Below are 57,546 nucleotides of genomic sequence, written 5' to 3'. Positions count from 1 at the left end.
AGAAATCTACAGTTGTCTAATCTGAGTTTCCGTCTCAAGAAACCAACCATCAGACCTCCCAGAAAGTATCAAGGAAGTGAAACTTACCAGGTCATTGTGTCTGGACTATGAGAGCCAGACACTTCACCCATCATTGTTGCTTAACCAACCACCTGCTTCCTGTTGACTAACTCCTCTTTCTTACCCCTCCGTAATTCCTATTTTTTCACAGATGGTTCCTTTTTTCTTCTACTACAAAATCTCGAATTTTGGTCAGTTGAGGAGATGAATTTGAGACTGACTTCCCATCTCCTCAGCTGCAGCACCCAAATAGACCCTTACTCTCTGGCAACACTTGTCTCAATGATTTGCTTTCTGTGCAGTGAGCAATGGCACCTAGACCAAAGCCCTGGCTGTTTCAGTAACTTTGTCTGCTTCTTTGCCAGCACTTCCGTTGTCAATCTTTTTTTAAGTTTCACATATTTCTGGGCTATATTATATATTGGTATATAATTGCAGCTTAAATTTGAATTCTCTTATGATTAATAGAACCTATAACTTTTTGTCCATTTGGATGTCTTCTTCTATGTAATGTCTGTTAAGTCTTTGGCTACCATTTATTAATATTATATATGTATATAATATACATCTATTTCTAAGTTGTGTATGTGTAAATTATCTTGTATTTTTCATACATACACACAGAGTGGATTTTATATTGAAATTGTATGGAATCTATATTTCTGGATTTTATGTGTATTAGAAGAGAACACCTTAACAGTGCTGAATCTTGCAATCCATGAACAAAAATTATCTGTCCATTTATTTATGTTACCTTTAATCTCTCACAGAAAAACTTCATCAATTTTAACAATAATGTCTGATAAAACTCGTGTTAGATTTTTTCTTAGGTATTTAATAGTTTTTGGTGTTATATACTATGATCTTATTTATCTGCTTTCTTTTTTTTTTTTTTTTTTGAGGCAGAGTTTAGCTCTTGTTGCCCAGGCTGGAGTGCAATGACATAATCTCGGCTCACCGCAACTTCCACCTTCTGGGTTCAAGTGATTCCCCTGCCTCAGCCACCTAAGTTGCTGGGATTACAGGCATGTGCCACCATAACGAGCTAATTTTGTATTTTTAGTAGAAACAGGATTTCTCCATGTTGGTCAGGCTAGTCTCAAACTCCTGACCTCAGGTGATCCATCCACCTTGACCTCCCAAAGTGCTGGGATTACGGGCTCATTTTCTAATTTTTTGTGGCTGGCGAATTGAAAAGCATTTGATTTTTTTCAAATTTTTGAAAAAAAATTATTTTATTTGAGATATAATTGATGTCTACTCTAAAGGACACATCTTTAAAGGTACAGTTACATGTGTTTCAACATATGTATGTATTCATGAAATGGCCATTAACATAGTTAACTTGTCCACCATGCCCCAAATTTCTTTGTGACCTTTCCCTTCTTTGGATTATGGTTCCATATAGGTTCAGTTTCAAAACCTTTGGTATACTGCTTGGGGTCCACCCTGTTCAGGAGTCACTCAGTCATTAATGTGGGACTTAGATAGTGGTACAAATCATAGCTCAGTTCTCAAATCCTTTGCTATGCTATCTTGGCTTTGCACTATACTTGTGTAACTAACAGGTGAACCCTAGACTTGTGTTAGTTCATATACAAAATTCAGCTATCCTCTTCTCCAGCTTGGTCCTTTCTGAAATTTCTCATGTTCTTCCAGGTCCAGAAATGCTTTTTCCTGATTTGTCTGAGCAGGAAAATATGTTTCCCTCAGAGTTTTAGCTACCCATGCAATGATACCTTTTTTTCTTTCCTTCTGGATGTTCAGTGTGCAAAAGTTTGGCTTCTTGATGGTCTTCGAAGTCTATTCACAGGGTAGGGTCACATGGTAATCGTATTTTCAGCTTTTCGAGGAATCTCCATACTGTTTTTCATAATGACTGTACGAATGTACATTTCCACTAACAATGTAGCAGTTTCCTTTTCTTCACTTCTTTTCCAACACTTCTTATCTACTGACTTTTTGATAGTAACTATTCTACCGGTGTGAGGTAACCTCTCATTGTGTTTTGAATTTGCATTTCTCTGATAATTAGAAGTTGAGCACTTTTTTCTTACATACTTTTGATCCTTCATATATCTTCTTTTCAGAAATTTTTTTTTAGGTTCTTTGCTTATTTTTGAATTTAGTTATTTGTTTCCTTGATAATTAATTGTGCAAGTCCTTTTCATATAAAACAAAATTGGAATTTTAATAGGGATTGCATTAAATCTGTAGATCACTTTGGGTTGCCTGGAAATTTCATAATAGCTTTCTCTTACTCCATGAGCATACAATATCTTTCCATACTTGTGTCAGCTTAAACTTTTTTCGTTGGTGTTTTATAGTTTTCCATATATAACTCTTTCACCTTCTAGGATAAACTTACTCAAGATATATATATATTTTAAATTTTACTTTAAATTCTGGGATATGTGTGCTGAACGTGCAAGACAGTTACATAGGTATTCATGTGTCATGGTGGTTTGCTGCACCTATTGACCCTTCCAGTAAGTTCCCACCCCTTGTCCCCCACCCCCCAACAGGCCCTGGTGAGTGATGTTCTCCTCCCTGTGTCCATGCGTTCTCATTGTTCAACTCCCACTTATGAGAAGAACATGTGGTGTTTGGTTTTCTGTTCCTGTGTTAGTTTTCTGAGGATGATGTCTTCCAGCTTCATCCAGGTCCTTGTAAAGGACATGATTTCCTCCCTTTTTATGGCTGCATAGCATTCCATGGTATATATGTACCACATTTTCTTTATCCAGTCTATCATTGATGGGCATTTGGGTTGGTTTCATGACTCTGTTATTGTGAATAGTGCCACAAATAAACATACGCATGTGTCTTTATAGTAGAATGATTTATATTCCTTTGTGTATATACCCAGTAATGGCATTGCTGGGTCAAATGGTATTTCTGGTTCTAGATCCTGAAAGAATCACCATACTGTCTTCCCCCATGGTCGAACTACTTTGCATTCCCAACAACAGTGTAAAAGCATTCCTATCTCTCCACAGCCTCACCAGCATCCATAGTTTCTTGACTTTTTATAATTGCCATCCTGACTGGCATGAGATGGTATCTTATTGTGGTTTTGATTTGCATTTCTCTAATGATCAGTGATGTTGGACTTTTTTTTTTTTTTTTACATGTTTCTTGGCTGCTTAAATGTCTTATTTTGAAAAGTGTTTGTTCATATCTTTTGCCCACTTTTTGATTGGGTTGTTTATTTTTTCTTATAAATTTGTTTAAGTTCTTTGTTGATTCTGGATATTAGACCTTTGTCAGATGAGTAGATTGTAAAATTCTTCTCCCACTCTATAGGTTGCCTGTTCACTTTGGTGATAGTTTTATTTGTTTGTTTTTGTTTTTCTAATTATACCTTAAGTTCTGGGGTACATGTGCAGGTCTTGCAGGATTGTTACATAAGTACACACATGCCATGGTGGTTTGCTGCCTCCATCCTCCCATCACCTACATCAGGCATTTCTCCCAATGTTATCCCTCCCCAACCTCCCTCTTCCCTGCTACCCCTCCCCTAGCCTCCCACTCCACAACAGACCCCAGTGTGTGATGTTCTCCTCCATGTGTCCATGTGTTCTCACTGCCCAACACCCACCTGTGAGTGAGAACATGTGGTGTTTGGATTTCTGTTCTTGTGTCAGTTTGCTGAGTATGTTTTCCAGATTCATCTATGTCCCTGCAAAGGACGTGAACTCATCCTTTTTTATGGCTGCATAGTATTCCATGGTGTATATGTGCCACAGTTTCTTTATCTAGTCTATCATTGATGGGCACTTGGGTAGGTACCAAGTCTTTGCTATTGTAAACAGTGCCACAATGAATATATGTGTGCATATGTCTTTATAATAGAACAAGTTTTAATCCTTTGGGTATGTACCCAATAATGAGATTGCTGGGTCAACTGGTATTTCTAGTTCTAGATCCTTGAAAAATCACTACACTGTCTTCCACAATGGTTGAACTCATTTACACTCCCACCAACAGTGTAAAAGTGTTTCTATTTCTCCACGTCCTCTCCAACATCTGTTGTCTCCAGATTTTTTAATGATCACCATTCTAACTGGTGTGAGATGGTATCTCAACACAGTTTTGATTTGCGTTTCTCTAATGACCAGTGCTGACGAGCATTTTTTCTCATGTTTGTTGGCTGCATAAATGTCTTCTTTTGAAAAGTGTCTGCTCATATCCTTTGCCCACTTTTTGATGGGGTTGTCTGTTTTTTCTTGTAAATCTGCTTTAGTTCTTTGTAGATTCTGAATATTAGCCCTTTGTCAGATAGGTAGCTTGCAAACATTTTTTCCCATTCTGTTGGTTGCTGGTTCACTCTAATGATTGTTTTTTTTTGCTGTGCAGAAGCTCTTAAGGTTAATTAGATCCCATTTGTCTGTTTTGGCTTTTGTTGCCATTGCCTTTGGTGTTTTAGTCATGACGGCCTTGCCTATGCCTATGTCCTGAATGGTATTGCTTAGGTTTTCTTCTAGGGTTTTTATGTTTGTTTTTTTTTTTTCTTCTTCTTCTGTGCAGAAGCTCTTCAGTTTAATTAGATCTCATTTGTCAATTTTGGCTTTTGTTGCCATTGCTTTTGGCATTTTTGTCATGAAGTCTTTGCTCATATTGTTGACCTGAATAGTATTGCCTAGGTTTTCTTCTAGAGTTTTTATGGGTTTGGGTTTTACATTTAAGTCTTTAATCTGTTGCTAGTTAATTTTTGTATAAGGTGTAAGGAAGGGGTCCAGTTCAGTTTTTTGCATATGGCTAGGGAGTTTTTCCAACACCACTTGTTAAATAGAAAATCCTTTCCCCATTGCTTGTTTTTGTCAGGTTTGTCGTAGATGTATGGTGTTATATCTGAGGTCTCTGTTCTGTTCCGTTGGTTGATATCTCTGTTTTGGTGCTGGTACCATGCTGTTTTGGTTACTGTAGCCTTGTAGTAGAGTTTGAAGTTAGATAGTGTGATGCTCCAGCTTTGTTCTTTTTGCTTAGGATTGTCTTGGCTATATGGGTTCTTCTTTGATTCCATATAAAATTTAAAGTAGTTTTTTCTAATTCTGTAAAGAATGTCAATAGTAGTTTTATGGGGATAGCATTGACTCTATAAATTACTTTGGGCAGTATGGCCATTTTCATGATATTGATTCTTCCTATCCATGAGGATGAAATGTTTTTCCATTTGTTTTTGTCCTCTATTATTTCCTTGAGTAGTGGTTTGTAGTTTTCCTTGACGAGGTTCTTCACATCCTTTATTAGCTGTATTCCTAGGTATTTTATTCTCCTTGCAGCAATTGTAAATGGGAGTTCATTCATGATTCGGCTCTCTGCTTGCCTATTATTGGTGTAAAGGAATGCTTGTGTTTTTTTGCACATCGATTTTGTATCCTGAGACTTTGTCAAAGTTGTTTATCAGCTTAAGGAGTTTTTGACCTGAAATGATAGGGTATTCTAAATATGCAATCATGTCATCTGCAAACAGAGACAATTTGACTTTGAGCACCTCCTCCAGGAACCAGAGAGGTTTCAAATGTAAAGTTATTTGTCTGGCTTTCCCCATGGGGGCCAGGCAGGGAAAGCCAGGTGGGGCTCTTTTGTCCCAAAATCCCGCTGAAAGCTCTGGGAGGAGGGGGCTCTGTAAATCAGGATTGTGGAGCAAGTAGCCAATCTGGTATCAGAATCAAAGATCAATCACTCCAGAGGAAATTTGAAAGAAGTCCTCTCATTAGACAACAACATGAATGGGGAGGGAATAACTCAATGGTTAAAACTCCAGCTGCTCCTACCTGTAGGGATTTCCCGCTCTGGTCTCCCCTCCCACAACAGCGTGGGAGCTCTCTCTCTCTCCCTCTCTGTCTAATAAATCGCTTTTCCGCAAAACTCTTTGAGTCCACGATATTTATTTGAACAGTAAGCTCACCGGGGACCCTTTCCCCATTCTTCCGGGTTAGCTAGGCCAAGAATCTCCAATTTCTGGGAGCTGGACATGCTCTCTCAGTTACAGTCTTAGCTAAATATCATCAAACAAGATACGCATGAGACTCAAGATTCTATTTATTCAGAAGCAAAATTCCTCCCTAACTGTGAACCTGTGAAACCAAACCAGTTCTGTGCTTCCAAAATACAATAGTAGGATAAGCATAGGGTAGACATGACTATTCCAAAAAGAAGAAACAGAGAAAGAGAAACAGTAACAGAACTGAAGCAAGTCCAAATCCTAGCAAAGGAAACTTCATAAGATCTTAAGACTGGAGAATAAAACCTTAACATAATCATGGACCACTGGGGCAGCAGTCTCACCTTCCTGACCCAGGGTTAGGAAGGGACCCATTAAAAGTGGCAGCATGACCCCCACAGGCAAGCAAGGCATTGCACATGCTGTGTCTCGGTGCTGTGGCCCTACCCATAAGGCAATTTCGTGTGGAGGTGGAGCTGCTCTCTCAGGGATCTGCTGGATTTCTCTTCCTTCACGAATCCCCTGGGTGTTGGTCCTACCTTTAGAAATTAAAATAGCACCCCTCCCCCAGCCCATCCACTCTGGGTTTATGGTGGGAGAGGCAGCCTTGAGGCTTTGCCTTCAGGATCTTTACTCTTTTGTCTTGGAGAATCGTGCACGTTTGCATTGGAATTGGTCTATGGTCTGGTCCTGTGGAGTCTAAGAAGTCTGGCAGTCTTTTGTCATTTTGTCCTGTTTTCTTTGTTTCCTTTAGTCTCAGTTGGCAGTGTTTCCACTGGTATAATCCCTTCATTGTTCCTGGCTTTTACTGAGATGACTGATCATCCCTACGCAGTCTTCTGCATACAGATGTATGTATTTGGACTTGAACAGTTTTCTGTGTAGCCTTTAAAGCTTGAGGCGTAGACTGCGCAGTCTCCCTTCTGCATTTCAATTATTGTTAGTCTAGAGAAGAGAAAATCATAAGTTACATTAGCAGGAAAATGAAAATGAATTATACCTACTGAACTTCATATATGGGAATTTAATACCATTTTAGGAGATTTTAGGACCACACCTGGTCTTAATTCATGAACAAAATATAGCTAACTCAGATAATAAAAGTAAAAATCCCTTTCTATTGTAAATAATGTGCCACCATTTCTATGCCACTAGTTTATACATTGGAAACTAATCACTTCTGAAGTCTAAAATCTCTTCATATGTATACCCAAGTTAAATGAAAGCTTCAAAATGTTTATTTTAAAACAAATTTTATGTTAGAAATAAATTCATAATTCAACTTAGAATTTGATACTGTGTTTTGTGGAAAAATAAAACATTTTCTTCAGATATATGCAATTTTACTTGCTGAGGAAACGAAAGCAAAATTTAAAATCTTCTAATACATATATACACACATTCACAAGTATGTATAAGTATGTGTGTGTGTGCATGTGTTAGGCATTCCATGTAGAGATTTCTGCATCTACATATGTGTTTTACTCTAGCATCTTTAACCTTTTGGAGTTATATGATTAATATAACTTGTTTAATTAATATAATTTGTTTTCTTTCATAGCAGATGGAAAATAGCTCATGAAAGAGTGAGGATGTCACTTCAATGTAAAATTGACAAAAAATGAAAAGATTATGGTCTGATGGTATCCTTATTTAAAAGAACAATGTAATAACCTCTGTTCTATAATTGAACAATTGGCCACTATTGGGAGAAAACTTTTTTTTTTTTTTTTTTTTGAGACAGAATCTTGCTCTGTTGCCCAGGCTGGAGTGCAGTGGCTCAATCTTGGCTCACTGCAGCCTCTGACTCCCAGGTTCAAGTGATTCTTCTGTCTCAGTTTCCCGAGTAGCTGGGATTACAGGCGTGTGCCACCATATCTGACTCATTTTTGTATTTTTAGTAGAGACAGCGTTTCACCATGTTGACCAGGCTGGTCATGAACTCCTGACCTAAAGCGATCCACCCACCTCGCTCTCCCAAAGTGCTGGGATTATAGGGTGTGAGCCACCATGACCAGCCCCAGCCTAAATATAAATATTTACTAAGCTGTGATGATAATAAACATTAGCATAAAACAAAATATTTTTAAAAGACTGAAGAAAAAGCAAACAAAAAAAAAATGGAACAAATAACAAACAGTAGGATAACGTAAAGCATACCTAATCACATTTAATAGAAATATCCTGAATATACCAATTTTAAAAGCAGAAATTGTTAGATTAGATTTAAAACGTAAGATTCAACTATATTCTGTCTACAAGAAACTCACGGTTAATATAAGCTGAAAATATATACCACTCTAGTACTAAACAAAAGAAAACTAGAGTGGCTGTATTTATATTAGACAAAGTAGCATTACAAAATGTTTGGTAGAAAAACCCACAGTCCTCCATTTTGTCCCTCACTTCCTGGAGTCCGCCTGCAGACCCTATTCTGCCTGGTAGCGCAGGGCGACCAATCACTGCTCAGCCTTAACCCGCCAAACCTAAAGCCAACCCCCATCCCCCACCCCTTGGCAGTTGCAGTAGTCCGCCTAGAAACAAGACAGCCAATAAAATTCAAACCTAAGCCCGCCAAGAGGTGACCAATCCCCTTCTGGCACGCAGAAACCCTCCTCTGCTCTCCCTTCCACCAATCACTCCGCAACACCTCGCCTAAACAGGCCACCGCCCCTATAAAGACCCTCTCCGGCAGCTGCTGGGTGCAGCTCAGCTCCCCTCCCGCCTGGGTTTCCCGCAGATCCCAATAAACCTGGACTCGGCTTAACAACTCCTCGCTCTCATTTGCTTTGGGAAGGGTCTCTGCGGGTCGCACACAAAACACAAAATATCATTAAAGTGCTCATTACATAATGTTAAACTCATAAATTCATTAGGAATGTGCAACAATACTAAGCATTTATGCAACTGAAAACAGAGCTTCAAAATATATAAGGCAAAAATTTGTTTGACCTGCAAGGAGGAATACATATGTCCATTATTACAGATCAAGACTTTGGTACTTTTTTTTTTGACAGAGTCTCGCTCTGTCACCCAGGCTGGAGTACAATGGCATGATCTTGGCTCACTGCAACCTTCGCCCCCTGGGCTCAAGTCATTCTCCTGCCTCAGCCTCCTGAGTAGCTGGGATTACAGGTACCCACCACCACACCAGGCTAATTTTTGTATTTTTAGTAAAGATGGAGTTTTGTCATGTTGGCCAGGCTGGTTTCAAACTCCTGACCTCAGGTGATCTGCCTGCCTCAGCTTCCCAAAATCTTGGGATTACAGGTGTGAGCTACTGTGCCCAGCCTTTTTTAAAAATACACTGTTGGTGGGAGTGTAAATTAGTTCAACCATTGTGGAAGACAGTGTGGTGATTTTTCAAGGATCTAGAACTAGAAATACCATTTTAGCCTGACTGATGGTGTCATGGATGCCGTGTTAACCTCTGTGACCTGCATGGACACTCCAGATGAGTTCCTGGAAAATCTAAACTAACTAGAAGACCATGAAAAGAGGAAGAAGTGATCAACCCTACTTAACTTTTAGAGTTCTCTATTGTTTCTTATTCCCGCCCCAACTGATAAGGCATTGGACTTTGTAACTGACCTTGGTCAACCTCGTGACTCCATACCCTACAACCCCCTCCCAACTTGCAGAAAACCTCCTTAAACTAACTTTCCACAGCCCATCTACAAAACCAACTCCTATCCCTCTGCCCTTCACTGATGCCGTTTTTGGCCTCAGCCCGCCTGGACCCAGGTGAATAAACAGCCATGTTGCTCACACAAAGCCTGTTTGGGGGGTCTCTTCATTCAGCATGTGCGTTTTAACAGATACCTCTATGAAAAAACAGCCAACCAACCAAGTATACAGAAAATCAGAAAAAACTGCAGTTGACTTGAGCAACTCTCAACCAACTTGACTTAATTGACTCTTATAAAATACTCTACTCTGGCTGGATGTGGTGGCTCACACCTGTAATCTCAGCACTTTGGTAGGCCGAGGCGGGCAGATCACCTAGGGTCAGGAGTTTGAAAACATTTGTATTTTTAGTAGAGACGGGATTTCACCATGTTGGCCAGGCTGGTCTCGAACTCCTCACCTCAGGTCATCCATCCACCTCAGCCTCCCAAAGTGCTGGGATTATAGGCGTGAGCCGCTGTGCCCAGCCAGTATAAAATTTAAGAGGCTGATCAAACAAGTGTTGACTAGGATGTAAAGCAACTTTTCTCTCAGATTTTCTCTTATGTACTGCTAGAGAGAAAGTAAATTTGAAAAATATCACCACCACTTTGGATAACAGTGTGGCACTTTCTAAAAACTTAAATATATACTTACGATATGATTCAGCCATTTAGTTTCTAGGCATTTATATTAAGGAAAAGAAAGACTTCATTAATATGATACAAAGACTTGTACACAAATATTAGCAAGTAGCATGATTTATAATGATCAATAACAGGGAATTACCTAAATATACATCAATAAATGAAGAGATAAAAAGAAATTAATTCTTTACTCGTGCAATGAGATAGATGAAACTCAAGATAACTTTGCTAAGTGAAAATAAGACATTAAAATTATATATATTGAAGGACTTCATTTATATTAAATTCTATGAATTGCGAACTAATCTAAAGTGACAGAAAATTGATTGACTGGAAAGAAAAAGAGGTAAGTAGGCAGGGACACAGGAGAAATCACAAAGGTGCATGCTTAGAGAATGTTTTCCAGGTAATTTATATGTTAATTATATTGATGTTCTTGATGGTTTTGTGCATATATATTTTCTTGAGATTTATCAAATTATATACTTTATATATGTGCAATGTTTATTATATCTCAACATATCTGGTAATAAATTAAGAAAGAAATATGTGTGATACTTAACGTCTCTCCTCCTGTCGTTTTATCTGGAAAATGAACACAATATTAGACCTGCCTTCCATAGTACTTAGCATATAGTAAACAATTTATATTACTCACTAGTATTTGTGTTTGCTGCTCTACAACTAACATAACTTTCTCCCAAATTTAGGACCTAAGCACTTTTTACTAGGTCTATTAAAATGTGCAAATATCCTGAGATTATGTGAAATGAGTGATTAGAATGATTACAGGGAAATGTTAGGGAAAAAATCCAAAACTATAGACCTCTTGGGTCAGAGACTTACAGGTTGGGTGAGAGAATGGTGCCATCTTCCCACTGCCAAGATCCATTTGTTGGAATATATACTAGTCCCATCCAGTGATATGACTTCACCAGTTTAAGGAAATCCTGTTTGAAACCACAACCACAAATAAACTACAAGTAAATCAGTGTTCATAATTTTAGTAAATTCAAGAGCATAACTATTTCTTTTTCTTTTTCTTTTTCTTTTTCTTTTTTGAGACTGAGTTTCGCTCTTGTTACCCAGGCTGGAGTGCAATGGCGCGATCTCGGCTCACCGCAACCTCTGCCTCCTGGGTTCAGGCAATTCTCCTGCCTCAGCCTCCTGAGTAGCTGGGATTACAGGCACGCGCCACCATGCCCAGCTAATTTTTTGTATTTTTAGTAGAGACGGGGTTTCACCATGTTGACCACGTTGGTCTCGATCTCTTGACCTCGTGATCCACCCGCCTCGGCCTCCCAAAGTGCTGGGATTACAGGCTTGAGCCACCGCGCCCGGCCAACTATTTCATCTGTTCTCACACTTGTAAAAAAATACATTTTGTCCCCTAAATAGCATAATTTCCATCTGGGCAACACATACATGCTGCCTGCAATTTCTGTGCTTTGTTATTTTTAATGAAGAAAGATTTAGGGTTGTTATTAGAATAACCAAGTCACAGTGTCTCTTTTACGTTCCAGGTTCATATTCCAGTGAGTTGCCTCAGATGTTAGGATTAAATATAGGATGGGAAATTAAATTAAATACTCAACCTGTTCCGCTTTGCTGTATACTTTCAGAAGGCTGGCATTTTGAGATATACAAGAAGCCTGGCTCTCATACCAGTTTTTATTCTCATTAAAAAATTGGTAGCAGTTATTTCTATAACATATCCAGTTTTTAGGACATGGGCCACAGTAACTTTCTAGAAAGAGAGAATATATTATTAATACCATACACCTGAACATTATAGCAGATTTTATCTAGACAAGTTAAATGTCTTTCTCACTCCAACGCTAAAATTTCAGATTATTAAATTATTACAGTCATAACCAAAGACATATCTCTACATATGCATAGAGAGATGCCAGGGAGTGCGTGGTGTCTCCTGCCTGTAATCTTAACACTTTGCGACCCTAAGCGGGTGACACATTTGAGGTTAGAAGTCTGAGACCAGCCTGGTCAACACAGTGAAACCCCGCATCTACAAAAATACAAAAATTAGCCAGGTGTGGTGGCACATGCCTGCAGTCCCAGTTACTTGGGAAGCTGAGGTACGAGAATCACTTGAACCCAGGAGGTAGAGGTTACAGTCCCAGGTACTTGAGAGGCTGGGGCATGAGAATCTCTTGAACCTGGGAAGCGGAGTTCTGAGATCACCCCATTCCACTCCAGCCTAGGAGACAGAGAGAGACTCCATCTCAAAAAAAAAAAAAAAAAAAAAAAAAAAAAAAAAAAAAAAAAAAGAGAGAGAGAGAGAGAGAGAGAGAGACAAGGATGTCAAACCTAAGTAGCCTCTGCTTTTACAAGTATTCCCTCATTGTTAAAAGGAAAACAGAAGCCATAGTGCATTATGGACTAGAATTAATTATTTACTTTTTCCTTTTTTACATCATCCAATACATGCCTACACAATAGTGTAGGTAAATACATATAATATATGCTCTAAAATGTCTTAAAAATTCACTTACCGGTCAAGGGAACTTGAACTTCTTGGTTGAATAATGCTATTAAAATAACCGTAAATATTAAAAAGTTTGTATTGTTAGTAACTTCTAATATAAGCAAATATAGTTTACAAATTTCTGGGCTAATGCCAAAAATGTGACAAAGGTAAATATTTAATATTTCTGGTTTATGTTTCTGTGTTTCTGAATACTAACAAAGGCAGTACATTATAATTGTTAAATTAACAATGTTGCAATCTACCTCTCTATTATCACTTACAATTTAGGAATACGGCAGTCCATATTGTTACCATAACAATGAAACGGATTCCCATAGCTACAGCAATGAAACAGCAGAAAAAAAATGGAGATGCTGTCAAAGAAAAAAGAGACAGATCAGAGAAGGAAGCAGAAAGGGTTTGGGTGTCTTTGTATTTAATATAAATATTAGAGTTACTTTTTTAATGAGAAGGTAGTATAGGTCCTTTTCCTGCCTCAATTTTTTTTCCCAGAACAGAATGTGAATACCTTGCAAATGATCAAAAATTAAGAGTACAACAATGTACTATTTCCTCCAATACTTCTGTAAAAGTTCCCCAGTCACCCCAAGAGTAAATTATGCTTATGATTTATTATTTTCTATGCAGATACAATAATAAACATAAACAAAGAAAGAGGAAGCATCATTGAGATGGCAAACTACAGGCACCCAGCACTCACTTCCACAAAGAGGGACCAAAACAATGAGTAGATAACCACACATTGAATGGAGTGTTGAAGGGAGAATGCTGGAATTCAGCAAGAAAGCGACCAAGTCTCTCTGAGGCACAGACACTCAGGGTGATAGCATAGAAATGGAAGAGAAGCAGGTGACAAGGATCAGCTTGGAGCCAAGAGGGACTCTCCATTGAGGAGAAAAGGTAAACAGGAGCTCCCGGGAAGTCCACATTCCCATTACAAATGCCTGCTATCCTAGCTATAGGAGAGCTCCGCATTCCTCCCTGGCCCCAAGTCCAGTATAAGGAGTTTACTGGAATCCACATAACTGCATTATTCCAGAGTGGGAATTCACACTGGGCTCCTCTGCCTTCTCACATACACAGGGTGCTGCAGCACTGCACCAGTTTGAGACTGTAGCCACCACCAAGTAGTTCCTTCATCTTCACATCCTGGGGGCCCAATAGCTTCTGCATCTTCACAAGCCTGGGGCCCTGCTGACATCACACCAAACCCAGCGAGAGGACTGCAGCCTAGTAACCACGTGATCCCAGTCAATGGTGTAGGTGTGACCCTTGCATCAAGCCCATACAGAGCCCTATGTCCAGGGAACAAGTGATGCAGCCAAGTAGGGAGTGTGTCCTCAGCATAAAGAGAGTCATGCCTGTGCCCCTCGGATTCCCAGAGCCACTTGCTTGGGGCCCACTGCCACCACTGCCAACAATCCTACTTTCCCCAGCAGCAGGCCAGAAGAACATGGAATGATACATTCAAAATCCCCCCCAAAAACCTTTTGCCAAACAAGAATACTGTATCGAGCAAAGCTATCCTTTAGAAATAAAGGAGAAATACTCTTTTCCAGGCAAGCAAAAACTGAAGGAATTCACCACCACTAGACTAGCCGCACAAGAGCTGCTTAAGGGAGTCCTATATCTGGAAGCAAAAGGATAATATCTATCATCATGAAAACATACAAAAGCATAAAACTGGTAGGGCAGATACACAAATAAGAAAGAGAAAGGAATCAAACATTATCACCACAGAGAACCAGCAAACCACAAAGATAAAAAAAGCAATAATAGAGGAGAAAAAAGCAGTAAGTATGCAGAACAATATGTATACCAGAAAACAATTAAGAACATGACAGAAGAGCAAGTGGCTGTGAAGAACCCTTCAGTGATGATCGTCTCACAGAAACATCGAATTAAATAACTATCCTTGCAAAAAAGTAGCTTCAGAAGAATTCAAGAAATTAGGCGAGTTATCACAGTATTCTGATTTTAGCATTATAACAAAACAAAACAAAACAAAACACACACACATCAAAGAGGTAAGAAAGGATGGCCTGGCCTTGCCTAACCACTCCTCTTTCAAACCCAGGTAGTGCGGTGCTTAGAGAGAAACTGCCTGCTTGGGAAAGGGAAATAAAAGTGTGAGACTTTGTGTGGAACCTAGTACTGGCCCCACCACATTGGAACATAGCAAAAGACAGAGACCCCATGGCCCTTGATTTCAAACCAGTGCTCATACGGGGAGCATTTTGACCCATCATGGGCAAAGAGGGGAGTCCACTGCCTAGGCAGGAGGAAACTTAGTCTCAGCCCACTTTACCACCAGCTGACTAAAGTGGCCTTGAGTCCCAAGAAAATTTCAGTGGCTGCTGGCCACAGTAACCATGGACCTTGGGCAAGTACTGTCACAGCACTGGTCTGGGAGGCTGTGGACAAACAGAAAGCTTTCCAAACCCAGAGAAAGATATGAATAACAAAATACAGGAAGGTCGAAGATTATCAAGCAGATTCAACCCAAATAAGATGACCACAAGGCATATAAAATTTAAATGTTCAAAGGTTGAAACAAAGTGAGAATTTTAAAGGAAACAAAATGTAAAAAGCAAAATAAAATAAAAAGAAGCTTCAACACATCTGTTAGCAGACTTCTTTGCAGCCACTTTACAAGCCAAGAGGAAGTGGGGTGACAGATTCAAAGAGCTGAGGGAAAAAACATGCCAACTGAGATACTGCACCCAACAAAACTATCAACACGATGGAGAGAAAAAGTATTTCTCAGGCAAACAGAAGTTTAGTGAAATTGTTACCAGCAGATCTGTCTTACATGATATGCTAAAGAGAGTTTTTCACTCAGAAAAGAAAGAACACAAATGTGCACTAAGAACACATTTGAAGGTATAAAACTCATTGATAAAAGTAAATACACAGACAAATTCAGAATATTTTAATACGGTGGTTGTAGTGCATCAACCACTCAAATCTTTAGTATGAAGACCAAAAAACAGCTCTGTCAAAATAATAATGACTACAGTTTGTTAAGAGATAGTCAGTGTAAAAATGATGTAAATCTACACAAACATAACTAAACATGTGAGAGGAGATGGAATTAAAGTGCAGAGTTGTTTAGTTTTTTCTTTTCTTTTCTTTGTGATCAAAGTTAAGTTGTCATTGGTATAAAATAATTGCTGTAGCTATAAGATGTCCATGTAAGTCTCACGGCAACCACAAAACGAAAACCTATAATAGATACACTAAAATGAAAATCAAGGAATTAAAATACACTGCCAGAGAAAGGAACTTAATCATAAAGAAAGACAGGAAGAAAGGAAGAATTAGAAAACAAGGAACAAAATGACAATAGTTAAGTTCTTATCTACCAATAATAACATTAAATACAATGGGGCTAAATTCTCCAAGTAGAAGATATAGAGTAAGTGAATGGATTAAACAAAACGAAACTATATATTGCCTATAAGAAACTCACTTTACTTGTAAAAACACACATAGACTGACACTATAGAGATGAAAACAGATATTCCATGAAAATAAAAACCAGTAAAGAGCAGGCATTGCTATACTTAAATAAAACAAACTTTAAGTCAAAACACTAAGAAAGAGACAAAGAAGACCATTATATAGTGATAAACAGGTCAATTCAGCAGTATAATATGTATAAGTATACGTATGCACCCAATACTACAGCATTCAGATATATTAAGCAAATATTAATAGACCTGAAAGGAGAAATCGACTAATACAATAAGGGTCGGGGAGTTCAACCACTCATTTTCATCAATGGACAGATCATTCAGGCAGAAAATCAGAAAAGAAACATCAGAGTAAAACTATAATCTAGACCTAATGAACCTAATTAAATGTACAGAACATTTCACCCAACTGCTGCAAAATACACATTCTTCTTATCAGCACATGGAACATTCCTCAGGATAGACCACATGTTAGGTGACAAGTCTCAACAAGTTTTCAAAATTCAATATTATATCAAGTAAATTTTCTAACAACGATGGAATAAAACCAGAAATTTATGACAAGAGGAACTTTGGAAACTGCACAGATGTATGAAAATTTAAAAACATGCTTTTGAACAAGTAAATTCTGTGACGTTTCAGGATATAAAAATCTACATAGAAAAATCAGAAGTGTTTCTATGCACCAATAACAAACTGGTTGAAAAAGAAAGCAAGAAATTAATCCTATTTATAATACCTACAAAAAATAAAATACCCTGGAATAAACTTAATCACACAGCAAAAGATCTCTACAATGAAAAATACTGATGAATAAAACTGAAGAGAATGCAAAAAAAAAAAAAAATGGAAAGATATCTCATGTTCATAGATTGAAAGAATATTGTTAAAGTAATCATACCATTCAAAGCAATCTACAGATTCAATGCAGTTCATATCACAATACCAATAACATTCTCTATGGAAATAGAAAAAAAAATCCCAAAATTTATATAGTATCACAAAAGACTGAAGAGCCAAAGCAATCTTGAACAAAAATGAAGAAAACTGGTGGCATCACATTACCTGACTTCAATATACACTATAAAACTATAATAACCAAAACAGTATGGCATTGGTATAAAAATAGACATTTACACCAATAAAACAGAATAGACAACCCAGAAATAAATCCATGTATTTACAGCCAACTGATTTTTCCAGAAAAGCACCATTAACATACACTGGAAAGAACAGCTTCTTCAATAAATGGTGCTGAAAAAACTGGATATCCACATAGAGGAATGAAATTAGTCCCTCATCGCACACTATATGCAAAAATCAGCTCAAAATGGATTAATGACTTAAGTGTAAGAACTGAATCTATAAAATTACTAGAATAGATAGGAGAAATGCCATAGGACATTAGGCAAAGATTTTATCGATAAGACTTCAAAAGTACAGGCAACAAAAGCAAAATGAAACAAATGAGGCTGTATCAAACTAAAACACTTCTTTACTGCATAGGAAACAATTCAGAGTGAAGAGACAACTTGTAGAATGAGAGAAAATACTTGCAAATTATTCCTCTGACAAGAGACCAATATCCAGAATATACAAGGAATTGAAGCAATAGCAGCAGCAGCCGCAAAAACAACAACAACAACAACAACCAATTTGAAAATGGGCAAAGGATTTGAATAGATATTTCTCAGAAGAAACACAAATAGCCACAAATATGTTTTTTAAAAGTTCAATGTCATTCATCATTAAGAAGACCAAAATCAAAATCACAAATGGATATCATCTCACCCTAGTTAGAATAGCTATTATTAAAAAAAACAAAAATAACAAATGAAAGTGAGGATTCATGGAAAGTCTAATGTTTATATAATATTGGTGGGAATGTAAATTAGTATAGTCATTATGGAAACTGTATGGAGGTCCCTTAAAAAACTGAAAGTAAAACTACTGTATGATTCAGCAATCTCACTCTTTCTCCAATGGAAAGGAAATCAGTATATTGAAGCAATGTCTGCATCCCCATGCTTACTGCAGTGTTATTCACAATAGCCAAGATATGGAATTAACCTGTGTCCATTAAAGAAGAATGGCTAAACCAAATGTGTGCATATGTGTATATATACATGTATATGTATATATGGATGTGTATTCACACACACACACAAACATACATACACACACACACACACACACACACAATGGAATACCATTCAGTCATAAAAAAAAGTGTGAAAAGAATGAAATTCTATTATTTGCACCAACATGGATGAGTCAGAAGCACATTATGTTAAGTAAACCAGGCATGGAAAGTTAAATACCACATGCTCCCACTCATATGTGGGAGATAAAGACTTTTAGGTCATAGAAGTAGAGAGTAGAAAAAGAAATGATAAACGTTGGAGGTGATGGATATGCCAATTACCTTGATTTGGTCATTACACATTGTATAGTTGTATGGAAATGTCACTGTATCCCATACATATATATATATAATTATTCCATGTCAACTAAAAAGAAATAAAAAATACCATTCCCCTTAACTACATATTAAAAAAACATTTTAAAGAAACTATAATATACAAAATATCCCATGTATTATTTTTTTTACCTAAGACAATATCCTGGTGATTAGTCCATATCATGGCATATAAGGATACAAGATTTATAAATAGCTGCATTGTATTTCACTGACAACTCTGGACAGAATCTAATTTTTGACAGAATTTCAATTTTTTTCCAGTGGATATTTAAATTGTTTCTTGGATCTTGCTATTAGAAATAATGATACATTTCATACCCATGTGCATATTTTTTAGTCCCGATCTGGGATAAATTCTCACAATGATAATTGCTGAGTGGAAGGGCATGTGTGTTTTAAATTTTGGTTAACAGTTGAAAATTTCAGTCCAAAGAGGGATTATTGCAGACAGCACTTTGCATTTCTAAATTAATTCTGGAAAAGTGATGCTATTTGTTAATAATTTATTTCTTAGTTTTTAATCAAAATTAATAGGTGAGGGTCATCTGTTTTCCTCTTTTTCATACAAACTATATAAAGATCTATTATCAATAGTATTCTGCCTTGAAAAAAGACATTGGAGAGTATATCGTCTTCACTGCACTCAGAAACAATTCTGTAAATAATAATCAAGTTATCACTTCTATAATGTTTAAGAACATATCTCTGGAAGATTTTTAAAATTTCTTTTCTCCTCTGTTTCTGATTTCTATTTAGTGTTTTGTTTTTTTTTTTCCCAGTGTTCTCTTAGAAACTCCTGATAAATAAGCTCATCATTTTTAGGGCATGAAAAGATTCCAAACTCAGTAGCTTTTAATACCATAATTTTATTATATATTTTAATATTATATTAGAGTTCATGTTATTCCTACTTTCCTCATGAAGGTAAACTGAATGATTGTCATTGATTTAATCACATAGTTTCCAAGATTCGTTTTAATATACTGAGAGAAGACAAATGGAACACAGGACTTACAGTTTTCTCTACATTTGCTTTTGATTACTGGACATCTTTGCTTGTGCCATCGTGTTGAAAAATCACTTTTCGCTAGCTCCAAGTTATAATTATGAAATTCACTCATCGCTAGAGAAAAAGAATTCAGGTTTATATATATGAGTCAAGGCCTTTCTGCCATTTGGGGCACAAATTTTAAAAATTCAACTTGCTGTTTCCATCGATGTACTTCCCACGAGTATCCTTTTAAAAGTACAACATGAACTTACTTTTGTTTTATATTACTACATTATTATGTTTACACTTTACTATATAAATAAAATTATATTTATTCCATGGGAAAGTATCCGTAGCAAAATCCTATATACTATTAAAATTAATTCGTAATGCATCGTGAAACTTAACATTACAAGAAAGAGACTTGATATAGTAAAAAGACAGATATAGGGAGAAAGACATGTATTTAAATCACAGATCCATATATACAAACTTGATAACTTCACAAATAACTTAGCTTTTGCATCCCGGTTTCCTAACTTGCAAAAGAATAAAGAAATCAAAAAGAAGAGGATATTATTACAATCAAGTATGGGTATTTTAAAAATAAAATATGATTAACTTAGCATCAATGACATCAATCATTTAGTAAACTTTTAGTAAATACTAGAGTGTCTAATTTTCTTTATAGTGAAGGATATACACAGGCTAAAGTAGTAGGATCTAAAGCTTTAGAACAAGGACAGATAATATTGAGTCTGAACAAAATACCTAAAGAATCATTTTGCTTTCTTGAAATACTAATTACTTACTGATGATTAATATTTACTTAGAAGCCTTTTTTAAAACTTTTAGGTTCAGGCATTCATGTGAAGGTTTGTTACATAGGTAAACTGTATCACAGGGGTTTGTTGTACAAAAGCCTTTTATAAAGTGAATGATAATATGAAGTATCTTTTATAGCTAAAATTAGACATTGTTTGGAAATGTAATATCTAACTCAGTTATTAAACATATGGAGTAAAGAGCATAGGTATCACTTTATGGAAGGAGAAATTGAATGTTAGAGATGGCCAAAATCATATAGCTTATTTAATATGTTACCAACTGTGAATAAGTTATAAATTAATAAACACCTTTAAGATAAGAAGCACTTCAAAATACATGTCACTTGATTTGAATATTGCACAAATCTACTAAGATAAATATGGAATGTTTCATGCCTGTATGTGACAGAAAAAGGAACAAAGCTACATAGAGGTTGTAATTGACTCCACTTCAAATCCAGAGGGTGGTCAAAGTTTGAGTAAAATTGAAGTCTGACTCCACATCTCTTCCTCTATTTCAAGTTGTCCCAAATTGTGAGTGACTTTACCATAGTAGAGTTAATAAAATAAAGGGAAAAATTTTTTAAGTTTTTGAAGACTCGATTTAAAATACAATATGAACATAACATGAAATCAACATAAACAGAACATGAAAAGAATCAGAGTAAATTGCTTGCCTATACCTTATGCGCTTGTATAAAATTCTCAGTATCTTAAAATTGTATAAAAGCAAAACTACACACTTATGTGGAAAAAACATACCCAATCTGTGACGAGGCCTCCGACCACGAATCCACCCCATCATATAATTCCACCTCAGAGAAGAATCTAAAGTCTTCAATCCACAAAGGATTCCTGAACAAAATAAAATCGAGCATGGGTGTTTTGTTCTCTTTCTTTGTGGTGAGATACAATATTTTGAATAGAAAAGTAAAATGCAGAAACATTTCCCCTGTGCATGTCTCTAAGAAAAGAATGGAATGGCAATTCACATAAAGCCAGGCAAAATTAATTTTATACATTTCTCTTGGTTGTAAAAATAATTGCCAATTATTTCGAAATGTCATAACAAGATAATGACTATTTTAATTCACCTACATTGAGATATTTCATACAAATATTTCATATTACTGATATTAGATAACAACACACATAGTTTTCTCTTTATAGTTGTTTATTGCTTCTTGGCCTTTGAACTAAGATAAAATGTTTTTACTTGTCTATTTTATTTAGTGATGATTTAGTTTTCTGCAAGCTAAACTCAGGTGATTGCCTTTTTGCGGAGTGTCTCTTTCTAGTGCACTTTAATCCAACATGCCCATATTATCATCATCAACAACAAATGAGTGTCACCATCATCATTAACAAAACTAATCTCACGTGTTTATGTAATAACATCTTAGTAATGCATAGCAGAGCTTCCAGAAAAAATAACTATTTAATAAATATGCATACTGCTTAGATTTAAAAAATAAAAGCTATTTCACATTTAATTATGATAGTTGGAAAGCACAGATATAACTTGTTTCACCTTGCATGTAAAGATGTGTATCAAAGGTTGCCCCCAAAACATCAGAAAACTCATAAATTTGAGAATTCAAATTGAAACTCAATTCCTTTAATTCTAAATGTAGATTCATTTTTCCAGTTTTTCTTAGAGACAAAGCTTCTTTTTATGGTAACATTACAACTTCTAATTCTTCAGTAAATATATTCTAATTACCTATCATCAGATACGATGATAGCACATACAGCAGAAATGATAAGCATTCTCTATCTCAGGAGTTCTTTTCAAGCACCTAAGAAACAATTAGAATTACCTTATAGTGTAAATATTTTAGTTTTTTGAATTGAAATATAGTTCCTCACATCTTGAATAGTAAACGCACACATGCACACACATACACACACCTGCTCAGAAAGGGATGATCTCGATTCTTGTGGATAAAAGCCTTCTATAAAACTAGAAAATTTAGACATGTCCCGAGTTCCTGATCTTGAATTGAAAGTAGAGATACTCAGTAAATTTTTATCTTTGAGAAAGATACGACAAATATTATAATTTCATCTTCCTGTGGAAAAACGTAACACAAACCACAGTATTTCCACCTTATCACCACACAAAATATTGTTGCTAATTTGGTAAAAGAGATGGGACCACCATTGTTTGATAAATGTTAGGTGGGTGTAAAAGTAGTTGTGGTTTTTCCATTACATTTAATAACATTTTAGAACTTGAAAATGATGAATTTAAATGATGCCAAATTCTAAAATCCTTAATATTTTAGAGATTCAATTTAATTCCAATTAATACCTCAGGTTTTATTGCGTTACTTACAAAGCAGAATTCTAAATGTACATTAAATTACACAAGTCAAGTCTAGTAAAATCACTATTGAAGGTGAAGAAAATGTGGGAGCCTTGTTCTACTAGATATGAAGACATATGTTAAAACCATATTCATAAAGACAGTGACACGTGAACATAGACAAACTGAGAAAGGAAAAAGACAAGAAAAAGTCATGTGCATAAATTAAAAAACATAAGGTGACATTGCAGATAAAGTGAGAAATTAGCTCCTATTCAATAATTAGTCCTGGGTTACTATCACACTGGCCTTTAAGTTAAAAAAAAATTAGTCCAGGGAAATTTTAAATTTTAACATAGAAATATGAAATTAAATATCTATCAAATATATGTCATATGCAGAAGAATTAGAAACTTAAATATATACCCCAGTATATGCCAAAATAAGTAAATAATATGAGTTGATATCAGTGAGCAAGATTAGCTAAATATATATTTTATTCATATTTATTAATTTAAAATATCATTAGATATCATTTAAAGCAATATAAGATGAACAGATTATAAAATTTTAACAAAAATCAAAGTTATTAATTCCAAAACTCTGAAATATAAGGAAGTAAAACAACTTTCGTTTGGTGATGTATTAAAGTTAGACATAAATTTATTCAATGTTTCTTTTTTTCTTTAGCAAATGCTATTTGCTACACACTTTTCTAGGCCTTGAGAATGTCAAAGTAAGCAATCCAAAAAAAGTTTTTGCCCACATGAAAATTGCTTTTCTTGCCGGGCACGGTGGCTCACGCCTGTAATCCCAGCACTTTGGGAGGCCGAGGTGGGTGGATCACGAGGTCGAGAGATCGAGACCATCCTGGTCAACATGGTGAAACCCCGTCTCTACTAAAAATACAAAAAATTAGCTGGGCGTGGTGGCGCGTGCCTGTAATCCCAGCTACTCAGGAGGCTGAGGCAGGAGAATTGCCTGAACCCAGGAGGCGGAGGTTGCGGTGAGCCGAGATCGCGCCATTGCACTCCAGCCTGGGTAACAAGAGCGAAACTCCGTCTCAAAAAAAAAAAAAAAGAAAGAAAGAAAATTGCTTTTCTTTTTTCGAGACGAGGTTTCACTCTTGTTGCCCAGGCAGGAGTGCAATGACATGATCTCAGCTCACTGCAACCTCTACTTCCCAGGTTCAAGCAATTCTCCTGTCTCAGCCTCCAGAGTAACTGGGATTACAGGCACGTGCCACCACTCCCGGCTAATTTTTGTATTTTTAGTAGAGAAGGGGTTTCACCATGTTGATCAGGCTGGTCTCATCCTGACCTCAGGTGATCCTACTGCCTCGGCCTCCCAAAGTGCTGAGATTACAGGTGTGAGCCACCACACCTGCCTGGAAATTACTTTTTAGTTTAGGTGATAGAAAATGAGTAAGTATAAAGCAACTTCAAAATTAAACAAGATAGGCGAATATAAAACAAGTTGAAAAACATACGTTATTTTCTGATATACCAAGATTCTTTTCAGCTAACCAACATTTTCTATTAATTATATTCAAGTGCTCTTTTTTATCCTATTCCTATGCCCTTTACTCAATTTTGTATCTAAGAGAAAACATTTTCTTTTTTTTTTATTCAACACTAAGAGCAGAAAGCAGAGAAAACATTTTCTATTAACTATTTTATATAGTAAAAATAGATCTATATAGAGGAAGTATAAGCTGGTATTTTCTTGCAACCACATTTTAACAACTATTTGGTTTTCAAAAGGAAGTGAATAAATGTGTAAATGCAGGCTTTTTATGGGGAAAACCTGAATCACAGTTTCATGAAGAGTTATTTTTATATGTGTAGTTTTCAACTGAATAGAGATTATTTTTCTCTTAAGTACAAAATTGAGTAAAGGGGATAGGAATAGGATAAAAAAGAGCATTTGAATATCCTACCTATTTCACTTAGTTCACATCGCAGCTCACAGCCAACAGGGAAGTCACAAGACATACCTACAAAAAGATTTTTGAAATAAATACCATGATAAAGCTAAGCACATGGAGAGTTTTATTATCATATATAAAGGTCCCTAAACCAACTGAGCATGGAAAGGATTCTTAAAGAAGAATAGTCTAAAATGAGTCCCGTATGTTGAGTTAAAACAGTTACTTAGATAAAGAAATAGTATGTTCAAACTCCAATTTCTTTCTCAGTGTTGAACATATGCTCACTTTGCTATAGTCATGATGGTAAACTTAATGGAGATTTGCTTGGCATTTGTACTGGTTTATGCTATGTGGAATTGCAAAAGGACATGGTGTAGCTTTCAGAAAAAATACTTTCTAATGAATGGAATAAAACCAACATAAATGAACTTATGCAGAAAGAATAATTTGACTATAAAAGTACCTGATCAAACTTCATATAGAAGTTTCTAAGTTTTTTATTTATGTAACTTTTAAAAACTATCGTTGGAAGAAAAGTTACAATATTGTGGTGAGAACACCCATCACCACAATAAACTATTTGAGTACGTTCATTAGTTGAGAAGAGCCAACAATCAATTGGTCTTCTTGGTCAGTAAGCTAACTTACACTGTGGCCTCAGAAATCCCTTCTCTGGTGGTACACAGGAAAGACTTAACACGCACAGTGCAACTCTGTGGTGAGAAACAGAGCTTTTGGCAGGATGCTTATTTCGAGCTGTGACGCTAAAATTGGATGTGGTCAGAGGTGTTTGTTTACTGGACACTTGCCCAAATATGAAAGCATAAGACGTGCAGTTACTGCCAAGCAAAAAATTTTTAATCTTGACTTTTTGGTAAATGTGTTTAAATTGACAAAAGACATGTCAAAAAGGACAATTTTTTAAAATTCACATGGACAATAAAGAAAATAAAAGGGACTGGAGGAAATAGAGCTGAGTCTTTGGACATGCAGGGGCATCTGCGACCACACCACCATGAGGTACCCAGTCTCGTCTAGACGTGTGTGGGAATATTGAAGCAGAAGTGAAATGATGACTGATGTAAAAGTAAAAAACCTGCAAACATATTTTAAGAAAGATTTTTTTTCCAGAACCTATTTTGCATTCAAGTAGGTATTACATCCTGGGCTAGGCATATATAATGTCAACAGGTGTATTATAATTATATAAACTCAAGGCAAAGATTCCATAAATCTTGAATATATACTTTGGAGGAAAAACAGGTCATCATCTTGGCAATTAATTAATATTCTCTGAGACAGTTTCTTAAGCCAGGAATGATTAAATGATTTTTTGGTCCCATCTCAGTTGAAGCTTTCTATAATTCTAAAATTTAGCAATTTAATTAGAATAGCTTTAGCAAACAAGTTATGTTAACTAATCCATGCTAGGACACACCATTGTTTGTTTGTTTAATTGCAATCTATATAGTATGATGGAAAAGAAAAGTGTTTTTTTTTTCCACTGTAGTTATAAGATATAAATTATCTTTATAATTCTGCATAAATGGCCATAAATAAATAGCAAGTTTTAAAACTTGTTCTCAAGAAAGTCACATGCATGACTTGCAGGTCAGATGACATCGTATTTTTTATTAGCATCCTGGTTACTTTTCTCTGATTGCTTGTTTGCCATTTAACCTTTCGTTTCCTGCTATGGTGATAATCTCCACATTTGTAAATGGAATGATGCCTTTAACGACTTTTGCATCTCTCATTCAAGTGAATTTTGTGTTTACTTCAGTGCTTCAAATATCAAAGAAGTCTAGAATTTTGAAGATGTCTTGAATTTGTGGTGTTGCTTACCACAAGTGCTTAAAGATTTAGGGATAAGAGAGCATTTTTTTTTCCCCAAAAGAAAATGGCTCATTAATCGTAGATCTGAGGGAAAGCAAGGTGTCTCAAGTCACGTTTTTTCCCTCTTATGTACCTAATGGCAGGTGGTCAAATTTTTATTAACTTATTTCTCCCTCCTTTATCCCCAGTAACTTCATTTGTGTGCAGAGGAATAAAAAATGCAAATGGTTTAAAGTCTACAACTCTTGCATTATGCTTTGGCTGATATAAACATCACAACTAAAATCTTACAATGCTCCTTTTGAGGTCTTAGCCAAGAGGCCCTGGAGTTTTTCTACACTGAAATAATGTTGTCTTCATTTTTTTTTTTCTTTTTGAGACAGATTTTTGCTCTGTCTCCCAAGCTGGAGTGTAATGGCGTGATTTCAGCTTACTGCAACCTCCACCGCCCGGGTTCAAGAGATTCTCCTGCCTCTGCCTCCTGAGTAGCTGGGATTACAGGTGCCCACCACCATGCCTGGCTAAGTTTTGTATTTTTATTAGAAACAGTAGTTCACCATGTTGGCCAGGCTGGTCTCAAACTCCTGACCTCAAGTGATCACCCCGCCTCGGCCTCTCAAAGTGTTGGGATTACAGGCATGAGCCACCACGCCCGGCTCATGTTGCCTTCACTATTTGACATAGAAGTAATCGTACCAAAACTTAACAAAAATTAGTAAATAAATAGAAAATAATTGATATTGTCATAATATCATTCTATATTGATTTGTTGAGCTTTTATCTATTATGGTGCAAGCATATTGCTTGGCCATGAATAAACAAAGTTCAATAAAGTATAAAGCACAATCCCTGTCATCTAGTTGTTCACACTCTATGTAAGGCATACACAGAAGTATATGATTTTAAATTAGTATGTAATTCACTGTGGTAGACACAAACTCTGGGTGTTTTAAATGATAGTATTACAGATGACAACTTTATAATAGGTCTCCAATATGAAATATGAGAAAACAGAGTTAGGGAAGGTATCCTAGACTGGCTGACCTCTGGAGATTTTTTTAAAAAATATGTTAGAAATCAAGGTAAAATTAAGGTAATGTTGTTAAAACAGACTGAAGACAGAAATCTCAAAAACATAGAAGAGAGACACTAAAATGAATAAATAAAGCTGTATGTAGTCCAGTATTGTTGGTTTATTAAGTGGAGTTATGAAGAGCTGGAGACAAAAATAGAGCCTGGAGCTCTAAGAAAGAGTGCGAGTGAGAAGTAAGATTGATAATCTAAGCTATTTTGAGTAGTACCATGTAGTCAGTAAAAAGCCCTTGAGGGGTTTTAAGGAAGAGGTTAACAAGGCCAGGTTTCCATGCTTTGAGTAGACAATGTGACCTACTCAGAGGACAATGAATTTGATATTAATGGAGCTAGAAGAACAGACACAAACGGTTACGGGCCATATACAATAGAAGCAAATGATGTTTTACCTGGAACTGTGATATTAACAAAGGAAACTATTTCCCAGCGAAAATACCAATCTCTACCAGAAAGCAGAAGTAATTATTGACAATGCTGCACTAGAACAGATTTAGAATGTAATGTTCATTCTCTGAGGAAGGGGGTACATCCAAATAGCTGTCATACAGCAGCATTGTGGTCGCTGCATAGTAACCTTGTGTCTTTTTTAACAAGTTACTGCATCTTAGTGCCAGATCTATCCTTGACTGCCTGGCTCTAAGATAAGCAAAATGGATCCCATAAATTTTCTCCCTTGCGAGCTTATATGATAAGTTTTGACACTAAAAGCCACTGTGTAGACGGGAAGAGAAAGGGGTTTTCTCCCTGGTTTTATCATACTTTCTCTCCTTTTGCTCCTATGGCTGTGGCTACCAGCTGCAGGCTTGCATGACTTCCTGTGGTATTTTCCCTCCAGCAGGTTTTGGTTGCCTGTCCCATGCCTTCCGGCATCTAGCTCCGGCACTCTGGAATGAAAACGCTGCCTGCCTGCCAGTCACAGCGTGAGATCCATCCTCACCAATTTCAACTTGCTGGTTTTCAAACTGCCCCGTCCTAGGACCACCCACGGTTGTTGAACTCTCATTTTAAGCACCTTCAAAGACTAGAAAAAATTAATTCACCTGAATATATGAGTGGAAATATTCATTTTACTCAGGACTTGGAAATAATAGTTCTTGATAATATGATGATTTATATTTTATACATGATGTATTTTAATGAATAGCAGGTGTTTAAGAAATTATATAGCCGGGCGCAGTTGCTCACGCCTATAATCCCAGCACTTTGGGAGGCTGAGGTGGACAGATTGCTTGTGGTCAGGAGTTTGAGACCAGCCTAGCCAACATGGCGAAACTCCAACTCTATGAAAAACTAGACAGGCGTATTGGCATGTGCCTGTAGTCCCAGCTACTCAGAAGGTGGAGGCTGAAGAATTGCTTGAGCCTGGGAGGCTGAGGTTGCAGCAAGCCGAGATTGTGCCACTGCACTCCAGCTGGGGTGACAGAGCCTCTATCTCAAAAAAAGAAAGAATATGTATCTGGATATGAATTTTTTAAATAATGTAAAGATGTAAAAATAATTCTGAGAACATAATTGTATGACTTTTGAAGAAACCAGAAGTATGTTCTTTACTGATGGTGGAAGTTACGTTATATCAAACCTATGTAAGCTGTAATACACAAGTGTTCATAAGCTGGTGTTTACAAGCATATTTTAATCTCCAAACAAAATTCAAAAGAAGTTTGTCTCTGTAAAAATCCAAATGCACACAGTTCCTGTTCCTCTCTGAAGATACTGGGAACCTGAAATACACAAAATAATGTATTACTAATACTGGTAATTTTTTAAAAAATGGTATTTTTAAGAATAGACAAGTTATTTAGATTAATATTTATATATCTAAATCTGAATATTTTCTACATAATTTGTCTATGGAAACAAGTATTTATAGAATTGTTCACAAATTGCTCTTTTCTTGCTAATATTATTCCTTCCAGGTATAAAATACAGAAGTTCTCAAAAAGATTAGCAATAGAAAACTGAGACATTTGGCCACACTTGCAAATGATTATTGTTTTGTGTGAGATGGCAATCCATAAAAAATTAATGGCAGACTTGGAGAATTTGTATGAGAAAACAAATTTTGTGAAATGCAAAATCAAAGCTATTATGCTAATTTAAATTTTGTAATAGCAAAGCTAATTCTTGTTACTTTTCAGTCTCAATTCACTAAGATAATGAGTGTTACACACTGAACACATAAAAATGTATTGCCACAACTGAATGAGGAGGACAAATTAACAAAACAATACCAAGGCTCTGGAAATTGATCCAAGGCTAATAATCATTTGTGAAATTTTTTTTTTCTGGAAAAACTGCTAGGGATTCAAGAAAGAATGCAGTAAATTTGCGGTAAGTTTACCTAGCGCTGCTCCCACGCCTCCCTGCCCACCCACCACACCCCAGCATTGTGAGAAACAACTATAGTTTTACAGCTTGGGAAAGGCAGGGAAAATCAACAGACTTTTTGCCACAAGGACAGACTTAATTAGCTGCCAGAGGTTGGGGACATAGGGTAATAAACCACTGCTTTTCAATTCAAAGTGCTGAATTTTGTAGGAAATGAATGAGAAAAATCCCATTTTTTTTTTTTTAAGTCTGAGGTACAGTCTCCTTTGGGGCGAGAACAATGCCAGCCATAAGTATAGTAACAAGAGCCTGGGTGACACAGCTCTAAAATGAGAGTGCAATAGACTTCGTAATATTGGCTCTCTACATATTCTTTGAAAATGTTTTAATTGACACATTGCAGTTGTACATACTTATGGGGTACAATTTGATGTTCAATACATACATATATTGTATCGAAAAATCAGATCAGGTTATTTAGTGTATCCATCCACTTCATGTATTTATCATTTCTCTGTGGAGAACATTCAAAAGCTTCTGTTTCAGCTATTTTGTAATGTGCAATATCTTTTTTGTTTGTTTGTTTGTTTGTTTTTTAAGACAGGGTTTCACCATGTTGGTCAGGCTGATCTGGAACTCCCGACCTCAGGTGATCCTCCCGCCTTGGCCTCCAAAGTGCTTGGATTACAGGCGTGAGCAATCACGCCCAGCCATGTGCAATATCTTACTGTTAACCATTATCATCCTACTATGCAATAGAACAGAAGAACTTACTTCTTTGTCCTAACTGTAACTTTGTACCCATTGACCAAGCTCCTGCCCTGTCCCCCTCTTTTTCTCTCCTCCAGTCTCTGTTGATCACTGTTATGGTGTTTTTCTGGTGATCAATCTGCTTCTATAATATCAGCTCTTTTTTGCTTTAATTCTACATATGAGTGAGATTATGTGGTATTTGTATTTATTTTTCTGAATCTGCCTTTTTTTTACTTACCATGATGCCCAGCAGGTTCATCCATATTGTCATAAATAACGGGATTTTATTCTTGATTATTGAAAAAAATATGCATATGTGTAGAGAAGATCAGCGTGATTCCAGCAAAAAGTAAAAGCCCAAAGGGACTTGAGAACTAATTGTAAAGTTATGAACACTTCCTCCTCCACCACACACACACACACACACAAACACACACACACACACACACACACACACACACACCCCACTAGCACAGAGTTGAACCTCTACTAACTTAAGGTGTTTCAACAAACCTTTTAAAATAATAAAATAATATACTGGCTGACAAACAAGCTATGCAATTCACCAGGACAATCCCTAGTATGTGGGGCTAAAAAATGACAGTGAAAAATAAGAATTTGAAACAAAAACATTTTATGTGTCCATTGGCCAACTTTGGCTAGTGCCAGTGTTTGATAACAAACTTCTAAATTTTATATTAAAATGCATAGGCTTATGCAAATACAGTGTAGCTTTGGGAGATCTTCATGTAAACTTAAAAATATGAATATTCTGAATTAGGGATTAAATATATGCCTTAAATGCATATATTGCAACAAAAATTGCAGAGAAGAAATGGTCTGAACATGTATCAAAAAATAAAAATAGAAAGATGAAATTAACTGAAATTAAATAGAAGAAAACAATAAATGGTAAAAAACCATGACAAAGAGCAAAATTACAGTAGAGAGGGTCAATGAGGCTGAAGGTATTTTCACTGAAAGGACTTAATAAAATTGATAAAAGACTATTAAAGAATTTGAGAAGGCACAAATATTTTTCTAGATTAAATAAGGGAAAACCATTATGGTTTTTACAGGTATAAAACATATAATGAAACCATTATGAATACTTTTATATCCATATGAGATAGAAAATTCATGAAAATACAAATTATCAAAATGCAATACAACACACAGAAATCTGAGTAACCTCTATATGTGCTAAAGAAATTGACTTTCCTACATAAACTTTTCTACAAAAATATTCTACAAACTCAGGTGGCATCACTAGTGAATAATTACATTTTAAAATAAAACAGTACCCTTACACAAAGTCTTCTAGGTTATAGAAAAGAGGAATGCTTCCTAATATATCCTTAAGAACAAAGCTTCTCATGTACATAGGTATAAATAAAAACACAGTCGAATCTCCTATGCATTTATACATTTGAACAGGCAATGCAGAATGACCAGTATGGTTTTATTTCAGACTGGTTTAACATTTGAGAGAAATGAAATAGTTTACTTTATAAACATTATGCAGAGAAAACATGTATCATTCCAATTGATGCAAAAAATAATAAAAATGTTACAATCCACAATAAAATCTATTAGAAAAAATATGATAAAACTGCTTCAATGTGAGGGTATAATAAAAATGAACAAACCTTATAATTATGAATGAAATGTTGCAAACTCTTTACCTAAAATAGGAAATGATACATATGATATACATATAACCTTTCTGTGCCTTCTAGTCAACATTCAAACTAAAACCTTAGCTAGTCCAGATTCAGTGCAATCTGTATCAAAATGCCAGTGACATTCTTTACAGAAATAGTGAAACCAACCCTCACATTTAAATGAAACCACAACACATCCAGCATAGCCAAAGCAATTCTGAGCTTAATATCAAAGCTGGAGGCATCACATTACCCGAATATACTGCAAAGCTATAGCAACCAAAACCACATGGTGCTGGCATTAAAACAGACATATAGACCAACGAATCCAGAAATAAACCTGTGTGTTTACAGCAACTCACTTTTGACAAAGGTGCCAGAAACATACACTGGTAAAAAAGATAGTGTCTTCAAAAAATAATGCCGGGAAAACTGCATATTGATATGCAGAAGAATGAAATTAGACTCCCATCTCTCACCATATACAAAACCAAACTAAAATGGATTAAAGACTTATGCGTAAGATCTGAAAGTATAAAACTATTAGAAAAAAACATCGGAGAAATGTTTTAGATATTGGTCTGGGCAGAAAATTCTTGAGTGAGACCTCAAAAGCACAGGCAACAAAATAAAAAACGGACAAATAGGATTACATCAAGCTAAAATGCTTTGGTACAGCAAAAGAAACAATCAGCAGAGTGAAAAGACAAACTACAGAACAAAAGAAAATATTTTTATGCTATTCTACTGACAAGGGATTAATAACCAGAAGGTATAATGAACTCAAACAACTTAGTAGCAAGAAACCAAATAATTAGATTAAAAAATGGGCAAAAGATCTGAATACACATTTTTCAAAGGAAGATATACAAATGGTCAATAAGTATATGAAAAAATGCACAACATCCCTAATCATCAGAGAAATGCAAATCAAAACTGCAATGAAATATCATCTCATCCCAGTTAAAATGGCTACTATAAAAAGACAATAATGGATGCTGATGCGGGTGTGAAGAAAAGGGAACCCTCGTACACTTTTGGTGGGAAAGTAAATTAGCACAGTGATTACGGAAAACAATACGGAGATTCCTCAAAACACGAAAAATAGAACTTCCATGTGATCAGCAATCCTACTGCTGGGTATATATTTAAAAGAAATGAAATCAGGATATCAAAGCTACCATGTTTATTGCAGTACTACCCACTTAAGAAAATGTGGTTCAGATAGATCACATATATGTGGAATAATAATGGAATATTATTCAGTCATAAAAACATAAAGACCTTGTCATTTGCAACAACATGGTTGGAACTGCAGGACATCATGTTAAGTGAAATGAGCCAGGGACAGAAAGGTAAATATCACGTGTTCTCACTCATATGTGGGAACTAATAAAATTGATCTCATGGATGTAGAGAGCAGAATAATACTTAATAGTGCCAGGAAGGATAGTGTGGGGTTATGAAGAATTGTTGGTTAATGATTACACAAGTACAACTAGACAAAAGGAATAAGATCTAGTGTTTGGTAGCATAATAAGGCAACTATATTTAATATAAATTTATTGTATTTTTTCAAAATAACTAGAGTAGATTTCAGATGTTTCCAACACAAAGAAATGATAAATTTTTGAAGTGATGCATATCCAAATTACTTGATTTGATCATTACACATTGTATGCTTGTATCATTATATCACGTATACTTGTAAATACATACACTATTATGTATCCATAATTTTTTCAAAATCAGTTATTTTTCAAAATTAGTTATTTTGAAAATTAGTAATTTGAAACTAATTTTTTCAAAATTAGTTTCAAAAAAGTTGTCAAAAAGAAAAGAAATAAAGAGAAAATGTGGCAATTAAAAAGAAAAAAAGTGTGATTATTCATAGACACAATACCTGTTTATATAGAAAACCCAATAAATCACACCTGAAATGATACATTTAATACAAAAAAAATTCAGTGAAGTAACTGGATATAAGAATCAGCTTGCAAATTTCAATTGTATTTCTATTTACAGCAAGATTTACTAAAGAAATTTTTAAAATAAGGATGCCGTTCACAAAACCGTGAATCTGAAATACCTATGTTTGCTAGCTATGTGTGCATTTTTATTAATTATATTTTATTGTATTTTTATAATTATAATTCTAAATAACCTGATATGATATATGCTTATATGCATGTTGTGCATTTTTATTAGAAATAAATTTGTTTAGATTTGCATATTCATTACATTTTGCAGATTTGGTGTCTGATAAGGGCTGCTTTCTGCCTCCAAAGCGGCACTGTGTTGCTACATCCTAATGTGGCGGAAGGGAAGACGGAGTGAATGCTAGTTCCTAACAGCCTTTTTGTGAGGCGCTAATCAACCCATGAGGGCAAAGCCCTGCTGACTTAATAATTTCCCCAAAGGCCCTACCTCTTAAAACAACAAAATAGGGATGTGTCAATATAAATTTTGAGAAGACACAAATATTTAAACCATAGGTACTTGATCTTTTCATTGTCTAAGAAGGGGCAAAAGTACTAATTTGTTGAAAAGAATGTAAGGTATTAATTAGAGAAGTCAATGTTATAAAGAAATCTTATATTTAAACACAACTTTGGATACCACATTCAGTCCCAAATATAAATCCAGTTTTTAACAAAATAGCTTTATTAAGGTGTCATGCATACAGCATAAATTTCATCCATTTAATGTACGTAAGTCAGTTTATTTTTATTTTTATTTTTATTTTTTGTTTTTAGAACAGTCCTATTGCAAGTCAGTTATCTTTAGTTATATTCAGTTATGACTATCACTACTGAAATTTAGAAAGTTTCCATCATCCCCAAAAGAAACTGTTAACAATTAACAGTCGCTTTCTACTCCAACCTTCCCTTAGGCATTGGCAACCACTATTCCATTTTCTATTTCTATGGGACTGCCTTTTATTGATATTTCATATAAACACACTTGCATACTGTGAAACTTTAAGAAAGACTGAATGCCACAAATATAGTGTTGAGTAAAAAGAGCAAGACCTACAGCAATGATATCTGTACTTGGTGGTGTGTGTATTACATTTCAATAATTTTGAAAAATTCTTTATTAGAACAAATTACATAATTTATTTTAAAACTTTTTCAATCAAAATATTATTTCCATTTTATGAAATTTAAAATTGCCTGAACAGACTCCAAATTCAGTTGCTTTAAATCTAAAATTTATGCTTACAATTACATAGTTGCGAAGATCCACACCTGTGTGATTTAAGTCCAGATGAGTGCAGCCTTGCACGGTTATGTTTACAGATATCTGATTCTGTTATTCTGTAATGGAGAAAAATCCATAATCCCATTAGACTGCATGGGGACAATTCATGAGACAAGAGCATTTTCCACACAGTCTAAGAAAAGAATATTATGAAACCGTTGATATTTTCCATATGTTATTATGAGTTGGTTATTATGAAAATTGAATGAAGTAGTCCTTCTGTCTCAGGAGATGTTCTAATACCCCCAGTGGATGTCTGATATCACAGATAGTAGTGAACTGTATATATGCTGTGTTTTATCTATACATATATAGCTCTGATAAACTTTCATTTATAAATTAGGCACAGTAAGAGATGAAAACAAACTAATAATAATGAAGAAAGAACAATCATAACAATAGCCAGCAAAAATACTCTTGCATTTTGGGGCCATTATTTTTTTTATTTTATTTTTATTTTTTTTAAAGATGGGGTTTCACCATGATGGCCAGGCTGGTCTTGAACTCCTGACCTCAGGTAATCCACCCACCTCAGCCTCCCAAAGTGCTAGGATTACAGGCATGAGCCACCGCGCCCGGCCGGGGCTGTTATTAAGTAAGCTAAGAGTGACTTAAACATGAGTACTACAATACTGCAATAGTCGATCTCACAACTGAGACAGCTGAATGACTAATGGACAGGAACTTAGGCTGTGCAGGTATCCTGAATGAAGCAATGATTCATGTCCCAGGTGAGACAGATCCATACACTATATAAAGAATTTGATTACACTACTCAAAACAGTGCAAAATTTAAAACTCATGAATTGTTTCTTCCTAGAGTTTTCCTTTTAATATTTTTGGCGGTGGTTGAGCCTGGGTAACTAAAACCACAGAAAGTGTAATTGTGGATCATTTCTTAATATTTATATCAACATTTCACTAACTTTCAACATCTTTATTTATGGCTATAATTGCACTTAAATTTATTCATAATGCTATTCTGAACATGTTCTTTTATATTCTTCTACTATATAGAATCATTCAAAAAACTTACTTAAATTTGAACGTTGACATTCAAATGTTCAAATTTATTGACACCCATGGATGATCACTGCTGCTACAAGAGACGCCAGCCCATTAGAGAACTGACAGGGAGCCCAGAAATTTCTAATGGAAAATAAAAAAATTTTATTTAAATAATAATTATAAAAGTTTTAATTAGCTTTTAGGTGCTTTCTTTGAATTCTGAACTTTTATTAAGTTTTTATTAATTTTTAAAAGTGCAAGTAATACATTTATAAGATGCTTAATTTTCAGAATGAAATAAACACATTAAACAAAATAGTAAACTTGACACTTCATAGTGTCAAAAACTGTTAGGAAGTTTTGTAATTTTGACTTAAAAGGAACACTTTAATTTTTATACTTAGTACATTCATTCTTCTTATTTTAATAAGCAGAACTGTGATTCATGTAATTTGACAGTTGGCCCTTGTTGGGTAAGACAGACCTTCAGTCCTTCAGGAAGGACTGAAATAAATTTCCTAATACTGCACATTTATTTCTCCAGATATTCTGATTAAATTAGTGACTTTTCCACTATGGTTCTCATAGTGGAACTTTCCTGCTTGAAGTTTAGAGGGAAATTGAAAGGTTGAGGAAATAAACGACACAGAGACCAAAAATTGGCCTTTCTGGGCACCACACCAGTCTTTAAGTAGATAAGCTCTCACTGTTACCTGATTCGGTTTTGGTTGAATAACAATGGTCTTGACCAGGTATATGGAATCGTTTTCCTCTGCTACTCCCTACTAAATACAACTAGAAACTCTGGAAGTAATGAAAGACACATAGGAAAACTCCGAAAGGTGGAAAGAGGAAGGCAAAATGGTTTGAGACCCCAGAATCAGGGATCAACAGAGTGTCCAGGCATCTGTCTTCAGTCCCCCATCCAGCAGAAAAAAGTGATCTAGGCCTCTGTTTCTCAGAACCCAATCTGGCATCAGGAGGTGGCTCAGCTAAGCCTACTGCTGCTCTGTATTGAAAGGGAGTCCTGCCAGCAACACTAGGCAAGGTTGGTGCCACTGGCAAGGATGATTTACCAGGAGACCTGCTACCAATTAGGAATCAGAGGAAGGGCTTCTCCTCCCACAGCAAACACCAGGGAAGGTGTGGATGAGAGGGGTCAGCAAAGGAACCCCATGACTACACGTGCACCATCCAGGTTCCCCTTTATCCCTGAGGACATGAGACTCACTCCCCCATCCAGAGACACAGGCCTGAATGGATTGTAAATGTTCTATGTACATCATGCAACAATGAACAGTAACAAACAACAGCTAACTGCATTATTGCACAAATATCGAAGACACAGGTGAAAATACACACTGTATGATTCACTTGATATAAATTCAAAAACAAATGATAAATAAGCAAAGTTTATTTATCACATTAAAAGTCAATACAGGGCCAGGCGTGGTGGCTCACGCCTGTAATCCCAGCACTTTGGGAGGCCGAGGCGGGTGGATCACGAGGTCAAGAGATCAAGACCATCCTGGTCAACATGGTGAAACCCCGTCTCTACTAAAAATACAAAAAATTAGCTGGGCATGGTGGCACGTGCCTGTAATCCCAGCTACTCAGGAGGCTGAGGCAGGAGAATTGCCTGAACCCAGGAAGCGGAGGTTGCAGTGAGCCGAGACCGCGCCATTGCACTCCAGCCTGGATAACAAGAGCGAAACTCCGTCTCAAAAAAACAAAACAAAACAAAACAAACAAACAAACAAAGTCAATACAGTGGTTTGGAGAGGAGGCAGGAAAAGTGAGGAAGGCATACATAGGGGCAGGACTGCTGGGGCTGGAAACTTCTATTTCATGATCTGCCTTGTATCATGAGTCCATTCGCTTTGTGATCAATATGTATGACCACGACAGGCTTAGTCTTCTTTATATAAAAAATCGTAAATGGGATTTTAAAGACTCTTGATGCTTAATACAAGACAGGACAGTGAGCCTATAGAAAGATTTAAACTAGGCAAGTAACCATCACTTACATGAACACATTCACACACACACACACTCACATATATACTCAATTTCAATGTAGTACCACTAGCCAAGCTTGGCCAGGAGACAGTTGAAATGTAGCTATTTAAATTTAACATTAATTATTAAAAAGTAAATAACATTTAAAACCAATTCCTTACCACATGAGCCACATTTATAGAGAATGAAGAACATTTCCAGCTTTGTAGAAAATATTCTAACTATATTTTACCTACAATAGAAGTCAATAAACAAAAATCTGCGAACTTTATGCTGTTTTAAATTCAGTAATATATGTATAAATAACATATGGGCCAAATAAATTATCAAGATGAATGGTCACAAAAGACTACTGAAGGAAGATTTTGAAAAGGCACAAATATTTTATTTTTGGTTTAAACATGGTAATACCATTATGGCCTTTACAGTTATTAAACTGTCAATAAAGCTATATTATCACCACATTTTGATGTTCATATGAAATAGAAAATTCCTAGGAAATGCTCATTACCAAAATATAGTACCTCAAATAGAAATCTGAGAAGAAATTCAGTTTAGACAAACATTCCTCCAAAAATAGCTTACAAACTCAGATGACATCACTAGTGAATAACATCTAAAAATAAAGCAGTAGTCTTAACAGATGCTTCCAGATTATAGAAAAAGAGAAAATCTTCTTAAGATAGCCTTGATACCAAAACTTTTCAAGTACATAGCTATAAATAAAAACATGGTCAAACATCCTTGTGAACATGGATAAAGAAACAAATCTTACCCTAGATATAATATATGAACTGATATTTTATAAGGGGTCATGTACAATAATCAGCATGAATTTGTTTTAGAAACAAAGACTAGTTTAACATTTGACAAAAAAAAACTAGTTTATTTTATAAAATGTTATGTAAAGAAAACATATATCATTCCAACTAATAAAAAATAATAAAAATGTTACAATTGATAAAATCCATTAGAAAAAAAGGAATATTATAAAACTGCTTCAACATAAGAAAGATTTAATAAAAACAAACTTTATAAATATGAATAATATTTTGAAATTATTTTTGCCAAAACAAAAAAATGATACATATGATACACACAGAATTTGACTGTACCTTCTATTCAACTATGGATATAAAGCCCTACCCGGTGAAAATAAATGAAGAAAAAATAAATTATTGCACATAAATAGAAAAAATAAAAGTGTGCTTATTTGCAGATAAAATTAATGTTTATATAGAAAATCCAGAAAATGCTATATTTGAAGTGATAGATTTAAATATGTAAAATAAGTGAAATAACTAGATAAAACATCAAAATGCAGACATCAATTGTATTTCTATTTACAACAACAAAAATTACTAAAAGGAATATTAAAATCAGGATGCCATTTACAAAAGCATGAATGTAAAACATCTGCATTTCTGTATGATTAAATCCCTCAAAATGCATAATATGATAGAGAGTAATTAAAGAAAACCTAGTACATTGAACACAGTGCATTGAAGTGCACAATATGACATTGATTGGAAAAGTCAAGAAGCTAATCTTTAAAAATTACGTTAGAGATTAAATGCAACCACAAGCAGCCTCATGAGAGGGTTTTTTTTTTTTTTTGACAGCTTTATTGAGGTATCATGCACATAGCATAAATTTCATCCACTTAAAATGATTAAAAATCAGTGATTTTTAGTGTATTCACAGAGTTCCAACCATCAGCACTACTGAAATTTAGAAAGTTTTCATCACTGACACAAAGAAACATTGTAGCAATTAGTGGCCATCTCCTATTTCAACTTTCCTTAGGCATTGGCAATCACTATTCTACTTTCTGTCTCCAGAGTTTGCCTGTTCTTGCTACTTCATATAAACTGACTCATATAATATGCAAGTTTTAGGAAGGCTGAATGCCACAAACATCAAGTTGTGCAAAATAAACCCAACACAAATTCTAGGAGATCTGTACTTTTGTAACTGTGTGTATTATATTTCAATAACTGATTTAGAATTTTCTTATTATTACAGCAAATAACATGATTCATTTTAAGATTTATGCAATTATATTATTTCTATTTTAACAAATATAAAATTTATCTGTCAGACCGCAAACTCAAATATTTTAATTCTAAAGCTTATGCTTACAATGATATTTTATTGAAGATCCACATGGCTTTGATTTAAGTCCATCTATATGTAGCATTGCACAGTTATGTTCAGCATTATTTGAGTCTTTAATTCTGTAATGAAGAAAAATCCATAATTTGGTTACATTTTATGCAAATAATCCATGAGACAAGAGCATTTTTCCATGTACTGTAAAAAAATAATTTTATAAGAAAGGATAATTAAATTTTTCAAATACTATTAGTAAAAAGTCATTACTCTGAACACTCAAAACAGTAGTCTTCCTTCATCCATGGAGGATATGTTTCAAAACCCCAGTGTATGTATGAAACGGCAGATAGTACAGAACCTATAGACAGATTACGTGTTCTCTACCCATTCATAACTATGGTAAAGTTTAATTTGTAAATTAGGCACAACAAGAGATTGACAACAATAACTACTAATTAAAAAAAAAAAAACAAGCATAGCAATATGCCAACAGCACTACTATTGTGCTTTGAGGATACTCTTTTTTCTTTTTTTTTTTTGAGACAGAGTCTCACTGTGTTGCCCAGGTGGGAGTGCCGTGGTGTGATATTGGCTCACAGCAACCACTGCCTCCCAGGTTCAAGTGATTCTCCTGCCGCAGTCTCCCAAGTAGCTAGGACTATAGGCACACGCCACCACGCCCAGCTAATTTCTGTATTTTTAGTAGAGACAGGGTTTTATTATATTGACCAGGCTGGTCTCAAACTCCTGACCTCATGATCCACCTGCCTTGGCCTCCCAAAGTGCTGGGATTACAGACGACAGTCACGGTGCCCAGCCTGAGAATATTCTTAAGTAAAATAAGGGTGACTTTTTAATAAAAACAAGCACTGCAATTACCTGATCGTCCTTCTCAAGTTTGTCAAACTCATGGTCCAGGACAGCTTGAAATGCAGCCCAGCATCAATGTATAAACTTTCTTAAAACATTCTGGGGTATTTTTGCAATTTTGTTTTGTTTTGTTTTAGCTCATCAGCTATCGTTAGTGTTAGTGTATTATACGTATGGCCCAAGACAATTCTTCTTCCAGTGTGGCCCACAGAAGCCAAAGATTGGACACCCCAGTCCATCTGAAACCAAGAAGGTTACTAGCTGACTAAAGAGTAGGTAGACATATATGGACCACGATGGTCTACCGTAAAATATTTATATCACAATTTCACTAACTGTCCACATCTTTCTTCATGTCTATGATTCCACATAAATTTATTCATATTATTCTTCTGAATTTATCCTTCATATGTGTTTTTTTATATAGCAACATACAAAACAACTTACGTATATTTGAAAGTCAAACCGTCTATTGACACCCATGGATGATGGCTGCTGTTACGAAACACACCAATCCATGAGGGAGCTGAAATGGAAGCCAGAACTTTCTGAAAGAAAATAAAGAATTTTCACTTAAATAACAATTATGAAAACATTATAGAAACAATATATTAAAGTTGAAAACCACTATTGGCAAGGCCAAAAACTTTCATAAATGTTTGAAATTTTAATTTAAATGAACTCTTTGGTAGTACTTTCATTCTTCTCATGTTAATTTAAAATTTTTAATTCTTGCAATATAATAGTTACCCCAATTGAGAGAATAAACACAGTAAGGCTTTATGAGTTTCTGTGCATTTATTCCTCCAGATACTGTGACTAAATCAACCTACTTTTGTACTATATTTCTCAGAGTTGTAGACTTAGAAGAGAATAGAGGAGTTGTCATTCAGAAATAAACAGCATAGAAGCTACAGACTGGGTTTTCTGGGCACCACACCATTCTTTAACTAGATAAACCCTCACTTTCATCTGATTCGGTTTGGTGGAATAACAGTGGTCCTGACCAGGTGGTACAGAAATGTCCCTCTCTGCTACTCCCTACTAGAAACAACTTAAACTCTGGGATTAGCAAAAGACAAAAGCAATGGAGAACTCTGAAAGTTGAAAAGAAAAAGATGAAATTGTCTGGGACCCTAGCATTGAAGATCAACCAAGTGTGTCCAAGGGAGCAAGTTAAGTTCCCCACCCAGAAGAAGGTGACGTAGGTCTGCTGCTTCCCAGCACCCAACCTGGCAATGGGAGGAGGCTCAGCTAAGCTCACTCCTGCTTGTGTTGAAGGGGAGTCCCCTCCACAACACCAGGTAAGGCTGGTACCATTGGACAAGCACGATCTATCAGGAGACCTGCTAACAATTCAGAGCCAGAGGAAGTGCTTTGTTCTCAAAGTGAAAGACACTAGGGTGAGCGTGGGTAAGGAGGATCAGCAAAGGGACCCCATGACTATGAGTGTACCATCCAGGGTCCTCTTGCCCTTCAGGACTTGAGACTCACTTCCCCATCCAGAGACACAAGATTGAAGGGATTGTTGGTGTTCTTTGTACATAGTACAGCGGTGAACAGTAGCAAACTACAAATAACTGCAATAATATAGAGGAATTGCACAAATATCAGAATATCAGATAGGAGTAGAAAAGACAGACATGAAAATTCACACTGTATTATTCCCTTTATATAAAAAGTCAAGAACGGGCAAACATTATTTATAAGGTTAAAAATCAAGACAGTGTTTTGGAGAGCAGTCAGGATAAGTGGTGAGGCACACACAGGGTGGAACTGCTGGAGCTGGAAACTTTTCTCTCCTGATCTGACTTGTATGGGATGAATTCATTCACTTTGTGATCAATCTGCATGACCAGATCATTTCTTGCTTGATAAACTTAGATAGCAAAATTTATTCTGGGTTGAAAGCATTTATAGAAGCAGGGTTTTCCATGAAAAGCAAAAACTGAAAATAAAAGTACATTCACGGTATATAAATTGAAAACAATAAGTCACTCAATTGAATATTACATAAACTTGATAATATATAAGCTAAATAGATGTACACACATATTAATGATTTCTGCAAATGTATTATTGACCAAAATAAGCTTTTCATAAAGTGTTTAAGACATTTGCATCTTACCATTTCTTCTTCATTGTCTATAGAAAGCAGACTGGAGTTCTTTGAAGCACAGGCCAGCAAACTCTCTTCCCACGTTCTTCTTTCCTTACCGATGTAATAACAACTGTTGGAATACATAATCCACTCCTCTGGACAATGGTCACAATGATGTGCTATGAAAGATATAAAGTACTATGCAGAACAATATGAATTTTTAAAAACGAAAATTATTTTACATATTTGCAATGGAATTAACATATATGTGCTTAACATATTTATGCATCCTTACATGATTATAAACATATATATTTTAATAACCCAGTCACTCATACACACATTCACAGAAAAGAGTTAGCCTCTCATCACGTAATTGTGTTCCCATATAAAGCAAACCAACAAACAAAAACACACCCTACACAGGTCTTGAACATCACTGACACAAAACTACTTTTTGAGGGTAGTAAAATTCTTTATTTCTTATCATCTCACAGCAGTAGGAAACTTCTGTTCTTTGGGAGAAAGAGAGCAAAATGATTTTAAGTGAATATTTCTACTTACTGAAGAAAAGGAAATGCTTCCTTATAGTTTTTGTTTATAAATATTTGTGGCTCAATTTAATGCCTTACTTTCTCCAGTAATGCTATTTTTATTTTACATGCCTTAAAACAGACACAAAATACAAACTGTACTAATATCAGAATGTTGAAAATCAAAATGTACCTTTCTGGGTTCTTGTATTCGGGGAAGAGTTGTTCTGCTCCAGGACTGTAATAGAAAAATTAAAATGATTTTTATTAAAACTAATATCTAAATAAACCATAATGAGTTTCGTTTCTTACTTTGGCACTTTGTGTGTTATTTAAAATGGGGACAATCTTAAATAAAATTAACTTTTTAAATAAAAATAAATGAAGTAATAGGTCTTTGAAAGAAATATTTTTAAAGACTTTAGCACAAACTGCACCATCTCTTGTAGTATTTGATGTATCCACTTTCAAAAATTAATTTTTCTAAATACTTTTCTCCTATTGCATGGCTTTGAATCATGAAATCAGAAAATATATCTATCTTTGTGTGTGTATACATATATAGATTACACACGCAAAAAAAAAAAAAAAGTTCCCCACAATTATTTTGTTATTTGTAGTTGTGAAAAGTTCAGAATAACTATAGTACTTTTGGGTCCAAATATATACATTAAAATGAAAGTTCTGTTCCTTAATATTATAAAATAGCCGGGCGCGGTGGCTCAAGGTTGTAATCCCAGCACTTTGGGAGGGCGAGGCGGGTGGATCACAAGGTCAAGAGATCGAGACCATCCTGGTCAACATGGTGAAACCCCGTCTCTACTAAAAATACAAAAAATTAGCGGGGCATGGTGGCACGTGCCTGTAATCCCAGCTACTCAGGAGGCTGAGGCAGGAGAATTGCCTGAACCCAGGAGGCGGAGGTTGCAGTGAGCCAAGATCACGCCATTGCACTCCAGCCTGGGTAACAAGAGCGAAACTCTGTCTCAAAAAAAAAAAAAAAAAAAAAAAAAAAAATATATATATATATATATATATATATATATATAATATTTTGAGGCAGTTCCAAGCATTAAACAGTTCTCTTCTAATCTCTCAAAAATATGCTTACAAGGAATAAGAACTATTGTTTTTAACACAGTGGCCATCAGGACAATGCAAATGATTCCCAGGACCTCAGCAGTCAGCCTCTCTGGAGGTGGCAGTAAACCTGCAGGGAGAGAAACAGAGGCACTGAGAGCGGGGAGATCGTTTATTAGGATTACGTACAAGAGAACCCACATGCACGGGGAACAATGGTAAACTCTGCCCTCTAAATCTGTATCTATTATAGTAATCTTTCTCTCAGAAGACACCATTTCATTTTCAGGAAATACAATGCTTCATGAGTTGCTGATCACAGATTACGGTTGAACAATGCCTGAATAAAGTTAGTCTTCCTATTTCATGTTAGAATATTAGATCCCAATTATGAACTCTGATTCTCACAAGTGCAAATTATTCCCTATTTTTTCCCCACCCTTCTGTATTCAACTGCACATCCTAAAACAATAATATTGCAGATGTATTTAATGTTTTACCTTTGCAGTCATATATTTTATCAATCCCTTGATGATTCAGAGGAGCATTTGGAAGGTTTAATTCTTCTTGGAATATTTCCAGTTCGGTTCCTGAAAGAGAGCTTTTATTACCCTTAGGTCTCCTTTGCTGCCTCTTTGGGTCCTTTGCCAGACTCACTTCTGAAAAAGTTTCTCTTTGTTTATTCATCTCTGCAGCTGTGTGATGTCAGGGACTGCGCTCTATGATAACTGCGCTTAAGATACTATAAATGGTGTATACTTTGACAGGATCCCTGGTATAATAGGCAAACTGCATGTATTGGGGCTGAGCAGTAATGTTTATTTTGCTGTTAACCCATGTAAAATTATGTTACTAATTTCCTGAAGCTTTAAACAAAAATCTCATGATATAATTGGTAATTTTTTAGAGGTATTCTGTATTTGACTAGTGGGAACAATAAAAACATTAAATTTGTGAGAACTAAGTTCATGAAAAAAATGTTTGTATTAGTTAGATTCTTCAAAAACATTTAACACAAATAGAATGCATATGTTAAAAATTAAAATGCTGTATTTAAAAATACACTGATTCTATGATAGTTTTAAAATTCACTGGTGGTTAAGAATTGCATGCCATAAGATAAAATATTTCTGTTAGCATATAGAGTAACTTCTTATACAAAAACATGTTGTTAGTGACTTACATTCATTTATCAATAGAACATGAGGTATTGTCAGATGACTTTTTTTCTGAATTAGGAAATCAGAAAAATCATTAAAATTTAAAAACTGCCCTATGCATAAACTAAATACAATTGAAAACAAAACATATTTTTTAATTGCTTCTTTTACACAAGAAATCGATAATTGATCAAATGGCTAAAATAGGAAAACTTAAAAAGTGATAAATAAACGTGGGGGCCATCTATGGAAGAATACTGTCCAACCAAACTTTCAGATAGTTCCTATGGGTGTATAAGTCAGCGAGGGTCTCTTTGGCTGTATAAGTCATTGTAATAGTTCAGACAATGTCATTTAATAATCTAGTCAATGAGCTCTGTAGTCAAAGAAACGATAATTAACTCTAGCTTTGAAAGTTATAATGCATGACCTTATTAAACTGCTTAGTGTCTATGTCTACTAACTTAGTTTACTCATCTACATAGGGAAAAATAATTTTTAAAGTGTAACATATAAAACACTAAACACACAACCTGGCACATACTAGCATTGAATACATAATAGATATTTTAATTATTTTTAAACATAATTTTGCCATTTTATTATTTCTGATTTGCATTAGAGTGTGTAAAATAACTCATTAGTTAGGTGTTTCATGTCAGTGTGGTAAATCTTTTTTGCAATGTTTGGTTCAATTGTTTCAAGTCTTCCAATTGTTGATAATTAAGTTAAGACTTGTATTTTATGGAAATGACTTCATTCTTGCTTTTATTAAACATTAAAACTGCTTTAATTAAATCTAGGAATGTGATTGAGAATGTATGTTTGACATTTACAACTCGATGTATCCATTTAAAAAATTTATTTTTAAAGGTTGGCCCACATGTAATATACAATTAAACCAGTAATGATTATCATATTCAAAATTAATTGTTCATTGTGAGGATGGTTATGGGTTTCACTCTGAATTACATTGGTTGGCAAACCTATTATTATGTCTGCACATACTTGAGTGATTCTCCACAGGCAATAATGTGAATAAGAAATCCTCAAACATATTTTATATTTTGGCTCATTTTTAACCCTGAATTATTCATATAAAGAGAGTTCTACCTTGATTTTAGCCTATATAAACTTTATTTCAGGTGCATCTCATCCAGTATTTACAATCTTCTAACAAAGGAGATGAGCTGGTAGAAAAACAGGAGAGTAGCAACACATACCTTCTGTCACCAGAAAGTCACACACTCTTCAGTGGAGAGGTCAGGTTACCTCTTCAAGACACAAAAGGTATCTGTGATTTTACTGACCGCCCTTTGAAGGCTCAGCATGAGGCAAGAGTGGAAAAAGTAGATTCTTCACCAATGCGTCACTTCAGATTTGAACAGGAAATTCTCACACCAGGGCTGTTTTGAATCATTTTCTCTCATCACACACCTCAGAATATAGGAGACTTTGGATGGCCAGTGTGTCATGTAGTTTGTCCATTTTCAAGTACCCCTTAGAAACTATTTTTATAGTCGACAAGATGAGGAGAGAACAGAGATTTAACACATGCAGTTCATTGTTTCCATCTCAGTCACAAACACTAAAACATTGTAAGTTTTTAAAAGTATCTTAGATGTTTACTTTCTACATTTAGACAAGGCGCCTAAAACGTGGCATTATATACTTTATCATATAGCCCTATAATATCACTGCTGTCATCATAAAAAATTTAAAAAATCTTGTCAATAGGAATTTAATATACTTGTCACTCTTCTGAGAAAATGCTACATTTTCAACTTAATTGTAACTGACATCAGTTTTCAAACTTATCTTCTTAATTTCTTTGTCTTAGTTCTTAAAATTCCCATTCATTTTTCTTCTTTATATAAGTTAACCAGATTCCTCTGATTAAAACAAATGTCTCTTGAAAGAATAAAATGTTAAACAATACTGAACTAGATCACCATGCCAGAGACTGAAATAATACAAACTACTCACTATATTGCTCACTGATTCCTTCCCCAACCATGATTTATTGTATTTTAATAGGAATATTTGTTGTACATGATTAAAACTTAAGTTGAGCTATGTAGGGATTACCTCCCTACAAAGTTTTAAAACAATTTTTAAAGCATCACCTACTTAAGAATGGGGTGGGCAGAAAATGGAAATTTTTAAAACACCAGTTAAATGGTACCTGAGTGCCTGGGTGTGGTAGCTCATGTCAGTAATCCCAGCACTCCAGGATCACTTGAGCTGAGGAGTTCAAGGCCAGTATGATACACAGGAAGAAACCCTGTGTCTTCAAAAAAAAATCCAAAAATTAGCCGAGGATTCTTGTGTTTTCTTGCAGTCCCAGCTGCTCTGGAGGCTGAGGTGGGAGGATCACTTGAGCCCTGGAGGTGAAGGCTGCAGTGAACTGAGAGAGTGCTGCTGCACTCCAGCCTGGGCGGCAGAGCCAGACCTTGCCTTAAAAATAAATAAACAGGGCCAGGCAGGCTGGCTCACGCCTGTAATCCCAGCACTTTGGGAGGCCGAGGCAGGTGGATCACGAGGTCAAGAGATTAAGACCATCCTGGTCAACATGGTGAAACCCCGTCTCTACTAAAAATACAAAAAATTAGCTGGGCATGGTGGCTCGTGCCTGTAGTCCCAGCTACTCAGGAGGCTGAGGCAGGAGAATTGCCTGAACCCAGGAGGCGGAGATCACGGTGAGCCGAGATCACGCCATTGCACTCCAGCCTGGGTAACAAAAGTGAAACTCCATCTCAAAAAATAAAAATAAAAATAAAAATATAAAAATAAATAAATAAACAAAATTTTTTTTTAAAAAAAGGTATATATGAACATCAGGAGAAAAACTATAAATTATCTGGTTGGATTAAATAAAATATTTTCATCATTTATTTTCTATCAAGAAAAGGGGTAATGTTTATGCGTAATTCTAAAATATATCTATCCCTATGTAAGTTTTTAAGGTTGAGTTCAGATAACCCAAGTCTTTAGTTTTCTAAAATCTAAACAGTTGGAATTTAAATTCATATTTACATCTTTGCAATCAGAATTATTTGCCCTCCCATCAGAATGACTAATGTTGGTGAGGTATATATGTCTTTCAGTAAAATATATTGTAATATATTTTCATAAAATAAATTAATAATGTTCTATGCATATATGCTTGTGTTTACATTGTATCTATTTCTATTAAAAGTAAATTTACTTACATTTATATATTTATTACATTTTCATAAACTAGGTTTTTGCTTAGTCACCTTTTAAAATTATTCACTAAAGATGCCACATAATGTATTATTCACTAATGTTTTCTATTTAAGTTTGAAGAACTGATGTCTACTACTGCTACAAACATCCCCTTGGAGTTTTCCATTAAATCATGTTATATACTGTGATTGTTTCATTTAAGAACAGGGATACTTGTGAGAAATGTATCTGTGGGTAGTTTCATCCTTGTGTCAACGTCAAGCGTATTTACACAAACCTAGATCAGGCGTCCCCAAACTTTTTACACAGGGGGCCAGTTCACTGACCCTCAGACCGTTGGAGGGCCGCCACATACTGTGCTCCTCTCACTGACCACTAATGAAGGAGGTGCCCCTTCCTGAAGTGCGGCGGGGGGCCGGATAAATGGCCTCAGGGGGCCTCATGCGGACCGCAGGCCGTAGTTTGGGGACGCCTGACCTAGATGATACAGTTACTACACACCTATGTCATAAGGGATAGCCTACTGCTCCAAGGATACAAACCTGTACTACATGTTACTGTAGTAAATAATGTCAGCAGTGAACAGAATACTTTTTTTTTTTTTTTGCCAAATCATATCTAAACAGAAAAAAACAGTAAAAATATGGTATAAAAGGTTAGAAATGGCATCCTTTTAGAGGGCACTTACTATGAATGAAGTCTGCAGAAATGGAAGTTTCCCTGGGTGAGTCAGTCAGCAAGTAGCAAGTGAAAGTCAAGGCCTAGGATATGACTGCACACACTCCTGTAGGTTTTATAAATGGTATGCTAGGGCACACTATATTTATGAAACACTTTTTTCTTTTGCTAATAATAAATTAACTTTACTGCCACTTTGTTGGTTTCTAAGGTTTTTATTTCTTAAAACCTTTCTGCCTCTTTTTAAATACCATTTATTTTAAAACACAAATTGCACAGCCTTAAGAACTATTTTCTTTATGTTTTTATTCTGTGAGCTTTTTAAAATTTTTCATTTACATATTCTTTATACTTTTTAAACTGTTTAAAACAACTAAGACACAGAGGCACACATTAGCCTAAGCTTACACAGTGTCAGCAAGATCAATATCACTGTCACCCCCTCCACATCTTGTCCCCCTGGGGCAATAACACGTGTGAGCTGTCCTCTCCTACGGTAACAATGTCTTCTCCTGGAATTCCTCCTGAAGGACCTGCCTAAAGTTGATTTTCAGGCAACCGTTTTTGTAGAAGTAGAAGGAGTACACTCTAAAATAATAATTATAGTAACTACAGTAGATACATAAACCAACAACATTGTCACTTATTATCATTATCAAATATAATGTAGTGTATGGAACTGTGTGTGCTATACTTTTATTCCTCTGGCAGCACGGTGATTTGTTTACACCAGCATCACCACAGACATGAGAATAATACACTGAACTGCAACTATTGCTATGACGTCGCTAAGTGATAGGAATTTTTCAGCTCCACTATAATCTAGTGGGACCACTATCTATGTGCAGTCTGCCGTTGACCAGTCTGTGGCACATGACTGTGTATCAGGTTCTTTATTAATCAAAATAATATGGATTTCTACTGTTTGAACATTTAACTTTGATGAAGTTTATGCACAAAGGCACAATAAATATATAAAACAAAACAAAAACTACACAAAATAACTGAAGTAGTTAGAATTTACTCTATATGTGTGTGTGTGTATATACATACATATATATATTTTTGATATAAATACACACACACACAGAACTTGTGACAGTTAACATTAGGTGTCAACTTGATTGGATTGAAGGGCCTGGATAGCTGGTAAAGTGTTGTTTTTGGGTGTGTCTGTGAGGATGTGGCCAGAGGAAACTGACATTTGAGTCAGTGGACTGGGTGAAGAAGATCGATCCTCAGTGTGGGTGGGCACCATCTGATGGCTGCCAGAGCAAGTAGAACAAAGCAGGTAGAAGAAGGTGGGGAAAGCTGGCCTGATGAGTCTTTTGGATTTCATTTTTCTCCTGTGCTGGATGCTTCCTTCCATTCCTCCTGCCCTTGGGCATCAGACTCCAGGTTCTTCGGCCTTTGGACTCTTGTACTACACCAGGGCTTTTACAGGAGCTCTTGGACCTTTGGCCACAGAGGTCCAAGAAGGAAGGCTGGACTTTCGGCTTCCCTGATTTTGAGGCTTTGACTTGGACTGAGCCACTGCTGGTTCTTTCTTCCCCGGCTTGCAGACGTCCTACTGTGGGACTTTGCCTTGTCATTGTGTGAGCCAATTCTCTCTTATAAACTCCCTTTCATATATACATGTATCCTATTAGTTCAGTCCATCTGGGGAATGCTGACTAACAGAACCTAAATCTGTATTACTGTGACTACTGCAAATAATGACAATATCTAGTGTCCTGTGAGTTATGGGTAAGTTGGAAGTCAATCAGAAGTGAAAATGTACTTTTAATGTAACATGAACTAAAATGATTTTCAAGGAATTTTAAAAAATTAGAATGAATTAGTTATTACTAACTCTAAATAAAGAAAATAAAATTTAAATATCTTCACTAGATTAAGCACATCTTCCCAATGAAAACTTGAATATTCAAAAAGAAGACTTAAAGTAAAGGAATTATGTGGACATATCTCAATGGCTATTGAATAGATAGTGTATTAATGATGAAGTTTCCAACATTAAAATAAATATTTGAAGTAGAATTCAGGGAGCAGATAAAGGCTAATTGGTAAATAAAATAGAGAGCACTCTTACTTTGTTTGTACTGGTATAATAAAATATCACAAACTAGCAATTTATTAACCATACAGATATATTACAGTTCAGAGAGCAGGGAGGTCCAAAATCAAGGCGCCAGCAGGTTTGGTGTAAATTGTATTACAGGAACAAGTTTGTATGTGGAAAGTAAACAATCAAATATTTATTATGGGCCAGACATGGTGGCTCATGCCTGTAATCCCAGCATTTTGGGAGGCCAAGGTGGGCAAATCATGAAGTCAGGAGATTGAGACCATCCTGGCCCATATGGTAAAACACCATCTCTACTGAAAATACAAATATTAACCAGGTGTGGTAGCACATTCCTATAATCCCAACTACTCAGGAGACTGAGGCAGAAGAATCACTTGAACCCAGAAGGCAGAGGCTGCAGTGAGCCGAGACTGTGCCTTTGCACTGCCGCCTGGGTGACAGAGTGAGACTGTCTGAAAAAAATATATGTATGTGTATGTATATATATTTATTATGAAAAGATAAGGGAACAACAGATTTAAACACTTGGTAGTGTTCAATCAGAATGTAATAAAAATTAAGTTATAATTAATAACTGTATTTATGTATTTTTACATACAAATAAAATGCATAATTACATTTTAGAAACTGAGAATCTATTAAGTATAGAGTAATCTGGATTTAAAAGCAAAGAATGTATATATTCTATAATAACTGTTTGTTGTCTTTATGAGACATTCCTTTCATGTAAGCATAAAGAAAAATGAATAGAAAAGTAGAGCTACTATATGATCCTGCAATCCCACTGCCAGGGATATACCCAAAATAAAGAAAATCAGAATATCTCAGAGATATTGGTACTCCCAGGTCTGTTGCAGCACTGTTCACAATAGCTAAGATCTGGAAGTTACCTAAGTGTTCACTGACAGATGAAAGGATAAAGAAAATGTTGTCTATATAAACAATGGAGTACTATTCAGCCATAAAAAAGAATAAAAGCCTGTCATTTGCCACAACATGAATGGAACCAGGGGTCATTATGGTAAATAAAACAAGCCAGTCACAGAAAGACAATCATCACATGTTCTCACTTCTTTCTGGGATTTAAAAGTCAAAATAATTGAACTCATGGAGAGAGAAAGTAGAAGGATGGTTAGCAGAGGTTGAGAAGGATAGTGGAAAGGTAGTAGCAGAGAGGTGGGGATAGTTAATGGGTACAAAAACTAGAAAGGATGAATCAGACCTCGTGTTTCATAGCAGGGTGACTATAGTCAATAATAACTTAATTGTACATTTTAAAATAACTAAAGAGTATAATTATATATAAGATTGTTTATAACACAGAGGATAACTGCTTAGGGAGATGGATACACCATTTTTTACATGATGTCATTATGCATTGAATGCTTGTTTCAAAACAGCTCATGTACCACATAAACATATACGACTACTATGTGCCCACTGAAATCAAACTTAAAATATTTGAAAAAGAAAAGGTGAAGATAAAAATTTTCTTTAAATATACCCTCCATCACAAACTGGTAGATCACTACTACAGGTAATGTGCTGTCTTAATATAAGGCAAGCCCTTTACAGGAATTGGGGAAGCATGCTTCCTAATATTAGATTAACTTTCCAAATCATTAGTAATATATTTTTATCATTGCATGTACCTAATGATGCAAGTTCAACATATAATTGAGTGAAGTAAGTAAGTAAACAATCATAAATAGGATTTTAAACACTTTTCTCTCATTGCTTAACACACAAATAGGCCAGTGAGCCTACAGAGAGGTATGAACTAGACAAATAATCATCATTCATATGCACACACTCAAACACATTTAATTTCACATGACATTTTGCCCAATACACCATAATCTCATAACTCTAAGCATATTAGTATAAAATATAGGACTATGATTTCAATGTAGTACCACTCGCCAAGTTTGGCCAGTGGACAGTTAAAATATAGCTATTCTAATTCAACCTTAATTAATAAAAAATAAATAACATTTAAAAACAATTCCTCAGCACACTAGCCACATCTTTGTATACAAAGATGAAGAATATTTCCAGCTTCATAGAAAATGTTCTAACTACACTTTACCTATGACAGAAGTCAATAAAAATAATCTGACAACCTTATATGGTTTTAAATTCAGTAATACATGTGTCAATAACATGGGTGAAAGAAATTATCAAAATGAATAATCACAATTTTTATATGATTTATCAAGAAAAGGAACAAAAGTCTCCCTTGTAAAAACTGATTGCCCTCAATGTACATACATTATAAAAGATGACACGAAAAATTAAATTATCTGCAAATGCACTAAAAGAAATTAAAAATAGAAAAGCTGAAATTAAATACAAGTCATATATAACAAAGAAATGAATAAACAGTAAAAAATCATGTTAAAGAATAATGTCACAATAGAGAGAACAGCAAGGCAAAAGGTATTTTTACTGAAAATACTTTTAAAATTTGATGAAAGACTACTAAAAATATATACCTACCAATGTATCCACAAAAATAACAATTTTAACATTTTTAAAGGTTGATAAGGGCTGGGCACTTATCAAAGTGATGCCTCCCAAAGTGCTGGAATTATAGGTTTTAGCCACCACAACTGGCCTATTTCTACATTATATGGAAATACCATTTTGGTCTTTACAGTTATTTACATGCAGCAAAACTGTATTATCATTGTATTTTAATGTCTATATGAAACAGAAAATTCTTAGAATATACACATTACCAAATGCAGTACCTCAAATAGAAATCTGAGTATAACCTACATGTATTGAAGAAATTCAGTTTAGACATAAACTTTCCTACAAAAATAGTCTACAAACTCAGATGACATTACTAGTGAACGATAACATTTGAAAATAAAGCAGTCCTCTCAACGAATACTTCCAGGTTATAGAAAAAGAGAAATTCTTCCCAAGATAGCCTTGATACCAAAACCTTTCAAGTAAATAGCTATAAATAAAAACATGGTCAAATATCTTTGTGGACATGGATGAAGAAATAAATCTTACCATAGGTAAAACATATATGTACTGATATTTTATAAAGGGAAATATACAATGATCAACATGGACTTATTTCAGAAACAGAGTAGTTTAACATTTAAAAGAAATAAAAATAGTTTATAAAATATTATAAAAGAAAACATATATCATTCCAACTGATACAAAAATAATAAAAATGTTACAATTGATAAAATCTATTAGAAAATAGGAATATTATAAAACTACTTCACTATGAGAAAAACACCAAACTTTATAAATATGAATGATATGTTGAAGTATTTTTTGCCAAAACACAAGAAAACGATACATATGATATACACAGAACTTTGACTGTACCTTCTATTCAACTATGGACATAAAACCCTGGCCAGTGAAAATAATTTAACATTAAAATAAGTTATGGCACATGGATAAAAAAATAAAAGGGTGATGACTTGCAGATAAAATTGCTGTTTATCTAGAACACCCAGAAAAAATCATACTTGACATAATAGATTTAAATACATAAAATCAGTTGAAAAACTAGTTACAAAATTAAGATGAAGACTTAAATTGTATTTCTATTTAAAACAAAAATTACTAAAGAAAATGTTAAAATCAGGATGCTATTTATAAAAGCATGAATGTAAAATACCTACATTTCTGTATGACTTCAATCCCCCAAAATACGATAGAGAGAAATTAAAGGTAACACAGTACATTGAAGGAAACACTTTATACTGATTAAAAACGTCATTATAAGAAAGCTAATCTTTAAAAATTACTTTAGAGAATAAATGCAGTCACAAACGTTCTTATCGGAGTTTTTTTTTTCCCCGGACAGATTTATTGAAGTGTCATGTACATAGCATAAATTTCACCCACTTATAATGATTAAAAATCAGTGATTTTTAGTACATTCACAAAGTTACAACCATCACCACTACTGAAATTTACAAAGTTTTCATCAAGACACAAAGAAATATTCTAGCAATTAGTGGCCAACTCCTATTTCAATCTCCTTTAGGCACTGGCAACCACTACTCTACATTCTGTCTCCATGCGTTTGCCTGTTCTTGATAGTTCATAGAAACTGACTCACATAATACGCACCTTTAAGAAAGGCTGAATGCCACAAACATCATGTTGAGCAAAATAAGCCCAACACAAACGCTGCGATATCTGTACGTGAGTAATTGTGCACATCCTATTTCAATAATTGATTCAGAATTTTCTTATTATGGAGCAAATAACATAATTCATTTTAAAATTTATGCAATCATAATATTATTTCTATTCAAGAAATATAAAATTGATCTGATGTACTGCCAACTCAAATGCTTTAATTCTAAAGCTTACGCTTACAAAGATGTAGTATGGAAGATCCACATGGCTCTGATTTATATCCATCTCTATGCAGCAATACACAGTTATGTTCCTCATTATTTGAGTCTTTTATCCTGTAATGGAGAAAAATCCATAACTCTATTACATTTTATGCAAATGATTCATGAGACAAGAGCATTTTCCATGTACTATAAGAAAGGAATTTTATGGAAAAGGGTAATAAACTTTTTCATATAATATTAGCAAATGTTATTATTCTAAAAACACAATACAGTAGTCTCCCTTCATCCATGGGGGATACGTTTCAAGATGCCACTGAATGCCTGAAACAGCAGATAGGACAGAACCTATGGAGAGATTATGTTTTCTCTGCACGTCCACAACTATGATGAAGTTTAATTGATAAATTAGGCACAATAAGAGATGGACAAAAATCATGCTGATAAAAAACCATTAGAGCAGTATGCCAACAGCATTACGCTTGTGCTTTGAAGATGTTCTTAAGTAAAATAAGGTGACTTTTTAATAAAACAGGCATCACAATTTCCTGATCGTC

At 35.2% G+C, this 57,546-nt stretch overlaps 3 protein-coding genes across 4 annotated transcripts in view; all 3 read right to left on the bottom strand.

Moving 5' to 3' along the window:
- Nucleotides 1-6,090: 6,090 nt before the first annotated feature.
- On the bottom strand, nt 6,091-22,618 carry KLRK1 (killer cell lectin like receptor K1). The gene is made up of 8 exons (XM_003934503.3): nt 22,520-22,618; nt 21,371-21,463; nt 19,806-19,913; nt 13,093-13,185; nt 12,837-12,872; nt 11,919-12,070; nt 11,170-11,273; nt 6,091-6,955 (listed from the first exon to the last, which is right to left on the bottom strand). The coding sequence occupies exons 2-8, from the start codon at nt 21,411-21,413 to the stop codon at nt 6,838-6,840; spliced, it is 654 nt and encodes a 217-aa protein (XP_003934552.1). The 5' UTR covers nt 21,414-21,463; nt 22,520-22,618; the 3' UTR covers nt 6,091-6,837.
- A 15,682-nt stretch (nt 22,619-38,300) lies between these two features.
- Nucleotides 38,301-46,220, bottom strand: LOC101046441 (NKG2-C type II integral membrane protein). 2 transcript variants are annotated; one of them, XM_039461767.2, is made up of 8 exons: nt 46,010-46,196; nt 45,541-45,639; nt 44,623-44,667; nt 43,924-44,075; nt 42,243-42,343; nt 40,966-41,047; nt 39,322-39,330; nt 38,301-38,345 (listed from the first exon to the last, which is right to left on the bottom strand). In XM_039461767.2, exons 1-8 carry the CDS (start codon nt 46,194-46,196, stop codon nt 38,301-38,303), a joined length of 720 nt encoding a protein of 239 aa, XP_039317701.2. The 2 variants fall into 2 exon arrangements, with proteins under 2 accessions (XP_039317701.2, XP_003934553.2); XM_003934504.4 differs by lacking the exon at nt 38,301-38,345 and having other exon boundaries at nt 38,374-41,047; nt 46,010-46,220.
- Nucleotides 46,221-55,983: 9,763 nt separating this feature from the next.
- Nucleotides 55,984-57,546, bottom strand: part of LOC141579956 (NKG2-C type II integral membrane protein-like) — a 5,783-nt gene continuing 4,220 nt past the window's right edge. The window contains exon 6 of the mRNA XM_074403294.1: nt 55,984-57,103. Coding sequence (XP_074259395.1) covers nt 56,992-57,103 — 112 coding nt within the window. The 3' untranslated portion in view covers nt 55,984-56,991. The remainder of the gene's footprint in view (nt 57,104-57,546) is intronic.

This window comes from Saimiri boliviensis, chromosome 7 (genome assembly GCF_048565385.1).
Source record: "Saimiri boliviensis isolate mSaiBol1 chromosome 7, mSaiBol1.pri, whole genome shotgun sequence".
Lineage (NCBI taxonomy): Eukaryota > Metazoa > Chordata > Mammalia > Primates > Cebidae > Saimiri > Saimiri boliviensis.
Note: the sequence above shows the minus strand (reverse complement) of the source record. Positions and strands in the feature narration are given on the sequence as shown.

Excerpts from the sequence above, each read along its gene's own strand:
- KLRK1 (XM_003934503.3), bottom strand. The coding sequence starts at position 21,413 with ATGATGGGGTGGATTCGTGGTCGGAGGCCTCGTCACAGATTGG. Across the intron at positions 13,186-19,805 it reads AAGCAAATGTAGAGAAAACT|CATCTCCATTTTTTTTCTGC; the intron begins GTAAGTCCTGTG and ends TTTCTTTGACAG. Across the intron at positions 12,873-13,092 it reads GACTGCCGTATTCCTAAATT|CATTATTCAACCAAGAAGTT; the intron begins GTAAGTGATAAT and ends TTATTTTAATAG.
- LOC101046441 (XM_039461767.2), bottom strand. The coding sequence starts at position 46,196 with ATGAATAAACAAAGAGAAACTTTTTCAGAAGTGAGTCTGGCAAAGGAC. Across the intron at positions 42,344-43,923 it reads TAGACAATGAAGAAGAAATG|AAAGTTCTGGCTTCCATTTC; the intron begins GTAAGATGCAAA and ends ATTTTCTTTCAG. Across the intron at positions 41,048-42,242 it reads GGTTTGACTTTCAAATATAC|AATTAAAGACTCAAATAATG; the intron begins GTAAGTTGTTTT and ends TCTTCATTACAG.